The sequence below is a fragment of the Gigantopelta aegis genome, chromosome 15, assembly GCF_016097555.1.
Source record: "Gigantopelta aegis isolate Gae_Host chromosome 15, Gae_host_genome, whole genome shotgun sequence".
NCBI lineage: Eukaryota > Metazoa > Mollusca > Gastropoda > Neomphalida > Peltospiridae > Gigantopelta > Gigantopelta aegis.
Window position 1 is genome coordinate 32,604,240 of NC_054713.1, and position 61,298 is coordinate 32,665,537.

At 39.3% G+C, this 61,298-nt stretch overlaps 2 protein-coding genes across 2 annotated transcripts in view; one reads left to right on the plus strand and one right to left on the minus strand.

Moving 5' to 3' along the window:
• The window catches only part of LOC121390199, a 25,341-nt gene extending 18,306 nt beyond the window's left edge, over window positions 1–7,035 (plus strand). Inside the window, exons 4-6 of the mRNA XM_041521963.1 lie at window positions 2,036–2,158; window positions 3,491–3,612; window positions 5,673–7,035. Coding sequence (XP_041377897.1) covers window positions 2,036–2,158; window positions 3,491–3,612; window positions 5,673–6,492 — 1,065 coding nt within the window. The 3' untranslated portion in view covers window positions 6,493–7,035. The remainder of the gene's footprint in view (window positions 1–2,035; window positions 2,159–3,490; window positions 3,613–5,672) is intronic.
• A 21,620-nt stretch (window positions 7,036–28,655) lies between these two features.
• LOC121389774 lies at window positions 28,656–60,609 on the minus strand. The gene is made up of 7 exons (XM_041521422.1): window positions 60,492–60,609; window positions 55,818–56,083; window positions 54,434–54,514; window positions 54,141–54,260; window positions 52,315–52,371; window positions 32,088–32,209; window positions 28,656–29,794 (listed from the first exon to the last, which is right to left on the minus strand). The coding sequence occupies exons 2-7, from the start codon at window positions 56,061–56,063 to the stop codon at window positions 28,957–28,959; spliced, it is 1,464 nt and encodes a 487-aa protein (XP_041377356.1). The 5' UTR covers window positions 56,064–56,083; window positions 60,492–60,609; the 3' UTR covers window positions 28,656–28,956.
• Between the last annotated feature and the right edge of the window lie 689 nt (window positions 60,610–61,298).

The window sequence follows — 61,298 nt, forward strand, 5'->3', positions numbered from 1 at the left end:
ATTTTGTTGAAGAGCAAAGTTTTGTCATCATTATATTGGGCATAGTATCGAATGTTTCCTGTCACCAGAGGAACGTCTTTTAATTTTCTTCGTTTATTTCTTATTCGCATCTCATCACCCTCATCTGACTTTTTTTTCTTTCTTCCGAATTCTTGTCTGTTTTCGTCTTTTATACGCTGCATTTTCGATTTTTAAATAAGCAAGCTTCTAATTCAGAATATGTTCACAGTGAAGAAACGTGTTGATTATTTTTAAAAAGGCGCCACAAATACAGGTTGGTGTTAATATAGTTTAGTCCATTTTTCTAAAGGGCGAATTTTCTTATCTACTGACAAGATACATAAAAGAAAATGACAATATTATTTCATTTAATAATGCACAGTGAAATTAAATGTAGTATATATATACATGCATACATTTTTTTTTATTGCGACACTGAATTCACATTATTCGAGTCAGAATATAAGATAACGGGAGACAGTTTTAGTGGAATGTCGCACATTCCTGGTAATTAAATTATCGGGGCTATTGTTTTAGTTTCCATCAAAAGTGCGCCAACGTTTACTGAAAAATCATGAGTGAAAAAAGGGAATTATGTTTTAAAATAACCAAGGATCAAGCGGAACTCTGTCGGCATTCTGTCGTTTTAGCGATTTTGATTTAGACAATGATGTTATAAAAAATGAATGGTCAGTTTGTGAGGATGAAGGTAGTGCTCACATTGAAGAAGCGTCGGACGCGCACCGGATGACAGCACCGGACCGGATTACTAAAAATACCTGTTCTGGCTCTCGGGAAGGGTTGCAGAGAATTCTCGAACAAAGTGATGGACACAGTAGAACCTCGGCCAGACAACACAGCACACCTACTGATGATGAATGTTCATCTTGATTTTGTGTGCCATGTGTCACGTCCGATAGACAGGATTGGTTAGGAAATGCCGCCGCACTCCATATTCGTAATGCTGGTTTACAGAAAGAACGTTATACAAAAATCTGGAAAATGTTGTCTCGCCGAGGTGCACGTCTTGATGCCCGATACCAACAGAGCAAAATGCGATCTTTAGATAGAGGTACCACCCAGGAAAATGCCTGGACACTGAAAGAAATGATGCCGCACTGTGTTCTGTCGTTGGTCAGCTCATTATACCCAAATCCCGATGGTATATCGTATATGGGGCATAAGTGGCAATAAACGGTGAGTAGACACCCGTAAAGGCATTATTATTATTAAATGTATTTTGCAAATAACACGTTTGCTACCTTGCAAGTGAGGGGCAAAAATACCATTATTCCACGTGGCCCGTTTCACGTGCGCCTTGTTACTCATGGTTGTCATGTGACATAAACAAGAATTCTTTATTTCTCTTACATTTATCTACAAGCGTATCAAATTTGGAGTTATAATATGTTCTAATTGTTCCATAAATATTAAAAATGTACCCCCAATAAAGCTGTGTCTTCAAACTGTCAAACTTAAAAACATTTTGGACTTAATAACGACAAGGTATCCGCCGGAATGTACCCTACTCCGCAGAGTTGATCAATACCTAATTAAGTAGATACCATTCTCGCCTAACCTTTACTCTTAGACTAGATGCAAATTCTCATCCATTCTTTGTCCGCCAGAGGGATGACTACCAGGCCAATAAGTTGAGTAATGTTTCTTTTTGAGCTGGCCGTCTAAAATGGCGTGTAAGTCAATAGTATTCATATTCGTACTATGCAAGTAATTTAAATCGGAACTCGTGCCCAGGATGGACGTGCCTGGACCTTCAGGTTCCTTCATTCTTACATATCATCAGAATATAGCCAGAGGACATGCGATCTAAGCAAAGTACAGCCCAGATCGCTACATCGATGTGGACGGCTCTTTGTTCAAGCTTATCGCTTTGTGTGTAATAATTTATACTTTGATCTCTTTGTGCATGCCCCTGTACCACCAGGGTTTCAGGCATGTCCATCCCGGGTCCGGTCTCCGATGCATGGACAGGGTCTGTCACGGGGCAAAAATACAATTATACTTACTGTTTTAGATGGCAGATCGGCTGATAGAAGAAAGCCAAGGGAGACAACTCCCATCTAAAGTAAAGTTACCTGATGTTTGTGAAAAATATGGCGTCGATATAGCTTTGATAAAGGACAAAGATGACATTGCGGTAAGCAGCTAACCTCAAAATTATAATATATATGTATGTATGTATGTATGTATTTGTATGTATGTATGTATGTATGTATGTATACTGAGTCAAATAAAAAATTCACAATCTAAAATTTGAATAAAGTCAATGAGTGTTGAAAGCAGGTATTTTTTCAGGAATAAATATTGTAATGGCAATGTCTACAATCCCATTTGAAGCCCATCACAGCCCACGTGACCCGATCCATAGCACGTGCACAGCACCATTGAGACAAACGTGGTTTTGCACGTGCCACTGGTCACGCGACTACAATAGCACACGTGTTTTTATGGTTACTTGCTCACAGTAGTCTGACACAACGAAAAAAATACATTAAAACGATATTTGTTATGACCGGTTTCGATGCCACGTCTCACAAATGTGCAGCGTGAATGTTGCCGTCGGCATGTTGCACGCGGGAACGTCAGTAGCTGACGTTGTAAGTGCGTTGGGTTGCAGTCGACGGGTAATTTATGATTCGGAGGCGGAAGTGTAATGGTTTGGGGTGCTTTCTGTGGAAACAGACATTCTCGACTTCTTGTCATTCGTGGCAACCTCAACGCTGCTGCATACCGCGACCAGGTGCTGGCCCAGGAACTTGTGCCCTTTCATGGTCCAGGCCTGGTCTTTCAGCGTGACAACGCCAGACCCCACACGGCCATCTTGACAAGGGATTACCTGAGGAACGCGGGCATCAATGTTATGGATTGGTATTCAAGGTCGCCCGACCTGAATCCCATCGAGCACGTCTGGGATGTGCTGGAAAGACGCCTGCGCACTCCCAGGAACTATCCACAGACATTGCAGGAACTTGGTGCCTCATTAGTGGAACAATGGCGCCGTATCCCTAATGCAGTCTTTACACGCATCAGGCAGTCAATGAGGAGGCGTTGCCTTGCAGTTGTGGGTACACATGGAGGGCATATGCGCTACTGAACCTGTGATTTCATCAGACGACCCTTGTGAATGACCATTTTGACTGTTTGTGGTTTGACGAATGCTGTGGGCGCATCGAACAGATGTTTGACTCAACATTTATTCCTATTCTTTCTTTGGACGTCATACAATACCCCCCCCCCCCCCCCCCACACACACACACCTTATTTAACATGTTCTTCTGTCATATTTGCTAATTAGCCAAAATGAAACGGTTGTGAAGTTTTTAATTTGACTTAGTATACGTACGTATGTATGTATATACGATTATATATATATATATATACACTATTTTGTTTTCTTCAGCAAGATAAATTATCGAAGATCGATGGGGCATACTAGACTGATTATAATTCAAATGTTTACCTTTTTCAGGATAAATGGACGAAAACCGATGGGGAGTACTGGGCACACCGTCCGTTTACAGAAGAGATGACAGACTACGCAACAGGAGACGTAAGGGTCCTCATTCCGGAGTTGTACGAAAAAATGACAAGGTAGTTTGTTTGGGGTTTTTTGTTTAACGATTTATTAAGTATCGGCTATTGGATGTCAAACATTTGTTAATTTTGACATATAGTCTTAGAGAGAAAACCCATTACATTTTTTCATTAGTAGCAAGATATCTTTTAAATGTACCATCCCACAGACAGGATAGCACATACCACGGCCTTTGGTATACCAGTCGTGGTGCACTGGCTGGTACGAGAAATAGCCCAATGTGACCACCGACAGAGATCGATCCTAGGCTGACCGTGCATCAGGCGAGGGCTTTACTAAAAACAAAACAAACTACCTTTCTGAAGGATCATCCACCTCAGTACTGGGGCGGATCTAGCCTTTCTGGTAATTGGTGTTGTTGTCAGTGGTGGTGGTGGTGGTGGTGTGTGTGTGTGTGTGTATGTGTATGGGGGGGGGGGGGGGTCCAGAAAGACAGGAACAAGGATTTAAAAGGGCACCATTGTCTTTCCAAGGGTCTTGGGTTACATTAGACGTTTTTGTTAGCAATGTCATTAAGAAATAAATCTTAAAGTGAGACGACTTGATGGGGGTCCGGACACCGTCTAGATCCGCGTCAGCAGTGTAAGCACTGTCAGTGTACGCTGAGAACACGTCACATTTTGGCGGAGTGCAATCATCTTACGCAGACGAGAAAAGATATATTTGGTAGGAGTTATGCCCAATTTCCATCCCAAACTCGTTTTCAAATTTCTGCCACATACTGAATGTTATTGTAAATAGCCCAATGGACAAACCCGTTCTCAAATTTCTCCCAGATACTGAATGTTATTCTAAATAGCCCAGTGGACAAATCCGTTCTCAAATTTCTCCCAGATACTGAACGTTATTCTAAATAGCCCAGTGGACAAACTCGTTCTCAAATTTCTCCCAGATACTGAATGTTATTCTAAATAGCGCAGTGGACAAACCCGTTCTCAAATGTCTTCCAGATACTTAATGTTATTCTAAATAGCCCAGTGGACAAACCCGTTCTAAAATTTCTCCCAGATACTGAATGTTATTCTAAATAGCCCAGTGGACAAACTCGTTCTCAAATTTCTTCCAGATACTGAATGTTATTCTAAATAGCGCAGTGGACAAACCCGTTCTCAAATGTCTTCCAGATACTAAATGTTATTCTAAATAGCCCAGTGGACAAACCCGTTCTCAAATGTCTTCCAGATACTAAATGTTATTCTAAATAGCCCAATGGACATACCCGTTCTTAAATGTCTCCCAGATACTGAATGTTATTTTAAATAGCCCAATGGACAAACTCGTTTTTAAATTTCTCCCAGATACTGAATGTTATTCTAAATAACCCAATGGACCTCCGACGGGGAGTGATCCCAGACCGACAATCCATCAAGAGAGCACTTTACCTAGGCTACGTCCCGTCCCCTAAAATTATAACAACGGATTAGTAGCAATGGATCTTTTATATGCACTTTCCCAACACAGGAAATCACATACCACGGCATTTGATCCATTGTGGTCCACTGGTTGGTTGCAAGCACCTGAGGTGAGCTAACACTCAACGGATGTTTTTTTTGTTTAACACCACTAGAGCACATTCATTAATAAATCATTGACTACTGTATGTCAAACATTTGGTAATTCTGACTCGTAGTCAACAGAGGAAACCCACTACATTTTCCTTTCCCATAAACAGGCAAACACATATCACGGCCTTTGACCCGTTGTGGCGCACTGGTTGGAACGAAAAAAAACACCCCCAAAAACACCCATCCGAATCAGTTGAATGGATTCACCATCGATCCTGCGATGCAAGCACCTTAGGCGACCTTTCACTCAACAGAGACAAAAACATGATAAATAATACACCAGGCACGAGTGTTTGGGTAGGGTTCAGGGATCGAAACCCCTCCCTGCTGAAGCAAATTTTCGTTCTTTGTTTTTCAATATATTTTTCAGAGCAACATGACTAGACCCCCTTATAAATCCGCTTGCTACAATCTATAAGACCCCCTCCAGGCAGATCAACACAGCGGTGCTCAACTGCATTAATTAATAACGATATATATTTTCATTGCAGTATTATCGAGTCGAAAGGCATGACTTCACTCCTGAAAGAACGCACTGAGGAGGATCTGAGATGTCGATGGGACGATACGGTTCGAGACATTCAGGATGCCAGACAGAATAAAATCAGGACCGCGATTCTACACCAGATGGAAGCACAATACAAAGAACCTTTGGTTCTCAGTGAAATGGAGAACGAGGATCACAGAGCGATTATTAAACGAATGCGGATGTCAGAAGCAAAAGACTACAATAAAATTATCCAGGAAATGAAAAGTAACCAGATAAAACAAGATCTAGAAGTTCTGAAAGCGGCAGTGGACGAAAAGGGCGACGCGTATGTTCCTATAGGAGCGGATTTCGCCCTCTTGAGAGAGGGAAAAGAACATGTTGACAGTCGGGTCCACAAACTCTGCGACACAGTACTTGAAAAACTTGACGCCATACTGCGAAAAGATATGGCAATAAAGTACAACATCGAAACGCCACCAAAGCATATATCTGATCTGGAAAAACGATTCCTGCGTAGACTGAGACCAAAGGGAGAACACGACATAACCTTTTCACCCGTCATTCTCAGGCTGTATTGGCTTTGTGCAGAAGAAAGTGTGGATGAGCGAATAAAGGAGTTCCACAAAAATCCGTCAGGCATGGAGATAAACAGCGGAGAGCAAGCGAAGTACAAGTTTTACTTCAGCAATGCTAATGTCCCCAGGCGTCTAAAACAGAAAGCAACTAGCTTCCTTCATGAACTGGAACAAGCAGGTAAAGTTCAGAGGCCGCAACCCAGAAGACGCCAACGATATCATAATTCTGGTTATGGCTATTATTAACCCTTCACAGACGGGAACCCAGAGACGCCAATGGTATGATTATGGTTATTATTAACCCTTCACAGACCGCAACCCAGAGACGCCAATGATATGATTATGGTTATTATTAACCCTTCACAGACCGCAACCCAGAGACAACAATGATATGATTATTATTAACCCTTCACAGACCGGAACCCAGAGACGCCAATGATATGATTATGGTTATTATTAACCCTTCACAGACCGGAACCCAGAGACGCCAATGATATGATTATGGTTATTATTAACCCTTCACAGACCGCAACCCAGAGACGCCGACGAAATCGTGACTATGGCTATGGTTATTATTAATCCTTCAGAGAGTGCAACCCAGAGACGCGAACTATATCATAATCATTATTATCTATAATCATGTTTATTATTAATCCTTTTTTTATGGTTCGCTGAGATGCTAATAGACTTTAGACATAGCATATTTTTACATTTATTTTTAGAGGACAACCCCCCCCCCCAAAAAAAAAACCCAAAAAAACCCACAAAAAAAACAAAAAAAACAAACAAAAAAACCCAACAACAAACAAACAACAACCCAACAACAACAACAACAACAGCAACCCCAACACACCCCCCCCAAAAAACCCCAACAACAACAAAACCAAAAAACCCAGAACAACGCATTAACGTTTATAATGACTTCTTGCACGTTGTACAAACCATTAAAAGTGATTTACATTGTATATTATATTCAACTTTGTTTTAATGCAATTAAATATACTCAACAAAATTAAGGGGCAGTAGATTTGTATAGCATGTTTTGTTAAACATGGTGAAAAGACCCCCCCCCCCCCCCCCCCCGAAAACCCCCCAAACAAACAACAATAAGGAATCGACATTGCAGTATGTTTTTAAACTTAATGATTTAAACAATTTGGAGGAACAAAATGACAAGTATCCATATGCTAAACTTAGACTGTCAGCCGTCACGACGAAGTTAGCCAATCGACGGTTTCGTTGTAATTTCCCCAACTCCCGACTTAGAAGGGTGCGCTCAGATTAACAACTAATCGGTCGTACGAGTTGTATACGACGAGAATCGAGTTGTGAGAGCGCTCAGACAAGCAAGTGGACAGTCGTAGAAGTCGTATACGACGAGAATCGAGTTGTGAGAGCGCTCAGACAAGCAACTGGACAGACGTAGAAGTCGTATACGACGAGAATCGAGTTGTGAGAGCGCTCAGACTAGCAACTGGACAGTCGTAGAAGTCGTATACGACGAGAATCGAGTTGTGAGAGCGCTCAGACTAGCAACTGGACAGTCGTAGAAGTCGTGAGATCAGAAAGTTGGCCAACTTTGTCGTTGCAGTTGGTAGTCTGAATCTAGCTGGATGGACATTTCGGAAGTTTGAAAACGCGTGAAAACGCCACCGAGTGCAAGGTTTCTGCGTGTATGACTAGTCAGATTTTACTAAAACGATGTTTAGCAGTCATCTATGATCAAAATGTTCCGAAATATTATAGCAAAGAATTACCAGAAATCTAGTGGCCCTTAATTAATTTTGCTGAGTACAAGTATATTATGTGAACTGTTTTTTGTTTTGTTTATTATGCACTAATATTTCCTGTCCTGGACGGAGGAGCCGGCAAGAGCCGACAACTGTGCCCATGACAGGCGTGTGCTACAACAGCTTGTTCTGAATGTGCACGTTAAATCCTATGACCTGATCTGACAATCATGCACTAGACCGATTCCATTTCCGGTTGTAACCAATGACCGGCCTCGGTGGTGTCGTGGTCAAGTCATCGAAATATGCGTGAAATATGTGTGGCCGATGCGGGCACCGCACAAAATGAATAAATGCTTAACGACACTCCATTCAACTTATTTTCGTGCTTATATCCAATTAAGGTTCAAGCACGCTGTTCTGGGCACACACCTCAGCTATCTGGGTTGTCTGTCCAGGACAGTGGGTTAGTTGTTAGTTGGTCAGTGAGAGAGAAGAGTGTGTAGTGGCCTTACACCTACCAACTGAGCTCTTAAGAACTCGCTCTGGGTTGGAGCCGGTACCGGGCTGCGAACTCTGTAACCTACCAGACTGTAGTCCGATGCCTTAACTACTGCGCCACCGAGGCCGGTACGACACTCCAGCACAAAGTGCACTCTACTGGTCTCGTTAAACAAAACAAACGTTTAACTTTTCAACGTTAGTTTATCACATTATAAACTACGGCTAATTGTGTGTGACATGATTATTTCAACACTTTTAAAGAAAACAGTTTGTGTTATTTAACGACGCCACTAGAGCACAATGATTTTTTATCTTATTATCGGCTATTGGACGTCAAACATATGGTCATTCTGACACTGTTTTTAGAGGAAACCCGCTGTCGCCATATAGGCTACTCTTTTACGACAGGCAGCAAGGGATCTTTTATTTGCGCTTCCCACAGGCAGGATAGCACAAACCATTGCCTTTGTTGAACCAGTTATGGATAACTGGTCGGTGCAAGTGGTTTACACCTACCCATTGAGCCTTGCGGAACACTCACTCAGGGTTTGGAGTCGATATCTGGATAAAAAATCCCATGCCTCGACTGGGATCCGAACCCAGTACCTACCAGTCTGTGGACCGATGGCCTAACCACGACGCCACCGGGGCCGGTCACTTTTAAAGAATGACAGAGGAAACCTGCTGCCGTCTCATAAGTTATTCCTACAGGATAGCAGCAAATCAACTTTAATTATACGCCCCGCGTTAAAGGAACATTCCTGAGGTTTTTAAAAATTTTAATAGGTTATCGACCAACAGAGACTTTTTAACGACTGTAATTACATATGAGATATATTTTTCTGCATAAAATATTAGCGGCTGTATATTAAAGGGACATTCCTGAGTTTGCTGCATTGTAAGATGTTTCCGACTAATAAAATACTTCTACGACTAAAGTTACATATTAAATATATTTTCTTGTTTAGAATATAAGTGTCTGTACATTCAATGTGTTTCTGGTCGTCTTAATATTTGTAAGAAGCCCAAACTGGAGTTTGTCTACAAATAATTTCATACGTACGAAGAAAAACATTTTAGAAAACAAAATGAAATTTAACCTAGTACAAATATTAGAATTATCAGAAACACGTTTAATATACAGCCACTAATATTTTATACAGAAAAATATATTTGATATGTAATTACAATCGTTAAAAAGTCTCCGTTAGTCGATAATATCTTAAACATTACAGTAAACTCAGGAATGTCCCTTTAAATGTGTTTCTTAAAATATTTGTTTTTCGTACGTACGAAATAATTTGAAGACAAAATCTAGTTTGGGCAAAGTACAAATATTAACATGACCAGAAACACATTGAATATACACACACTGATATTCTAAACAAGAAAATATATTTAATATGTAAGTTTAATCGTAGAAATATCTTATTAGTCGGAAACATGTTACAATGCAGCACACTCGGGAATGTCCCTTTAAGAAACACCTTTCTCAATGTGAGCCACATTTTGGTGGAATGTAATTTAGTTTTACATAATTATATGGTGTAAATAATCATGTATTTACCTTTGTTTGACGCCAAATAACCGATGTGCATTTCTGTGCTGATGAATCATTAAGCATTCATTAATTCCTGGCTCACAGCTTCGGGACGCAGTTTCATTTGGAGAAGGTGGGAGGGGGGTTACATAGTCCAGTGATAACTCGCTCGCCGTGTGCGCAGTCAGTGTAGGATCGACCCCGCTCAGTGACCCATTTCTCTTTCCAGCCGATGCACCACGAGTGGTATATCAAAGGCCGTGGTATGTACTATCATGTCTGTAGGATGGTGCATATAAAATAATCCTTGCTACTAATGGAAGAAAGTTACGGGTTTCCTCTCTAAAACTATGTCAAAATTACCAAAATGCTTGACATCCAATTAATAAACCAATGTGCTCTAGTGGTGTCGTTAGACAAAAGAAACTAACTTTAGTTTCATTTGGAGGGGCGGAGTGTGAGGTAGTGTCAGTATAGACCCTATAGAGTGATCATAATGACAGTCGCTAGTGGGTGTTTAGCTCAGTTGTTAAGGGCGCTCGACTTTCATACTGAGGGTCTTTGGTTCGAATCCTCTTAGTGGATACTAATGTATCTGTTACATGTCATAGCATACAACAAAAGGTTAATTCAAAGATAGATGACAGAAGTGACTTATTTATTCGTGTGGATTTACTGGGTTGATAATTAACCATGGTCGCCAGCAGAGCCAGTCGAAAACAAAATCTTTCTGGCCCTCCAATTATCACATTGAAATTTAACTGCACAGCCAAAATCAAAACTAGAATGTTCATTATTGAATAATAACCATGTGCTCACCGGATATAGCTTCAAAAGGAAACCGATGCATTGGCATGTACGTCATAGTGAATAAAGTTAAAATTCATATAAAAAGTTTAAAACCCATACCAACTCAAATAACATTTATTGAAAAAAAAAAAAAATTCAAGTATACATAAAAATGTTTCTTTACAAATTACCATTAAATTATACAGAATAAATATAATTTTTAATACAGGGACGAAGACAAAATGCTAGAACAGCCAAGGTATGCAACTTATCTTACATTGTCTCTGAAGTAAAAAAGAGGCGGGACGTAGCCCAGGGGTAAAGTGCTCGCTTGATGCGCGGTCGGTTTAGGATCGATCCCCGTCGGTGGCCCCATTGGGCTATTTCTCGTTCCAGCCAGTGCTCCACAATTGGTGTAACAAAGGTCGTGATATGTACTATCCTGTCTGTAGGATGGTGCATATAAAAGATCCCTTGCTGCTAATCGAAAAGAGTAGCCCATGAAGTGACGACAGCGGGTTTCCTCTCTCTATATCTGTGTGGTCCTTAACCATATATATGACGCCATATAACCGTACATAAAATGTGTTGAGTGCGTCGTTAAATAAAACATTTCCTTCCTTCTTCCTGAAGTAAAAAAAACAACAACCCGTAATGCAATACAAAGAAAATAAAAGTAGAACTGTTCGTGATTTAGTATATAAACTAGTCTGGGATGGCAGACCTCTTTGTGGCGATGCAATAGAGATGAACTACACTTTGTGACGATGCAACACGGTACAATATCCAGTAAAGGATTTCCTAAAAATGTGGCTGTCTTCCTATAGACGAAGCACGAACACGTGTGCGTTTAATGTCGACATTGTAAATGCTACAGTAGTAGGCTACTAATAAAATAGTATCGAAAGAAAAAGAAATATGTGGAAAAAAAAACAAATTTTACCAAAATATACGATGTACATAGTTATCATATTACAAAGCATAAAAACGTACTTATTGTTTATTACAGTAATATTTGGACGGTTATTTCATCATGTAAGTCTTGGGGTCACTCAGATCTGATCTGTTCTTATTCCATGCAAATCTCGTAAACTTAAAACAATACCGACAACGGCAATCAATTAAAGAGACATTCCTGAGTTTGCTGCAATTGTTAAGATGTTATCGACTAACAGAGACTCTTTAACGATTGTAAATACATATCAAATATATTTTTCTGCATAAAATATTAGTGGCTGTATATTAAACGTGTTTCTGGTCGCTCTAATATTTGTATAAGGTTAAATTTCATTTTATTTCCTAAAATATAATTTTTTCGTACGTACAAAAGTATTTGAATGAATGAATGAATGAATGAATGTTTAACGACACCCCAGCACGAAAAATATATCAGCTATTGGGTGTCAAACTGTGGTGATGCAAACAAATAAAGTGAGGATCAACATCAATATAAAAATTCAAGATTTAAACAAAAACACAGTGTAAAGAACTGTACAAAAATACAAATATCACAGATAGATACTGACTTTTACTCAAAATTTCAACTTTATCTCGAAGACAACAAGGGGATTTGTGCTGTATTGGCCATTCTCAAAGAGAATGTTACACCCCTGCACCACGGTGAGGTTACAGCACGCGTAGGGGGAAATTATTTGAAGACAAACTCCAGTTTGGGCTTCTTACAAATATTAAGACGACCAGAAACACATTGAATATACAGACACTGATATTCTAAACAAGAAAATATATTTAGTATGTAAGTTTAATCGTAGAAATATTTTATTAATCGGAAACATCTTACAATGGAGCAAACTCCTTTTAACTGACATTTGAAATAAGCCCTGTAGTAATGGAAAATTCCATCGTTATTTTTATAATCGCGAATACGCTCACATTAGTGTGAGTTAAAACTATAAGATAGATTTTGATTTTGTCCCAGAATAATGTAAGTTAATTTAATATGATTCTTCTTCTTCTTTTCGTTCGCTTGTCGACTACACGTCGAGGCCAGCAGTGACTATGAACGATACGGTTCTCTGTAGATCACTTCTTGTGCCATACAGCTTCTTCTGGAGAGTTGTTGTAGTTGTCCAGGTAGTCTCCTTCAGCTGCTGACGGTTTATGCAGTCTTGGATGACATGTCCGGTTGTCTGTGCTGCTTCTCCACAGGAGCACATGGAAGAAGGTACCAGCCGGAATCTCTTATGCATATGCTGGTTCAGCCTGTTGTGTCCAATCCTTAGTCCGAAAATGATGACCTGTTCCTGACGGGATAGCAGGTAATAATCATTGGTTTGTTTGGGAGGTCTATAGAGAGATTTAATATGGCATTTCATCTCTTCGTATGCTACCCAGTTATCCTCCTGTTCTTTAGCTGCACCCAGTTGTGCCAGTCTGTCTGCATTTTCATTTCCTGGTGTGCCACAGTGAGCAGGGATCCATTGTAACACGACTTGGTTAACACTGCTGATAGGATGTAGGGCTTCTGAAAGTCTGTCAAGCTTGTTGTTTTCAAGAGCCTGGAGGGCAGAGAGAGCATCAGTCAGGAAGACGACGTGTGAGCAGTTCTCCTCTGGTGCTGATGATGTGGGCAGCATGAATGAAAGCCTTAACCTCTGCAGCATAAATTGTGCAGTATTTCCCTGTAGGAAAATGTGCCTCATCTTGGTAGCCACAAGGGTCCATGATGTATATTCCAGCCCCTCCGTTTACCACTACATTTGTTGGAGATCCATCAGTATATACCTGTGTCCATGATGTCTCTGGATACTGTTCATCAATCATGGCCAGTGTCAGGGCTCGTTTGTATAGTTCACTGTGTTCCTCTCCAGGGGTGAGGTGTTGGACCACTGTGCAGATCTTTACATTGTCCAGTTGTGGTTCCCATGGTGGGATGCAACTGACAGTACTAACTTGATAGATTTTATCAGGGAGTTGTCCCTTATGTTGCCCCAGAAGTGATTTGCTCTGTTTAAGAAAGCTAGTTCTTTTGAGTCTGTTGCAGGGGTAGTCATTCATTCTCTTGTTCATTGGGTGTTGTGGCAAAGACTTGAACTTAGTGGCTTCTATCATGAGCTTTGAGTCTCGGCATTTGCTGAGGGGTACGATACCAGTGAGCTGTTCCATTTTTTCAATGGGGGTTGACATCATCGCTCCAGTTATTATCCTGAGGCTGTTGATGCATGGCATTGTGGTTTATTAGAGTGCGCCGTGCGGCCCAATACCTCTGACTTCAGCACGCTAGGTTTCTGTTAGGGTTACCTCACCCTTAGTCCATATCAGTCTAGCCTCTACCCATCGACCAGTCCAGCTTGGGTGTCCCTAACAGAAGCCAAAGCTCCTGCTGGCATAGCTCTCTGGGTCTATGAGACATACAAGCCCCATCACCACGTCAAGGAATGGACTATGAAGGGCATACGATTCTTTTTACTATAATATTAACAGTTGTGAAACAGTAGCTCTTCTAGATAATTATGGCGTATACAGTCCATTCCAATAAGCCGACGACTTCCAGATTTTAAAAATACATGCAGTCTTCAATACCTTTTCAGCTCTATTTTTAGAAAGACCCGGCCCAAAGCCACAGAAGCCGAGTCTGGCGCTGTCTAAATGTAGAGCACGTTCTATGTCGTCTGCTGCCAGATCTGTAGTTCGCGCCAACACAAACACGGTGTGTTTTGTTACATTAAAGGGACATTCCTGAGTTTGTTGCATTGTAAGATGTTTCTGAAAAATAAAATATTTCTACGATTAAACTTGCATATTAAATATATTTTCTTGTTTAGAATATCAGTGTCTGTATATTCAATGTGTTTCTGGTCATCATAATATTTGTTTAATATACAGCCACTAATATTTTATGCAGAAAAATATATTTGATTTGTAATTACAGTCGTTAAAAAGTCTCTCTTACTCGATAACATTAAAATTGCAGCAAACTCAGGAATGTCCCTTTAAATTCAGTTTCAGTGCCTTTCTTTTTCAAGTGGTACCATACTCGCCAGACCCTAAACTCGATGTTCGCATAACGGACTATCTTTGTAAAATTCTTCGTCGCCCTTAGCCAATAAAGGTCGCCGTGGCGATGGTGTGATTGCTAATTTTCAACCCTGGATTTAGGTTAACTGCTATCATGAATCCACGATGGCCACTAAGCTAGTGAAGCTGAAAATATCCACATCAGATGTATATGACAGGAATATAGATGGTTTAAAAATTCACATTTATTTAATGTGTAATAAAAAGTACATGCATAAGTTTGAACGACAAAACCGTTATTCGCGATCAAGACCGTATCCTTGCACAATGCAAAGTCCAAAAGGAATGTGGCAAAATAGTTAATGAATCTAGCTAGTGTCTCGTCCACAGGAGGACAGCCACTCATAAGGAGATCCTTTACTGGTCCACTCCCAAACAAATTTACTAAATCAAAAGAACAGAACTCATTGGAATAAATATAGCTATGCCAATCCAACTATAATAGTAACACTGTGTAGTTTTTCTTTGAATGTAAATGAAGGAACAGAAGTCACGAGTTGGTGATATAGTTTCTTGTTTTCTTTTCCAACATGAAACATGAATAACAAGCTAACAACATGGTGATACAGATAATATATAAGTTTAAGCTCTTAGGTGAACGACAAGAGTTGACACTGCGACTGAGAACCCCAAGTGAAAGAACAGCAGAGCTGTCCGCCTTGGGTCCCCGCTTCGTTTCCCTCTGGGTCTGTCTCTTTTTATTTTTCTCATGGTCTATTTTATAGGATCCGGATCAAATGGTTACGCCTTAATGTGCTTTTGTAATTTATTTCCCGTCAACAGAGTTGCCCTAGGTAACATACTCAGGCTAAGACCTCTTTTGTGAAGTGTGTCGTTAGTCGGCACATAACCATTAGTTTGTCACATGATACATTGTAATCGTAAATGCTGCAGATTCTGGCATAATAATAATGGTTGTTGGCAGAGTGGGTAACAGCTGGGGGCAACAATACTACCGACTGTATCTATTTACTTTATGGTTTAATTTCAAATAGTTTTAATAGTAAGAAGAAACATTTCTGTGCTTTTGTGGATTTTAAAAAAGGCATTCGACTCAGTATCTAGAACTTTGTGTGGTGGAAACGTGCAAATAATGGTGTTAGCAATAAAATGTTAAATATTGTAAAAGCAATGTATGATCACATAAGAAACTGTGTTAGGTTATTCTCTAATACTTCAGAATTTTTGTTATGTTTCTCTCGGGGTGAAACAAGGGGAACCGTTATCTTCCATTATTTATTATGTTTGTCAATGATATGTACGAAGAAATGTAAAAAAAATGGCACTCCAATGAAAATATTCAATGAAATTTCTGTATTTTTGTTAATGTATGCAGACAACACTATTCTTTTCTGAAATTCAGAAAAAGAGTTGCAGCAACTACTTGATAACTTGAGTTGCTATTGTGATAAATGGGAAATTCAAGTTAACATAGATAAAACTAAAATATGTGTGTGTGAAAAACGTAGATCTGTATGTGAATTTAGTTTATACAAAGACTCTAGTCTAGACATTGTGGATACGTTTAATTATCTAGGTATTACATTTAGTTATACTGGCAATTTTAAAACGACTTATAGAGTGCTGCCAGAACAAGCTATGAAAAGTGTATTTTCATTGCATCATTTATTTTTACATGTTCCAATGAATATTAGCACCAGTGAATATTAGCACAGAGGAAGGAAGGAAATGTTTTATTTAACGACGCACTCAACACATTTATTAGCATCTCTCTTGACAGAATGGTTGTGCCTATTGTGTTGTATGGCTCCGAGGTAGCTAGCATTAATAATATTGCTGACTTAGAAAAAATTTAAGTCAAATACTGTAAAAAAAATTTAAAAGCGAAAACGAGAAAACCCAATGTAGCTGTGTTTGCTGAATTAGGAAGAATACCTATTTCTGTCTTATGTAAACAAAGACTTTTTATTATATTGGCGGAAAATGATCTGTAATCAAACTTCTATGTTATACAAAATGTATAGATCTTCACGACATGATATGAACTCTAGCAGAAATTGTAAAAACTGGGTATCATACGTAAAATCTATTTTATATGAACTTGGTTTTATTGATGCATGGGATAATGAAGACGTTTTTCATTTACCTACTCGAGTTCTTAAACAACGTCTTAGAGATCAGTACGTACAAAATACTATAGCAACGTTGTACTGAAGTATCGTACTGCCTTGCTTAATCTTAGATGTGGTGTACTGAATATTAATATTGAGAAAGATAGATTCGAAAATATTCCCAGACAACTGTATATGTATGAGAGCACATTATTATCATTTAAAGTCTGAAGCATTGTTTGCCGTTCACTGTGAATCGTTTGAGCCAGTTAAATTAGAAACTTGTACCATGGTTTTCATGAAATTACTCAAGTTTGTTTCTGTCTACCGGCTGACGTTTGAACCTTAATTCACCCTCTTTTGGAAAATATCTAGTGTTGCTGGCTAAATAAAAGGGGTTTTGTGGACCTGAGCAATTTGATGGCCATAAACGTTTATTCCTCAATGTGGAGTTTAATCATTTAAAGCCGACGAGAAATGCTATATTTGTGAACAGAAATGTTTTAAATTCCACCCTGAACTCATTTTAAAGTTTTTAAAACACTGATTTGTAATACAAAATTTTAAAATATACTTTTGTGAAGTATTGTATTTTCCACACAGCTCTTTACACCGTGTTTTTACATAATTATATACATAATATTTCCATATACTTACCTTTTTATGACACCCAATAGCCGATGCTATCGGACAGCGGTCTGGCTCAGATGAAATCGCCCAAATACAAAGGGGGTATTATTCTGACATTTCAGGGGTTTGCGCCTTTTCGTGTTTTGGTCTAACGTTCGTTGTTATCAGTGTCAGTTTTTAGAGACGCGTCACCCCATGTCATCTGTTTGTGCTGGAGTACTGATCGTAGTCTAATCTAAAATACAGTGTATTGTTTCACCATAGTGTTTTCAGTATTGTATTTCGGGTATTCCCACCGAGTTGACCGGATTCCCACAGTTTATCAACTTCTCTTGGCAATACTTATTCATCCTCACATGGTATGTTGTCTTTGCCTTCACGTTTTAAATACGTTTGTTTACAAGTGAGTACTTCGCATTACTTCGAGAAATAGATATGGACCATTACTGATGGGGTGTAGTTGCAATGATTAAAATGGCTATCAATGCTGGACCGAACACACCGCAAACTGCTTGGCTCATATCATCGCCATTGGGTTTTCGGACCTCCATAAAACATTTGCGTAAAATCAAGTTCAGTTCTTCTGGTGGGATTGTTTCTATTTTTCGTGTTTCCTGTAGAGATTTTGTCAAATAATTGTTAAGAATTTTCATGTCATATTTTGGTTTTCGGGATGTATTTTTGTTTTCATTAACAGACATGAACTGTTCAATATCGTCAATCCAATTTTTACTTGCATTGTCATTCTCGTTGTCCGGAAGGTTATCAACTAAGCATGTCATCTGCAAGTACACCGCAAACTGCTTGGCTCATATCATCGCCATTGAATGGTATGCGGGGTGGGAACACTTGTCACAGTTTCTGGTATTACCAATTTCCGTGTTAACCACATATAGCTGAATGTGTATGCGGAGTGGGAACACTTGTCACAGTTTCTGGTATTACTCTGAGCCTAAACCTCGGTAGTTGTAATTTACCAATTTCCGTGTTAACCACATATATCTTGTACGTATTTAGTGGTCTGATTATGTTGATGACACGTCCAGTAAGATCCCCATCTATCTTCACCAAATCATTTATTTTGTTTACCGGAGTTTGTAGTACAAAAGCGGCCATTGTTTCGGTTTTCCTGTCAAACGAAATCTACCAGACGATAGTTTTATATTTAATTTGATTTGTATATATATTATAAGCTAATACCTCTAGAACAATTTATAATGGTTGCATGATATAACTTGGATGTTTATTATTAAAAAAATATATATCGGGTACTGTGCTCTCGAATAAACGCGATATCGTTTTGTACATAATGTATTTGTGACCCAGTTGTATAAAACTGTCAATGAAAAGAGCTAATGAATGAAATGTGAAGCAAAAATAGTTCCAGCAAGGTAATTGCAGAAGCCAATCGTGTGACTTCGAGGTGTTACGTCCCACTTAACGTTCTAGTAGGACGTATCATCACGTTAATATGTACCAAAATATTTTTTTAAACCATATGGGTATAGAGGCGCGGATTCAGGCGAGGATCAAGGGGCCCGGGCCGCCTATTTTTGGTCAATATATATTACTGAATACACCAAAAAATACACTTATCCCGACCATCTGTCAAGGACCTTTAAATTCTATTTTGAAAAACAAGAACGGCTTTTGGGCCTGTCACGGGGATCCTATAATACCCGTAACTGAATAAAACACGATTATCCAAATACCTCTCCTAACTGTATATCTATTAGATCTCTCTGTATCGGGCAGTGTATACCCGAGTAGCTCGGCTCTAGGTATGATCAGAGATACGATCTTATATAAAGTATATATAATATAGCACGTTAGTTCACTAGAAAACACAACAAAACACAATACACCTTGGAATCTGTATTAACCTTAAGCTGACAAATATATTAGTTAATCACTAGGTGTCTAGTTTGCACAATATTCTAATCACTTCACCGTGATACAACACACACACGTGTGATAATTGAGAAACGCTTCCAGAGGAACTTAATTAATAAAGGAATTACAACTCTATTCCTAACTGGTTAATTTTTAATTAACCCTTAACTACTCATTCAGTAACCTTGTAATACAGAATTAATACTGGTACCTATCACAATAAAGACACTAACCTACAGTTTACCTAGGTCCTCTATGATGACTGGCTAAGCTTTAATAATTTTAGACAGTGAAGCCTACAATTTACTTCGTCAGTTTACCGGAAACACTGTCTAAATAATATTGGTATAATACAGTATTAAAATATTTAAAGTCACATCAATCACATCAAGGTTATACAACAGAGCAGAAAAATATATATTTACCAAGTCCAAACGGACTAACGTTCCCTGAGAGCCTTCCTTGTGTTTCTCCTCGATATATCTAAAATCGTACTATTTTTTATAAAAAATCCGAATATCGCCTAGGGGTACAAGGCGGCACCGAATACCTACAAGTGATATTTCCACAGAGACCAAGACGGCATATTTTTCTTAGATGGCCAGACTAGCTGACGCCACCCGCTCGGAAAACAAGGTCGTAAAACAGAACTCGCGGAGGTATTACGTAACTACTGGCCACATGGCCTCCACATCTGGTCTGGGTGTGTATTAGAGGGTACGGTCGCGCGGAGGTATTACGTAACAAAGTGCCCACCTAGTCTAAGTGCATATTGGGACTGCACACAGCCCTCTAAAACAATTAATATCGCCACAGGCGAAAAGAAATTAAGAGCATGTTCCGTCAAACACCCCCACCTCAAAAAGGATATTTCCTCTACTCTAGGAATAGGGAAATATACTACATTAAAACAAAATGTGCGTTAACCGACGCATCCGGGCATTTATAACACATAGTAATAAGGTGACTACCAGTAATCACACGGAGTCTCTGAGTCCCTGGTATATAATAAAATATATAAAACAAAACAGAAATCAAGAACGTCAACACATTATCACAACGTTCAACTTCGGAACAGGGCATCAGCGATTACATTGGAAGTGCCCTTGATGTGTTCAATGGTAATTGGGAATTCCTGCAGAAGAAGACTCCATCTCAAAACTCTCTGGTTGGTGGCTTTCATTCTGTGAATGAAAGTAAGCGGATTATGATCCGTAAAGACCACCATTTGATGCAATGCCGATTTCATGTAGATCTGAAAATGCTTCAGAGCTTGTACCATGGCCAAAGCTTCCTTCTCTATAGTGGAATAGTTCACCTGGTGTTTGTCAAACTTTTTGGAGAAGAAACTTACAGGATGGTCCAGTCCATTTTCGTCTTCTTGGAACAGCACAGCTCCAGCTCCCACGTCACTGGCATCCACAGCTAGCTTGAAAGGCATTCGGTAGTCTGGTGCTGCCATCACGGGAGACGAGGAGAGCATCTGCTTAAGACGGTTGAATGACTTCTCGCATTCATCTGACCACTGGAACTTCGTTTCCTTCTTTTTCAGTGTCGCACGTTTTCCAGGTTTTCTCCGATAGGCATGCTGTCGAATCGATGTAGCGTTGGGTTCCAAGCGCATATCCTGGCTTAAGGTATTGGTAACCGTTGGAAGGTGCTGACAATTGGAAACATTGTCTTGTATCAATGTAGTCAACTTTGCTCGCTGGGGGCTCAAGTCTGCTAGAATTTGGCTGTTGGTTAATTTGATCTCTGCAGTCTTGACGTCATCACAGGAAATTGAGTGACTCTCAATCTGGAATGGTAACACTGGAACTATCGGCAGTCTGTCAAAATAACCTTTTAGCAAATTGATGTGACAATACCTACTTTTCCTAACCCTATCAGGAGTGTTTATCACATACCCTGTCTCATTAACCCGTTTGTGTACAACATAGGGTCCGAAATATCTGTTCTGCAATGTGCCCCGTTTAATGGGAATGTACAGCAGCACCTTATCCCCTGTTTTAAAATTCCGACTCCTAGCCTTCTTATCACACACTGATTTTATTTTGCTCTGAGCATGGCTCAGTTGCTTCCTAGCTAGTTCGGTTGCCTGCCACCTCCTATCTCTAACTCTCTTATTCATTAATACTCCCTTGTCCTCAGTTAACAATGTAGTGCGAGCTGCCAACAAATTTGGATCAGCCCCCTGCTCTAGAATTAACTCTTGTCTATTACAAGGTAAGGCCCCTCTATCAAACACAACTGGTTCATTTACCCTCTGCGGGAGGTCAACAGGTTCCACCACATTTAGTTCCTCAGTTGACTTATCTACCATTTTACTGATAACCTCATCCACTCCAATTTCATGGCTCACACACGTATCAGACAAATCACAAATATCCTCGGGGTCTCGTGTTACCCTTCTGGCCATAGCCCTAGTCATTACACACGCAGGATATCTAATCTCATCAACCTCACTCTCTTCTATTGGTAAAGGGCTGTCTTTAATTAACAATTGGTCACATTTCGGCTGACAACACTGACTAGTCAAATCATTACCCAACAAAACTCCTATGTTTTCAACAGGCAAGTCCTTTACAACACCCATAATGACTGGTCCCGTCACAAACTTCGAACACAAGAACACGTTATGTAACCGGACAACCATTTTTTCTCCAGTAACCGAGGTTAAGGCCAAACTACGTCCTGTATCTGAATTCTCAATACCAGCTAAACACTCCGACGTGATCAGTGACTGACTACACCCGGTATCTCGATAGACTGATATTGCCTTAGGACTCAATTCTTGTTTGACATCACAAACCATACCAGTGGACACATACGGGTTTACTTTCTCTGCCATAGGACTAACCATTAACTCTCTCGCTAACGGAGCTGACCTCACTAAACCGACCACTTGCGCATTATCGCGTTTCCTTTTAAAACAGTCCCCGACAAGGTGGTTATCCTTTTTACAGTAACTGCAATGTGGACGAAAAGTTCGTGCATTGGCTGATAATGCAGGCTTATCCTTATTTTGCCCACCAGGTGCATTCCTTGCCTGACTAGCTGACCAACTAGATGACTCTCCCCGATAGTTACTTTCCCGGGAAAAACCTGGCTGAAATTTCTTCTTATCACCCTGTTGTAAAGAGCTACCCTGTACTGCCTGAGCTTTGTGTATTAACACGTAATCATCTGCCACTATGCCTGCCTCCTCTATCTTTTTGACATCAACATCCTCTAAATGAATACGTAAGCTAACTGGTAATCCATTTTTAATGTCCTGTAGGATCAACAACTCCCGTAACTCGGTATATGACTCTACCCGATGAGACACCACCCATTTATCAAACATCCCTGCCTTCTTAGCCACAAACTCACTATAAGACTGACCCTGCGTTTTTCTCAACTCGCTATACCGTAACCGATAATCCTCAGGTCGTAATTCATAAGCCCTCAACACTGCCGCCTTAACTAGGTCGTACTGACTTGCTCGCTCATCACTCATTGAATTATAAGCTACGCTAGCCTTCCCCTTAAACTTAAACACGGCTAACAATGTCCACTTAGACTGCGGCCAATTTAGCTGCTTAGCGGCCCGTTCAAAAAGTTGGAAGAACATATGTACCTCCTGGTCGTCAAATACAGGCACTGATCTATAAGCCTCCGACATGTTAAACCCATTTCCTGCTTCCCGTCTAACTTCTTCAGTATTCAACTTTAACTCATGTTCCACTTTTAATTTTGCTAACTGGAATTCTCTATCCCTCTCTCTCTCTCTCTCTCTCTTCTCTCTCTCTCTCTCTCTCTCTCTCTCTCTCTCTCTCTCTCTCTCTCTCTCTCTCTCTCTCTCTCTCTCTCTCTCTCTCTCTCTCTCTCTCATGCACGTTCTTCTCTTTCGTACTCAAGCTTTTTAAAAGCTAACTGTTGTTCCACACTTAATTCATTTATCTCTATCTCTGGAACAATCTCACTGTCTTCTATAACAGGCCTATCACCAAAAACGTCCTGGATAACAATTGTCTTTATATCACCTAAGGTTTTAGCTGATGTTAAATCAATTTCCCGCTCACTTGCGATTTCAACTAACTCGGCCTTACGTGCTCGCTTAATTTCCACTACACTCAGCGTAGGCCTATCCAGCAAATTCTTATCCATGTTTAGGTATGACGCACTTATTATTAATTAATTTTCTAGTGAACAACGTTGCTACTTCTGGTTAATTTGTAAAAATAATTTATAAAGCCCCCATTTACAAACAATACTTTTTAAATATGCATGTCCCGTTTCAGATCCGGGACGAGCGCCCCAATTTTCACTCCTGTCACGGGGATCCTATAATACCCGTAACTGAATAAAACACGATTATCCAAATATCTCTCCTAACTGTATATCTATTAGATCTCTCTGTATCGGGCAGTGTATACCCGAGTAGCTCGGCTCTAGGTATGATCAGAGATACGATCTTATATAAAGTATATATAATATAGCACGTTAGTTCACTAGAAAACACAACAAAACACAATACACCTTGGAATCTGTATTAACCGTAAGCTGACAAATATATTAGTTAATCACAAGGTGTCTAGTTTACACAATATTCTAATCACTTCACCGTGATACAACACACACATGTGTGATAATTGAGAAACGCTTCCAGGGGAACTTAATTAATAAAGGAATTACAACTCTATTCCTAACTGGTTAATTTTTAATTAACCCTTAACTACTCATTCAGTAACCTTGTAATACAGAATTAATACTGGTACCTATCACAATAAAGACACTAACCTACAGTTTACCTAGGTCCTCTAGGATGACTGGCTAAGCTTTAATAATTTTAGACAGTGAAGCCTACAATTTACTTCGTCAGTTTACCGGAAACACTGTCTAAATAATATTGGTATAATACAGTATTAAAATATTTAAAGTCACATCAGTCACATCAAGGTTATACAACAGAGCAGAAAAATATATATTTACCAAGTCCAAACGGACTAACGTTCCCTGGGAGCCTTCCTTTTGTTTCTCCTGGTTATATCTAAAATCCTACTATTTTTTATAAAAAACCCGAATATCGCCTGGGGGTACAAGGCGGCACCGAATACCTACAAGTGATATTTCCACAGAGACCAAGACGGCATATTTTTTTTAGATGGCCAGACTAGCTGACGCCACCCGCTCGGAAAACAGGGTCGTAAAACAAAACTCGCGGAGGTATTACGTAACTACTGGCCACATGGCCTCCACAACTGGTCTGGGTGTGTATTAGAGGGTACGGTCGCGCGGAGGTATTACGTAACAAAGTGCCCACCTAGTCTAAGTGCATATTGGGACTGCACACGGCCCTCTAAAACAATTAATATCGCCACAGGCGAAAAGAAATTAAGAGCATGTTCCGTCACAGGGCCCACCTCTATTAAAAAATCCTGGATCCGCGCCTTCTGGTAATAAATGAAAATATTATTTGTATAATGTAAAACCACAGTGTGAAGAGCTGGGATGGGGGAGTATAATACAACACATAAATCAGGTAAAGTATATTTTAAAATTTTGTATAGAAATCAGTGTTATAAAAACTTTTATTCTGGGTGGAATTTAAAAGATTCCAAAACATTTCTGTTGCCAAATAGCCTATATAATTTCTCGTCGGCTTGAGATGATCACACTCCACCAAAATGTGACGCATAGTCGGTGTACACTGACGATGTTCACATTGAGGAGGGTCCTCCTTTAAAATAAACGAATGCGTCAAATATGTATGGCCGATACTGGCACAACACAAGACTACTTCTGTAAGGTGACCGCCACTGTCGCAGGACTGGCTTGACAGAAATAAGACTGTTTGCGACCGCACCGTCCCAATCATCTTGCCGAGTCGACAAAATATATTGGTTCATATGATATTTAAAATCACTGTAAGGGACTGTTTAACGACACCCTGGGGTGCTGGGCAGCACAAAAGTACACATCTTTTATTGGGTTTCAGAAAAAGTAAGCATACTGAAATATTAATCCTGAATTGGGCAATTTTATGGAAATGATTGTATCTGATGGAAAATCTCTAGTAGAAGCCACACAATTCCCATCCCGTGATCCGTCTGTGTAAACAGGAATGTAATCAAGGTACCTCTTGGAATTCCATGAAATGTTGTTTATAAATAACTGCATCTGCGCGGCCTTTCTTTAGATGAACAGATACCAGTTTGGGTTGTTTGATATACCAAGGTGGCAAAACAAAGTATAAGGCTTTCCAAAATGTTGGCTAAATCAATATTGCAAAAATAATGACATTCGGCTCCGTAGCTTCGCATCAAATCACTTCATATACTTGTTATCAAACCAATTTGCCCAATGTCGGTGTCCCCTTCAGTGAGTTTAAATATCATATTAACCAATATATCTTTCCGACAGGCGGTGCAGGAAGGATGAAGTAGTCTTTGTGCCGTGCCCGCATCGGCCATACATATTAGACACGTTCATTTGTTTTAAAGGGACATTCCTGAGTTTGCTGCAATTTTTAAGATGTCACCAACCAACTTTTTTTTGTAATTACAAATCAAATATACTTTTTTCTGCATAAAATATTAGTGGCTGTATATTAAACGTTTGTTTGATCGTTCTAATATTTGTAATGGGTTAAATTTCATTTTATATCTTAAAATATATTTTTTTTCCTACGTACGAAATTAGTTGAAGACAAAATCCAGTTTGGGCTTCTAGCAAATATTAAGCCGACCAGAAACACATTGAATATACAGACACTGATATTCCAAACAAGAAAATATATTTAATACAGTATGTAATTTTAACCGTAGACGTATTTTATTAGTCGAACACATCTTACAATGCAACAAACTCAGGAATACCCCTTTAAAGGACCCTCATCCTCGGTGGGAACACTGTCATTGTACACTGACTGTGCGCTAAATTTTGTAATCGTACGAAGCCGACGAGAAATGTATTATCTGCAACAGAAATGTTTTGGAATCTTTTAAATTCCACCTAGAATTAATTTTAAAGTTTTTAAAACACTAATTTCTGTACATACTTTTAAAATATCCTTACCTTTATATTTGTATTGTATTATACTATTACCCACAGCTCTTTACACCGGTTTTACATAATTATATGAATATTTCCATATACTTACCTTTTCTGACACCCAATAGCCGATGTGTATTTTTGTGCTGCGGTGTCGTTAAACATTCATTCATCAAACCATGCATTATGTGCAGAATGTTTTGACATTGATTTAATCTTAGTAGGTTACTGCAGAAAACATTTTGCACGTCTACCACCCTTCAACATACAAACTCTCCACGGGAGATGTTCTGAAAGCACGAAGACAAAGCTCAAGTGTGGTAGCATATGCAAGACATGCGCGCTGACCCACATCACAAAGCACCCATAATCAAGTTTAAATCTGCTCTCCATTCAGTTTTGCCAATACATTTTAAAATGTAAAGGCCTTCTATTTAACATATTTTAAATGAAGAACATATCTTAAATGAACAACAAAAGATAGCCTTCTGTTACAAATATCCCACAGAAATGTGGTCTCCCCCCCCCCCCCCCCCCGAACTGGAATGTTTTGTTTAACGACACCACTGGAGCACAGTAATTAATTAATCATCGGCTACTGGATGCCAAACATTTGAAATTCTGACAAGTAGTCAACAGGAAACCCGCTACATTTCTTTCTAATGCAGCCAGGAATCTTTTATATGCAACTTCCCACAGACAGGTTAGCAAATACCACGGCCTTTAATATACCATTCGGGGTGCACTGGCTGGAACGAGAAATAGCCCAATGTGCTTGCCGACGGAGAACGATCCCAAACCGACCGCGCAACGAGCGAGCGCTTTACCACTGGGCTACGTCCTACCCCTGTAATGAGATGTTTTTTTTCAAGAAACAGCTGAGGACCTAAATGATGACCTCCTTTCCGGCAGACGTTCTTCGATTTTGAGAATCGAAATCCATTGTCAGTTGCCCATTGTTGAAACTGCAACTGACACTGAATAATACTCCTATTGGATGACCTTTAAGAAATCTTAAAATCATCGACATATAGCGAGCTATTAACACCAGGTAGAAGATTATGATGTTACCTCTCATCTTGAGGGAGTGAGGAAGAAGGAAATGGTTTATTTAACGACGCACTCAACACATTTTATTTACGGTTATATGGACCACACAGATATTGAGTGAAGAAACCCGCTGTCGCCACTTCATGGGCTACTCTTTTTCAATTGGCAGCAAGATATCTTTTATATGCACCATCCCACATACAGGGTAGCACATACCACAGCCTTTTATATACCAGTCGTTGTGCACTGGCTGGAACGAGAAATAGCTCAATGGGCCCATCGACGGGAATCGATCCCAGACCGACTGTGCATCGAGCGAGCGCTTTACCACTCGGATGCGTTCCGCCCCCGTGGGAGCGATTCAGATAAAGTAGATCACAGTCGTAACTTGAAAGACCTATCTTTCAAGAAATTATAGACTTGCATGCATTTCGCTTCACCACAATGTCATGTTAGGTCTGTGTTGACTGCAACTCTTTTAGTGGCGAACTTGTTACGTTGGTTTTGCCGTCTCTACGAACATTCTGGCATCCATGAAGGATAGCTTGTTATGTAATTTGGCCTCTTGAACACTCTTTTGCAGCTTCCACCGCGGACACTCTCGCGAGTAAACACAGTTGTTGCCCCTTTCAGATGAGACGAAGAACATTGTTTTAACATGTCTTGCTGTCATTGTCACAAAGAGCACATGTAGGTGGCCAAACCTCTGGCATTTGAAACAACGCAAGGGGTTTGGAGTTAAAGTTGGGTTTAGAGCACATCGATTTATTAATCATCGGCTATTGGATGTCAATCGCATGGTCATTTGGACTCACTCATAGACAGGAAACCCGCTACATTTTTTATAATGCAGCAAGGGATCTTTTATAAGCACTTTCCCACAGACAGGATAGTACATACCACGGCCTTTGATATACCAGTCGTGGTGCAGTGGCTGGAACGAGAAACAGCCCAATGGTCCCACCGACGGGGATCGATCCCAAACCGACCGCGCATCAAGCGAGCGATTTACCACTGGGCTACATCTCGCCCAATTTGGAGTAAAATGTTCAATGGGAATACAAAGGACATAAATGAAACCTCTAATCACTTCCGGTTGGACTGGTACAGAGGACTAAACACAACAACCATGTTTCTCAATTCCTTTATTGATAAACATTCACATCTACAATCATCGATTATTATTGTCAAGCTGATGCAATTACAAGTAATCTACTCTATAATATAATGTTTCCTGAACAAGAATGCAAAGTGATGATTTCGTATCATTTACCACAAGCGTGCGACAAAGTTGTTTCGGTTTTATAATGTATTTTGGGCCAGTGACCTTAATACTAAATAAAAGTTTGTGCTGTCTTATTTTGTCTTGATATCCGTATTGCTGTTGCCGAGGCTAAAGTCCTCTAGCATATCAGAAAACCAGGGAAAATTAGTAATCATAATCATCATACAAAACATCATAATCATAATCATAATAATCATGCCGTTGGCGTCTTCTGGGTTGTGGTCTCTGAACTTTACCAGCTCGTTCCAGTTCAAAAAGAAAACTCTTTGCTTTCTGTTTTAGACCCCACGGAACGCCAGGACCGCTCAAGAAAAACTTGTACTTCTTGTGTTCACCGGTGTTTATCTCCACACCGGACGGGTTTTCTTGGAACTCCTTTATTCGCTGATCCATACTTTCTTCTGCGCAAAGCCATTTTAGTCTGAGGATGACGGCTGGAATGGTTTCGCCCGTCTTTGATCTCAGTCTACGCAGGAATCGTTTTTCCAGATCAGATACATGCTTTGGTGGCGTTTGGAGGTTGTACTTTATTGCCATATCTTTTTGCAGAATGGCGTCAATTTTCCCAAGTACTGTTTCGCAGAGTTTATGGACCCGACTGTCAACATGCTCTTTTCCGTGTAACAAGATGCGCAAATCTGCTTCTATAGGGACATACGCGTCGCCCTTTTCGTCCACTTCCGCTTTTACAGCTTCTATGTCTTGCTTTATCTGATTACTTTTCATGTCCTGGATAATCCGGTTGTACTGTTTCGCTTCTGACATCCCCATTCGTTTAATAACCGCTTTGTGGTCTTCGTTTTCCATGTCACTTAGGTCCAAAGGTTGATTGTATTCGGTTTCCATCTGGTGTAGAATCGCGGTACTGACTTCAATCCGTCTGGCTTCCTGGATGCCTCGCACCGTATCGTCCCATCGGTATCTCAGATCCTCTTCAGTGCGTTCTTTGAGGAGTGATGTTAAACCCTTCAGCTCAATACGTCTGCAATGAAAACATTACTATTACTATTTGAATGTCTACATGCTTTAAACTATATATCTGTGGCGACAGTGTCGCTTCGTCGTCACAGATACTTAACATTTAATTATTTGTCGCTTCGTCGTCACAGATACTTAACACTTAATTATTTGTCGCTTCGTCGTCACAGATACTAAACACTTAATTATTTGTCGCTTCGTCGTCACAGATACTTAACACTTAATTATTATCTATGAATATATATTAATAAAGTTTTTCTCCATTCATCCGTGACTGTGTACAAAGCACGTGATCACTGTTTACAAAGCGACATTGGCAGGAAGTCAAGCTGGTCAACGCAAAGTTTGATATTTGATATATAGGGAATAACTGGTTACTCATGTTACCTCTAAATGTCACACACATCATCAAATATCGGTTTATACATCATTTGTGTAACCCAGTAAATACATTTTAAATGCATATTGTCACAGACCACTGAACTATTAAATAGCCTAAAAAAGTATTACCTAAAAATATATAAATTTGATTTGTCCCTAAATGTACTTTATTCAACCATCTACGTAGCCACCATATTGCACTTATTAATGATATTTCGTAAAAATAATTGAATTATGGCAATGGTCTATAATTCAAAAACTAATATTGTCAACAGGGTTGACATGGATTTCATTCCATTGTGGTTCAGTTAATGTGATGCGATAGCTAGATTAGGTTTCCAAATATTAATGTAATTTTCATTTCTTATCCATTTTTAGAGAAATAGGTTCTTAAATCTATGACAGTATGCCTTTAATGACATTTGTTACTTTTAAATGGTCCAAAATACTTTTGAGGGCTAACTTACACAGGTAATGATATTGGTTTATTGCCGAAGCAGCCATCTTGGAAAATGGCCACCACGGTCGCCACAGGCCATATTGAGAATGCCTTCAATCTTTTAAAATGCTCTCTATGATGTCTAGTATGTGTGTACCAAGTTTCATGCTTTTATCACGATTCGGTCTTTTTTATTATTATTTTTTTTACACATATCCTTTGGACTACAACAGATATTTTTGCTTAATAATTATAAACTGTTGAAACTAATATAATTGAAAGATAACCGTGTTCAGTGGGGACTGCACTTATTTAACTTCACACAATTTCGCGTACTAATAAGATTTAAAAGTATCTTGATAGAGCGATTATCTACATCTGATTACGGTGAAAGTCTGACATTTGACAGACCGCCGCAGTTCGAGAGCCTGAACACCGTTCAGTTATGTCTAAGATATCAAACAAAATGTGAAGATTAGTTTTACAAAGTAATATAAATATACTGGGATTGACATTATTAGATTAAATAATATGGGAAACAAAATAAATTGAAGTTCAAGAAAGGCTACATGTCGTGACGTAGATGACACTGAGATGTGACACCATGCAGATTTTAATAAATTTTACATCGAAATCGGCCAGATAGATCACTGGTTATGGTTATTTTCTTATGATACTAATCTACCTAGATGATGAAGAAAAAGAGAGACAGAAGGTAGTCAAAATTTTATTTTAATTGGACCTTAAATCTGCCAGTTACTGCAGAATGACTCATACATCTGTGTAGCCCAAGTGCTCTGACTATAAGAGAGCTAGACGGACATTTGGACATAAATACGCTCTCATTACAGTCGGAGACCAAGCTATGTAATTTTTTGGCAATCGCCGACCACCAAAAAGTAGTCAAAGATTTCCGCTGTAATATCAAACATATGTAATGTCAAATACATTTACATGGACCATTTTCGAGTTCCTTTATTGAAAAAAATTCAGATATTAATCACTAATACACACACTACAGAAAGAAACCCGACAGCACCCACATTCAGCTAAGCTTCGGCAAACTCCGGGCAGCAGAATTTCGCCGACCTACATCGTGACGTTGCGTCACATGATCGCATACTCAGCCATTCCGTCTTCCAGGGGCCGTCTCATGCAATAATACGTGCCCGACAATCACCCCAAAAAAAGAAGAAAAAAAAGAGTTTGTTTTGTGTAACGACACCACTAGAGCACATTGAGTCATTAATCATCGGCTATTGAATGTAAAATATTTCGTAATTTTATCAATATTAGAGAAGAAACCCGCTACATTTTATCATTAGTAGCAAGTAATCTTTTATAGGCCTATGCACCATCCCACAGACAGGATAGCACATACCACGGTCTCTGACTGTAATGAGAGCGTATTTATGTCCAAATGTCCGTCTAGCTCTCTTACAGTCGGAGTACTCGGGCTAATATCTGTGGTCTATACCTTTTCATTTCTTCGTACAACTCCGGAATGAGGACTCTGACGTCTGCTGTTGCGTAGTCCGTCATCTCTTCTGTAAACGGACGGTGTGCCCAGTACTCCCCATCAGCTTTCGTCCATTTATCCTGAAAAAGGTAAACATTTGAATTATAATCAGTCTAGTATGCCCCCAATCTGATTAAAATTAGCTCTACTGGTCTACCAGTAGATCTAACAGCATTGCGTGGACTCCCATGTCCAGGTGACATTTCGTCTGTAAATTATAATTTAAATATCGACCAATCACACTATTTTGGAGCATACAACTTCTATAAATATCGGGCGAGACTATTTATGCGGCCGTCGTACTGCGAACCATACCAATACGTACGAGCCGGGTTAGGCGACTGCTAAACTGCAATATATATATATATATATATGTATGTATGTATGTATGTGTGTGTGTGTGTGTGTGTGTGTGTGTGTGTGTGTGTGTGTGTGTGTGTGTGTGTGTGTGTGTGTGTGTGTGTGTGTGTGTGTGTATATATATATATATATATATATATATATGAAGATAACAAATCGAGCGCTCGATATAATAAGTAAAGAGTTTAACATAATAGGTTGGGCAGTCAGGATAATCAGTCAAATGCTTGAGATAGTATAAGTTGAGCACTCGAGATAATAAGTTGAGCGCTTGAGATAATCAGTCAAGCACTCAAGTTAATAAGTTGAGCATTTGAGATAATAAGTCGAGCACTCGAGATAACAAGTTGAGCGCTTGAGATAATAAGTCAAACACTCAAGTTAATAAGTTGAGCAGTTGAGATAATTCGAGAGCTCGAGATAATAAGTCGAGTGTGCCTTCAGCATGCGCAGAAAAAACAAAGTGCATCGATGTTCACTTGTGGTTTAAAAGTAATTTGATGACGTCAAATTATGAAAATGTAGAAATGAAAATGCACGTTTCCGCGTGTAGATCATGTTAATGGAATGTGGGCCTTATGCTGAGATCTCAACTTATTATATTGATGTTCAGGGATGAACCAATTATCTTGAGCTTTCAAATTATATTGTCGAATGTTATACTTATGTCTTGTCAATGCGTACGTATCTTCAGTGGCTTATAGTCATGACAACAGGGCCCGCATTTTTCGAAGCCATATTAAGAGCAAAATACGAATGTCGTAAATATAAGATACGCTAGATTTTCGAAGTATCGTAAAGTTCTATTAATGTATCATGATTTATGATATTTGTCGTAAACAAAAATGGAACTCTCATTAAGAGGAGATAGAAAACATGGGGTATTTCTCGGTGACGTCGTCAAGAAAATTCCCTTTAAACGTCATCTCAGTACAGCCGACTTTCCAAAATGGATACCATGCAAGCGTCCGAAACCCCGACAAAGAGGCCCCGTAAGCGAAACTAATGTCCATAAAAGTCGAAATTTTAATATCGGATGTGGGTAATAAATCTTAACATTCTTTTCTCTTCTTTTAGCTGAATAACAGTGATCAGGCTACATTAGTCCCAGAATACAAAGTACTATATATGTATATGTGTATATGTATTTGTATGTGTATGTGTATGTGTATGTGTATGTATATATATATATATATCTATGTGTATGTGTATATGTATGTGTATGTATATGTGTATGTGTATGTATATGTATATGTATATGTATATGTATATGTATATGTATATGTATATGTATATGTATATGTATATGTATATGTATATGTATATGTATATATATATATATATAAATCAATTTTTAAAATCATTTGATTATGAATATTTTAGACCAGTGGTAATGCGCTCGCTTGATGCGCGGTCAGTCTGGGATCGATCGATCGGCGGTGGGCCCATTGATCTATTTCTCGTCCCAGCCAGTGCATCACGACTTGTATATCAAAGAAAGAAACAAAGAAATGATTTATTTAACGACGCACTCAACACATTTTATTTACGTTATATGGCGTCAGACATATGGTTAAGGACCACACAGATTTTGAGAGGAAACCCGCTGTCGCCACTTCATGGGCTACTCTTTCCGATTAGCAGCAAGGGATCTTGTATATCAAAGGACGTGGTATGTATTATCCTGCCTATGGGTGGTGCATATAAAATATCCCTGCTACTAATGGGAACATGTAGCGGGTTTTCTAATTAAGACTATATTTCGAAATTACCAAATGTTTGACATCCAATATCCGATGTTTAATTAATTAATGTGCTCTAGTGGTGTCGTTAAACAAAACAAACTTTAACTTTATACTTTAAAAAATGTTTCTTTTTTTAAAATCACAAATCCAAGAAGGAAAATGGATACAGCCCCCTAATCAAACCTTTTTCTAAACTATTAAATTTTATAAAATCATACATACATACATGCATACATACGTACATACGTACATACATAGTGTGAGTAATATGGTTTAAACCCCACCCCCTCAATATAAAATCCTAGCTACGCCAATGGCGCAGATATGTATGTATTTCAACTCGATTGATAATCATCGTGTTTACATTTATAGTTTGTCTCATCCTCCAACAATTTTTTTTTGGTAAATAATTTTAGTTTGTTTTGACGTAAGAAAAAAAGTAAAAGTGTTTTGGAATATTTTTTAAAAACTATTTTTGTGTGCAGGTTAGGAAACAATCGATTAGAAAAAAAAAAAAAATTGTAGTAAATTTCTTCCGTCGAAGATAGGAAAGGTGTGTGTGTGTGTGGGGGGGGGGGGGGGGGGTAAAGGCGAGATTCTCGCTTACGACTTAGGCACAGAATGAGCGCAGAAGACCGGTTGTTGGTACCGAGGTAAGGCGGAAGATGCGGCGGTAAATTTTGAACTTTCTCATAAAGAGAATTGGGCCGAAAAGTTGAAGTAATTTGTTTGCGTTACGTCCGAAAGTATTATGGTGAATGAACGCTAATTTTGAACGGTTCAGCCGAAAGTTAAAGGGTGTCGGATTTTTTAATTTAGCCTAAACGTACCGACCTATACGAACCTAGATAGCCTTAAGGCTTAGGGTGGTGTTCAGGCGTCAAAGCTGGCGAAGTGACGCAGCTCCCTCTAGTACTAGCTGACGACGTCCCCGTAGTGCTGCGCGAACACCCTGCGTAGCATGTCGTGGGTCTGACGGTGTGTGGAGTCTTCCCCAACGTATGCCTGCTGGTAGACACCGTCGTGCTGCATCGTCAGCATGGTACTCAGGGTACCGGTACGGGATTCCACGGTGTTGATGTGGAAGCTTCCACGTTGTCGGTCGTATCACAAGGGAGATAACTGCGTATCGCACATTTTTATTGCGCATTAGAAAGTTGTCACGCTTTGGTCAGATTTTAGCAGGTTTCATTTACGGCTTTTAAAAGGCGTTTTCTGATTGCCTGGATATTTTAAACTATCCAATGAATAAAGTTGATACATTGGAGGCTTGGTGCGCGAAAGAAAGTTCCAGAAAGATCATTTGCGTCCAGGAGAAAATTGAAGGTTAAAAGTTATTAATTTTTTTTAGCACCCATACAGGTAGAGCACCATTTGAAATTTGTAATTATATTAATTAGCAATCATTTTTCTACCTATTGCAATACGTTTCATTGGAAAAACAAAACGTTTTCCATCATTATTGGCTTTCTTAGTTTCTAACCAAATGATCGTCAGACCGGAAATTGGCAATCCAAGATGGCTGCGCCCATGAATGAGATGTTGACAAAATAATCTGTGATTACATTGAATCAAAATATAACTGGCAAAGGCTAAATGTAATGATATAGAATGCTTTTGTGAATGTTTTAGCAATACATTGATGCTAAAAGACTAGAAGCAGTTACATTAGCCTAAAATTAGGTGTTTATTACAATTTGATTGATTTTTTTGGATTGATAATAATATTGTCATATTGATTTACAATTTAGCTTCATTTACTGATTACGTTTTTCACCGAGATTGAGTCGGTGAGTCATTGGGATGGTTATGTTACATACTGTGTCCTCTACCACAGTATTTGTTCCTTGCAGACATCACCACCACTATCCCCAACCTATGCTCATTCCACCCCCTCCCCCCCCAAAAAAAAATGTCTGATTAATTCCATTTAGTTATGAAAACATAACACTTATATTTTCTGAATCCCACCCGCACATCTTGTTTTCATACACACTACTCAACACTCTCTCCAACCACCAATCGCCCCATCACCCACCCCACCCCACCATCCTGCACATACCACTTAATTGAAACATCCTGAAAAAGAGCATTGCTATTGGAGTTGCAACGAGCCGTCTCATCAAGATCTCCAACATTTGTGGTTATTCTTTCATGTTTATAAAATAACCCTCTTTTCTGCATAATGGAACTTAAACTTAACATGAAATAGTCCATGTCAATTACATTGGGGTGAAAGGGTTAATATGTGTCCTTCGGTTCTCTGCTATATTCACAATGTATTATTGATTCTTGTTTAAAAGTTTACAGATAAATGTATAGTCAGGATTTGTTTGATCCCTCTGACTCGGATGAAACGCAGCCTGCATCACCAGGTGTAGGAACAGTCTCCATCACCAGGTGTAGAAACACTTCCCATCACCAGGTGTAGAAACACAGCCTCCATCACCAGATGTAAAAACAGTCTCCATCACCAGGTGTAGAAACAGCCTCCATCACCAGGTGTAGAAAGAGCCTCCATCACCAGGTGTAGAAACAGCCTCCATCATCAGGTATAGAAACAGTCTCCATCACCAGGTGTAGAAAGAGCCTCCATCACCAGGTGTAGAAACAGAGCTTCTATCACCAGGTGTAGAAACAGTCTCCATCACCAGGTGTAGAAACAGCCTCCATCACCAGGTGTAGAAACACAGCCTCCATCACCAGGTGTAGAAACAGTCTCCATCACCAGGTGTAGAAACACAGCCTCCATCACCAGGTGTAGAAACAGTCACCATCACCAGGTGTAGAAAGAGCCTCCATCACCAGGTGTAGAAACAGCCGCCATCACCAGGTGTAGAAACAGTCTCCATCACCAGGTGTAGAAACAGCCTCCATCACCAGGTGTAGAAACACAGCCTTCATCACCAGGTGTAGAAACAGCTTTCACCAAGAGTAATAGATTCACTCTGGCTGACATTAAAGCCAAATATGATGAGTTAAAGAAGGTATATCAACTTCAGTTCAATAGTCAGGTGGCGGCCAAACCCTTTCTCTACCACATGGCTGAATAATAGACCTATAAATTATTTGCGATCAGTGTCGCCCCACCTCAGATCAGCCCGCACATTTGCCAAAGACCTACTGTATTCTTTTTGTATCCTTAATGACCTTAGTCAACATGTTAAAGTATGAACATACATTGAGAATATGCAAGTTCACCAGAATATATATATATATATATATATATATATATATATATATATATATATATATATATATATATATATAATAAAAAGGTTATTTCATTTGTATGTGGATATATGCCACTTGATCAGCCGCGCAACGACATTGCGCGCCTTAATTCGCATAATATAACACGCTACGGAACTTGTGCTTATATCAACATATAAACCAAATAACCTATAAACATTGTATAATAATAAGTTAATATTTTCATTTCAGATTGCCATTTAATCTTAATTTTATATTCACTCGTGTTATTTAATCCGTTTATGCCCGACCTTAAATGACCTTATCTGTTGATAGGCCGTTAAACACCAATGCATCAAATTAATCCATTTATGCATGCACTATTTTTGCAGAAGCAGACTGAAGAACATGGTGAATCAGTGGTATTGTCGCAATCCAGGAAAAGACCACATGCATGCACTACATGTAATGTTACCAACACTGGCAACAGTTCTACCTCCAGCAAGGTAATTACAACATGCTGTGGATGTTTATATGAGGCTGTGACTAGAGTAATGGGGCTTTTAGGTTTTGCGACCAGTGTAGATCCAGATCAGCCCATGTAGAGCCAGATCAGGAACTACACTGGTCAAAAATGACATAAGGCCCATTTTCAGTCACAGCCACATATGTCATCATCTCATTTAAAGCAAATCATTGGTCCAAAACATATAGCTTGCAGCCAGTGTAACCCCAGCGAATCGGCAACCAGTGTAACCCCAGATCAACTTGTACATTGTCACAGTCTGGTCAGGAACCACCTTGTAATACAAAATCACAAATAACAACGACTGTCAATATATTATCCACAGCAATTGTACAAACTTATAACAAGAGCGAATCATAACAATGTAATAATCAAACCTAATAGCATGAGTTTAACTAATTATAATTTATTTTGGTAAATGTTAACTTTATGAGAATGTCATTGACATGCGTGTATTTATTCATATACACAGGAAATAATGATGGAGGTAAGTCTGCATGAGTAGTAAGGAGGCCTGTATAGCCTCATGACCTACTTTCCGTGACCTTGACCTTGATGACGTCACGTGACCTCGTCCTACTGGCCCATTTAGACTGTCCTTGACCTTGATGACGTCACGGACTACTGTGCCGTGTGCAACGTCCTACTGGCCCTGACCTACTTAGACTGACCGTGACCTACTTAGACTGGCCTACTGTGCAGTGTACAACGTCCTACTGACCCGACCCTGACCTACTTAGACCGGCCCCTGACCTACTTAGACTAACACGAAAGAGTATAAAAAGGCTAGATACGGTTTCATTGTCATTCGCTCGCCGAAAACGATCAGATCTACGTTCAATCCAGAGATGGCCTGTTCCACAAGTGATGAAGCGAGATGTCGTCTAGAACTTGGAACTAACGTCTACGTGGTGGCCAAGTTATGGAAAGGGGACACTGCTATTCACATAAGGAAATTTGACAGTGACAAGGGGAAAACTTTCCCCACCAAGCGAGGTATTGTCCTTAGTCTTAAACAGTGGATCGAACTGTGTGGATGTAAAAGCCAAACTGACGAAACGATTTCAGCATTAAACCAGGGGAAAGACGAAACATTGTTCAGACACCTTGGTGTCAACGTCCATGTCAGTGTCGACAAGAACTTTGCTGGGGTGGACCTGCGTCAGTGGTGGTGGTGTGAAGAAACTAAATCCGTGAAACCTTCGAAGAAGGGAATATTCCTTTCTCTACAACAATGGGAGAAATTGAAAGGCTGTTTCACAGTCATGTGTGACTTTGTACCAGAGCTGAACTCGATTGTGCCCTGCGCCATGCAAGACGACCATCAAAACCAGATGGGATTTCTTCAGTGTAACTTCTGCAACCCTAACGAGTGTCACCAGTGGTGAACGAGTTTTGTTTTGGATGAAGGTATAAAAGAATGGATTTATGGTTTACACTTCATTTGCTTTGCGACTGTGCTAGAGAACAGACGTGTTTTATGATTCTGACATTCTTGTGTCTTGTTGCACTCTATCTGGAACGAAGAAGATGGCATCGGGATATTCGATCAGTCTTAGTAGCAGCAGCAGCAGCGACGAGGACGACGTCTTGGTCTGCAAATGTTCAGAAAGACATACAATCAAATGTGTGACTAGCAAACCTGAAGAACAGTTCATGGATCAAGCGGATGCTACACGTGACAATATGGATGAAGATGGTGAAATCAAAGAAGCCACAGATCAAACAGATGCCGCCCGTGACACAGACGCTGCCTGGGATGAAGAAGACTGCTGTTCGAGACGTTACCTGTTCTGTCATCATCCCGAAATGAGACATTTCTATGCCCGGATGCTGACGTATGCTCGGTGGCCCATACAATTACGTCAAAAACCAAAAGAACTTGCCAAGGCCGGTTTCTTCTACACGGGAGATCACGATGCCGTCGTCTGTTACTGTTGCGGACTACGTGCCTACCGATGGCAGAGAATGGACGACCCAGTGATGGAACATTACAGACTGTCCCCGAGATGCCCCCATGTGAACAATGTGTTCAGACATTATCAGTTTTAAACACGCGTGAGACAAATGTTTTTGTCACTATGTTTTGTCATATATTTTATGTACTACATTTTTGTTGTTTAGTAATAAAATTGTGTGTTGTATCCTTTTGTTATTTATAAATAGCATGACTTTGTGACATGTATGTTAGTTGAGAACTATGTCTCGGTGGGAAAGGTACCTAGAGTCTATTTACTACGATGCAAAGCACCCTGGGAGTTATGCAGGTCCTAGTAAACTGTATCAAGCTGTTAAAGCAGAGGGTAAATTTAACATTCCTCTGACACGTATTAAATCATGGTTGAAAGGTCAAGAGACCTATACCATGACACATCAAGTGAGGCGAAAGTTTCCACGTAATACCTATGTTGTGGAAGGGTTAGACAGTCACTGGCAATCCGATCTAATGACAGATGTTGTTAACATGCTTTTAGTAGTCAAGTGCGAACGACTTCGCGTCCAGCGCTGAGGGTACGTCGTTGGTATCTCATGTGGGGAAATTATATTTTTCTATTATTTTTTAAACCAAAATAATAATTTATAGTTTGTTTTTATTTTACTTATTTACTTACTTATTTATTTGTTTATTTATTTATTATGTTACGATTTTTTTTCAAGCATCCTCTAATAACCCTGTGGGGACGGGACGTAGCTCAGTGTTCCCTTGATGTGGGTCGGTCTGGTATATATCCAGCCAATGCTCCACAACTGGACAACGGTATGTACTATCCTGTTTGTGGGATGGTGTAGGATCCCTTGCTGCTAATAAAAAAAAAAGTAGCCCATGCAGTGGCGACAGCGGGTTTTCTCAATCAATATCTGCGTGGTCCTTAACCATATGTCCGTATAACCGTAAATAAAATGTGTTGAGTGCGTCGTTAAATAAAACATTTCTTTCTTTCTTGTATAACCATAAATAAAATATGTTGAGTAAATAAAACATTTCCTTCCTCGTAAAATAAAGATTAATTGAACACAAATATTTTATTTTGTTTTAGCCATAGGAAAAGAAAGACATATTTGTCTCGAAGAAAGGAATGTTTGTTAAGAAGAAAGGCATATGTATTAAGGAGAAGAAAGGAATAATTGTTAAGGAGAAGAAAGGGATGTGTGTGTGGATGTGTGTGTGTGTGTGTGTGTGTGTGTGTGTGTGTGTGTGTGTGTGTGTGTGTGAAAGAGAGTGAAACATCCCCAGCCCATTGCTTTGAAGAAAGAACGCGTGACTGCAACTGAACGCTCCGACCTAAACTATGATCTTTTAGCTGGATTTTACCATCTCTCAACAATTTGTATACCAAAAATGTCTTTCCACACGACGTGGGTCCCGACACGATCATGGTGAAGGGATGTAGCAATCTTAGGGGATGCTGCTGCTGCTGTGGTGGTGGTGGTGGTGGTGGTGGCTGCTGTGGTGGTGGTGGTGGTGGTGGTGGTGGTGGCTGCTGCTGTGGTGGTGGTGGTGGTGGTGGTGGTGGTGGCTGCTGCTGTGGTGGTGGTGGTGGTGGTGGTGGTGGTGGTGGTGGTAGACCTTTAGCATGTTTTTGTTGAAAATGTCTTAACATGGCGTCTCTCCTCGAGAATGTGAAACCACATTCTGAACATGTGCTCTGCATGACGACTCTAAATGAAATGACGATATCTGACCCACAGTGTTCCTTTTATAGCTTATTTAGAAATGCTTCTGCCGTTTCGGGGCTTTCCAACCCGTACCACTTTGTTGTTGTTGTTGTTGTTTCCGTTTCAGATCGGTAAAATGCAGTTAAAAGATGATAGTTTAGGTCGGAGCGTTCAGTTGCAGTCACGCGTTCTTTCTTCAAAGCAATGGGCTGGGGATGTTTCACTCTCTTTCACACACACACACACACACACACACACACACACACACACACACACACACATCCACACACACACATCCCTTTCTTCTCCTTAACAATTATTCCTTTCTTCTCCTTAATACATATGCCTTTCTTCTTAACAAACATTCCTTTCTTCGAGACAAATATGTCTTTCTTTTCCTATGGCTAAAACAAAATAAAATATTTGTGTTCAATTAATCTTTATTTTACGAGGAAGGAAATGTTTTATTTACTCAACATATTTTATTTATGGTTATACAAGAAAGAAAGAAATGTTTTATTTAACGACGCACTCAACACATTTTATTTACGGTTATACGGACATATGGTTAAGGACCACGCAGATATTGATTGAGAAAACCCGCTGTCGCCACTGCATGGGCTACTTTTTTTTTATTAGCAGCAAGGGATCCTACACCATCCCACAAACAGGATAGTACATACCGTTGTCCAGTTGTGGAGCATTGGCTGGATATATACCAGACCGACCCACATCAAGGGAACACTGAGCTACGTCCCGTCCCCACAGGGTTATTAGAGGATGCTTGAAAAAAAATCGTAACATAATAAATAAATAAACAAATAAATAAGTAAGTAAATAAGTAAAATAAAAACAAACTATAAATTATTATTTTGGTTTAAAAAATAATAGAAAAATATAATTTCCCCACATGAGATACGAACGACGTACCCTCAGCGCTGGACGCGAAGTCGTTCGCACTTGACTACTAAAAGCATGTTAACAACATCTGTCATTAGATCGGATTGCCAGTGACTGTCTAACCCTTCCACAACATAGGTATTACGTGGAAACTTTCGCCTCACTTGATGTGTCATGGTATAGGTCTCTTGACCTTTCAACCATGATTTAATACGTGTCAGAGGAATGTTAAATTTACCCTCTGCTTTAACAGCTTGATACAGTTTACTAGGACCTGCATAACTCCCAGGGTGCTTTGCATCGTAGTAAATAGACTCTAGGTACCTTTCCCACCGAGACATAGTTCTCAACTAACATACATGTCACAAAGTCATGCTATTTATAAATAACAAAAGGATACAACACACAATTTTATTACTAAACAACAAAAATGTAGTACATAAAATATATGACAAAACATAGTGACAAAAACATTTGTCTCACGCGTGTTTAAAACTGATAATGTCTGAACACATTGTTCACATGGGGGCATCTCGGGGACAGTCTGTAATGTTCCATCACTGGGTCGTCCATTCTCTGCCATCGGTAGGCACGTAGTCCGCAACAGTAACAGACGACGGCATCGTGATCTCCCGTGTAGAAGAAACCGGCCTTGGCAAGTTCTTTTGGTTTTTGACGTAATTGTATGGGCCACCGAGCATACGTCAGCATCCGGGCATAGAAATGTCTCATTTCGGGATGATGACAGAACAGGTAACGTCTGTGTCACGGGCGGCATCTGTTTGATCTGTGGCTTCTTTGATTTCACCATCTTCATCCATATTGTCACGTGTAGCATCCGCTTGATCCATGAACTGTTCTTCAGGTTTGCTAGTCACACATTTGATTGTATGTCTTTCTGAACATTTGCAGACCAAGACGTCGTCCTCGTCGCTGCTGCTGCTGCTACTAAGACTGATCGAATATCCCGATGCCATCTTCTTCGTTCCAGATAGAGTGCAACAAGACACAAGAATGTCAGAATCATAAAACACGTCTGTTCTCTAGCACAGTCGCAAAGCAAATGAAGTGTAAACCATAAATCCATTCTTTTATACCTTCATCCAAAACAAAACTCGTTCACCACTGGTGACACTCGTTAGGGTTGCAGAAGTTACACTGAAGAAATCCCATCTGGTTTTGATGGTCGTCTTGCATGGCGCAGGGCACAATCGAGTTCAGCTCTGGTACAAAGTCACACATGACTGTGAAACAGCCTTTCAATTTCTCCCATTGTTGTAGAGAAAGGAATATTCCCTTCTTCGAAGGTTTCACGGATTTAGTTTCTTCACACCACCACCACTGACGCAGGTCCACCCCAGCAAAGTTCTTGTCGACACTGACATGGACGTTGACACCAAGGTGTCTGAACAATGTTTCGTCTTTCCCCTGGTTTAATGCTGAAATCGTTTCGTCAATTTGGCTTTTACATCCACACAGTTCGATCCACTGTTTAAGACTAAGGACAATACCTCGCTTGGTGGGGAAAGTTTTCCCCTTGTCACTGTCAAATTTCCTTATGTGAATAGCAGTGTCCCCTTTCCATAACATGGCCACCACGTAGACGTTAGTTCCAAGTTCTAGACGACATCTCGCTTCATCACTTGTGGAACAGGCCATCTCTGGATTGAACGTAGATCTGATCGTTTTCGGCGAGCGAATGACAATGAAACCGTATCTAGCCTTTTTATACTCTTTCGTGTTAGTCTAAGTAGGTCAGGGGCCGGTCTAAGTAGGTCAGGGTCGGGTCAGTAGGACGTTGTACACTGCACAGTAGGCCAGTCTAAGTAGGTCACGGTCAGTCTAAGTAGGTCAGGGCCAGTAGGACGTTGCACACGGCACAGTAGTCCGTGACGTCATCAAGGTCAAGGACAGTCTAAATGGGCCAGTAGGACGAGGTCACGTGACGTCATCAAGGTCAAGGTCACGGAAAGTAGGTCATGAGGCTATACAGGCCTCCTTACTACTTGCATGTAAAAGTTGATTTTGCTACACAAACCATTAGTACAGGCAACATTGTTTCAACCAAATTGTATCACAAATAAATACCTGTAAACAAATATGGCAGAAGAACTTATCCTCGAAAAAATAAACAATTTGTGTAACCTTACATTTGGACTTGAACGTGGAACATTTGAAAAATTAACAAATGGCAACGTTTTAGAGATATACAATACAATTTCGAAAACTGAAATTACATTCATTGAACTTGCAGACCTTTTTAAATGTAATGTATCATCATTAAGAAGGGATATCTCGATATTGAAAAAAATAAATTGAAATCGATACGTAGAGTGAAAAAAGATGCATTATTAAGTGAACCATTTTTTAAGAAAAAATATCATGTTATTACTAAAAAGACAGAGACAGAAACATTTACAGAGTTTTCACATAAAGCAGAAGTTGAATCCTTAAATTCCACAAGTGAAAGTTTGAGATCCGGACTTGACTTTAAAGATAACAAAACAGAAACTATTGAATCCAAAAATAGTCAATTAAAAAAGGAAAAAAGCATATTGAAACAACAGTGTACATCAAAACAATGTGTTATTGAAAAGAAAAGTGCAAGGTGTGGTCAGTTAATGTCCGAGTTGAAAATCATTAATTAACGTAAAATTATGGAAGTGATCTCAGGAAAAATTCAAAATGCTTGCAACAGAAAATAGATACAATGCAAAAATGTCTTAAAGTGCTGTTCCAGATGTATGATGTATTGAGCTATATCAATCATGATATTATTTAATATGATTAGAAAATTAAAAAAAAAAATGTAAAAAAATTATATACTGGTATATTTTCCATTTAAAAATATTCTCCTGAAAAACAGAACCAGCTGAATTCGTTTCGAGAATTTCCGTAAGATTTGATCCGTGACGTCACGAAGGGAACTCCTTTCGATAGTCAGCGCCATTGTTCATTGCTTATTTTGTGTTTATTATGGTTAAACGGTGTGTTGTTGGTGGCTGTAGCAATACAAAAGCCGATAAATTTAGTTTTCACGCATATTCTAGTAATGTTGCTGTGAGAAAGCTGTGTGTGAACTTGATTAAAACAACGTGGGAATACTGGACAGGAAGAAAATGCCGGAGACCGTTGCGACAGCAGACACTTTAGTTTCGATTCGTCCGAACTGGCTTGTCGGCTTAAGCGAGATATGGGAATGCCATGTGTTATGGCTTTTAAAAAAAGATGCTGTACCAACAGTTTTTCTGCGACACAAAACAAATGACAACAAGCCGACGCCATCCACACCGAAACGGCCTTGGGGTGCATATCTTCAATGTCCCAAATTGCGTTATGCTTTCAACTCCGGTCAGTTTGTTTTCTCATGCACAGTTCGTGCAATCATCGAGATCCGATTTGTTGTCGTTTGCATCACGTTCATTTGTGAGATTTTTCTTTACAGTTCGAGAACATTAAAACAATAAAGTACAGACAAGTAAGTATCTATAGCCTAGTCAGTCCCATCCTACAAAAATGTAGGGTTTTTTTGTAAAAAAAAAAGAAGAAAAAAAGAGCTAATTTTGTATGCATCTTAGAAAACAATCGGGTCAGAAATAAATGACTTGTAAATTTCATAGTATGAAAAAAGGCATTCCCTGTAAAACAGACTATAAATACATTAAATTAATTTTACTATACCTTCCCACAGAGAAAACCTTTTTTCATACTATGGAATGTGCTATAAGTTATTTATTTCTGAGCAGACTGTTTTCACAACTGCACACAAAAAATAGTATTGTTTTGTTATTTCCAAAACACTTACTTTTTCTTTTTTTTACGTCAAACTAAAACTGAAATTATTCACACAAAAAAACATCTTCATAGAGGGATGGGACGGACTAAAAGTCGTTTTTGTTTATTTCTTAAAATTGCCGATATCGGGTCCACTTGACTCGTAGAATTCAAGAGTTATTTATCGTCTTTTCTACTACATCATAGTATTAGAACATACAGTGTAGCAAAATAATTCGCACGAAAAGCTAAAGAACAAAACAAGAATACAAGTTGTAAATTAGTGGTAAGCTGTCTCCACGACCATTTTCATCATCATCTGTCAGGCCGGTGGTTCGTCGGAAGATGTTCCAGGTTCAAACTGATAAGGCATTATTTGTTGTGTTGCACAAATATTAGTCCAGTCGTCATTACTACACTATTCATCATCGAAAGAAGAATCGCATGATCAATGAGCTTGGCAGTCCCTGTCGGTCCCACTTTCGCTTGCGCTGGAAGTCATCTCGTGGTAGGTTTCTGTGAAGCGCGTTCCCTTCGTGACGTCACGGCTATTTACAGGCAAATGTTTTTACCGAGAATTTTACTCGGTCGTTTCCGGCAGTGTTCTACGGGAGTGATGTTTTAATACTTTTATGGGCATTTTCGTAATTATTGATTTACATATCAGTGTAAAATATTATTGCAATGAATTAAGAAAGCATTTAATTGTGGAATTTGAAATTTTAGTGTATGGTCTGGCACAGCACTTTAAGAAGTTAGAAAGTGAGAACAATAAACTAAAAAGTGATATTGAATTTCAAAGGACCAAGTTCAATATTTTTAATGAGAAACGTAATAATGAATGCAGCACTCTAAGAGATGAAAACAAGCTGCTTAATGAAAATATTACATACACAAAATCATTACTTAATGATAACACCATTAATATTATATCAACGTATGATGAAGATAAGGAATGTTACACTACTGAAATGCAACTTTGTGTAATGAATTTATTGAGTCAAAGGGTAGGAGTCCATCATGTTGATAATGTTATAAAAGATGTATCTCAGCTCTGTGGGAAAAGTATATCACCTTTACCACCATTGACCACAATTAACAGAATTGGCGACCAGAGAGCTAGTATATCATATATGCAAATGTCTGAAAAACTGGAAAATGTAAAAGAAACAATATTGCAATCAGATGAAACTCGAAAACATGGAGACTGTTATGAGGTATTTTCAATTAGGGATTCAACAGACAAGACTTGGGTTTTAGGTTTGAAAGACACGAGGAATAAGAGTTCTGAAAACTGTTTAGAAACATTGAAAAACATAGTTGAAGATATCAGTGAATATGCCAGTACAAATGTCGGCAATGACATTTTGTCAAATATAAAGAACACAATGTCCAACCGTGCAGCAACAGAAAAGAAATTCCACGAGCTACTAAAGTCTTATCGTAAAGAAATTTTGCCACCATGTTACTCAAACAGGAGTCAGTTTCCAATATGAACAACTTCTATTGTGGCTTGCATATTCTTGTAAATTTTGCTGAACTAGCCGACAAAGTTACTAAAATTTTTGAAGAGAACATGAAAGAAAATGACTTAGGTGCTGATGCCAATTCAGAGACAAAGATGTTTACACATAAAGGTAAAAGCAGCAGTATCTGGTTAGTAAGGACTGCTTGCAAGACACTAGCTCGCGGCGGTGATAAGAGTGGATGTTATTCGGACTTCAGAACATTTATGAATGACAAGGATACAGAAAGTAATAGAAAGAAAAGTAGTGCTTCCCTTCTGGAGCGTTTCAGAGGTAATAGATTCAACATTTTGTTTTATAATGCAGAGATAGTCTTGTACCTGGCAGATGATATTATTAAATTCTTTGAGGTCATCACTCCCTTAAATAGGCAAAAGAAAGCTGTGTATTATGATATGAAAGAAACATTCCATTTGGCTGTGCTAAAAGCGTTGGGTATTTGTTCCAAGTTAGTCACTGCTCCATTCTGGCGTGCAATGGAAGATAAGGACTGGTCACTTGAAAGAGCAAACTCTATTTATCAGAGTTTACTGTCATTCCTTGAACATGATATGGAAAATTCGACAGACATTTTATGTGGTAGCAATGTTCCATTGCCAGAAGGATGATGTATTTGACAGACGTTGTCTCTTCTTCAGCAGGTACTTGCAGCCTGGCATACACTCATTATAAAAGCTGTTGGTGACCATTTAATAGGTGGAAAATTTTCGGATGTTGATGACACCATGTTTTCAGAAACACGGTCTGCACCTCGTGACAACAAATTCCCTGAGAGAGTGTTTTCACTGCTAGCTGCACTTACTAGATTCAGGCCGATAGCATCAACCCTATGTAATGAATGTTACATCATGTTCAGCTTGAACCAAACAGAAGAATGGATTAACTCGTTGCCAAAAGAGGACAAAATAAAGCTGTTAGATGAATCCAGAAAAGAGGGAATAGAAATAAGGAAGAAATTTATTGACAGAACAAAAAGTATTCAACAATGTAGACAAGAGACACTGAAGAAGAAGCGACAAGCAATTGAGAAAAAAGAACACAACAACTACAAAAAACAAGAAACATTGACAAACACCATCTTGTATTACGGACTGGCAAAACCCAGAAACTGTTGACTCCCAATTAAAGACAGTGAAATCTGACATTGAAAAAACCCCTGAAATCTCAGTTAACATTCCGGAAAACAGTGTTGGGACAGCAAGCGGATAAAAAGAGTTTCCAGTTCAGTGAGAAAGGTATGTAGTACAATGTTGCGAAACTTTCGGAAAATGTAAAAATATTAATAAAACTTTGAAAATTACTTCAGCCTCAGGTCAACACGAGAACATATTCTGTGGTAGAGACATCATTCATTATCACATGGTTGATAATAAAAGGACTCGATTTTGCGGAAGGGTCATTTCGACAGTAGCCTACCTGGGCACATAGCATGGTACAACGTTATCTACGATGAAAGAAAGAAATGTTTTATTTAACGACGCACTCAACACATTTTATTTACGGTTATATGGCGTCAGACATATGGTTAAGGACCACACAGATTTTGAGAGGAAACCCGCTGTCGCCACTACATGGGCTACTCTTCCGATTAGCAGCAAGGGATCTTTTATTTGCGCTTCCCACAGGCAGGATAGCACAAACCATGGCCTTTGTTGAACCAGTTATGGATCACTGGTCAGTGCAAGTGGTTTACACCTACCCATTGAGCCTTGCGGAGCACTCACTCAGGGTTTGGAGTCGGTATCTGGATTAAAAATCCCATGCCTCGACTGGGATCCGAACCCAGTACCTACCAGCCTGTAGACCGATGGCCTGCCACGACGCCACCGAGGCCGGTTATCTACGATGACGACATAGCAGTATATGTATACAAATTATCCGATGATTATGAAGCTGGAGATCTGGAATTAGTGGTCGAAGGTAGCAATCAAGATTTTTCAGTTGTCATTTCTCGGTTGGCGCTACCGAGCTGGAAATTAGTAGTAAAAATGAACTGCTAATATGAAAACAGACATTATTTGTAAAACATTAGTTATGGCTATTCAGTACTACGACTACCAGTAGCGCCAACCTAGCCAAATGTTACAGTTAACAGTCACTTGTTGGTTTGCTTGTTACTTGTTGATTTGCTCTTCAGGGGCTTGTTTCACTAAACTTCGTACGACTAAGAAATTCGTGAGTGCCAAACTAATATTTACTGCGCAGTTGCCATTAGCGCCCGCTTCTGAAAAATATTTGGTGGATTTGTTCATATACAATGACCCATATATGTCGGTGAAAATGTGTAGCATTAATGTATCACATTGATGTGTGAAGTAAATTTATAGAAATCTTCGTAAGAATATTTTTATTGTACGAAGTTGGTGAAACGGGCCCCAGCTTGTTCTGTCTATTTCCATCTGTACGTCTATCCATGACCATGTACACTTTCAATAGGAGGCCACTATTTGACCCATCCGTTGGTGGCTGCTAATGGCAGGTTTGACTGTATACTGTATATGCTCAAGTGGCATATTCCAGTATTTTATAAACACAATAATTTGACTTGCACACTATGATCAGTGTCTGCACTGTTTTCCATTCAGTCAGTGTATGATCTACCATGCTTTTAAGAGACTGTAGATCCCGACTAGGCTACAGGAGTGTGCTAGTAGATCAGTCAGACTAGCCACAGGCGTCATAAGCCCAATTGTTCCATTATTTATATTTTGTACATCATTTGATGCACATATAAATTATGAGTGATGTACATAAATAATAAAAAGGTTATTTGGTTTGTATGTGGATATATGCCACTCGTTCAGCCACACCACGATATTGCGCTCCCAAAGTCGCGCAATATCTCACGCTACGAACTCATGCATATATTAAGATACAAATCAAATAGCATATAATTATCTCATTTTAATGGATTTTATGCTTTAAAAGGGAGTATTATAATTAATAGTCATATATATTAATTATTTACAGACAGTGGAACTGAAGAAGAACAGAATAAAACACAAGAAATATAAAGTCTCATCTTGGTAACTTGAATTTTACTGACTAATGGATAACTTTGGTAATTTCTGCCCATGAATTTAACTCATTTGTGGGACCTTATACCCCTAAAATTAGTAATGCATAGATCAGTAAGACTTAATGTCATTAACAGTATATGTCAGTGTGCCAAATGTCATTAAGATATTTTCAAAAAGAAAAAAATTATGGTTGTCGCTAATATAGAGTATTTAGTTATTTCATTTTAATATCACGGCATGTGTGGTTTAAGAATAAAATTAATTAAAGGGACATTCCTGAGTTTGCTGCAATTTTTAAGATGTTGTCGATTAACAGAGACTCTTTGACGTCTGTAATTACATATCAAATATATTTTTTTCGGTATAAAATATTAGTGGCTGTATATTAAACGTGTTTTTGATCGTTGTAATATTTGTACTAGGTTAAACTTCATTTTATTTCCTAAAAAATATTTTTTCGTACGTAGGAAATTATTAGAAGACAAAATCCAGTTGCTTTTTACAAATATTAAGACGACCAGAAAGACATTGAATATACAGACACTAATATTCTAAACAAGAAAATATATTTAATATGTAGGTTTAATCGAAGAAATATTTTATTAGTCGGAAACATCTTACAATGCAGCAAACTCGGGAATGTCCCTTTAACAATTAAAAAAAACAAAAATCATCCATGAGTTACGTTTAAGGGTGTGCACTTTGGATTTTTCTTTGACTTGCCGTTTGGGCGAGTCATGTCAGTACATTAGGACGCAATGGGTACGCTACTTGGACCATTCTAAAAATCAAAATTGGCGTAATCGAAATTCCAAAACTGCGATGCATTCAGCTGGGACTGGATTCCAACACTTCCTCAAAGGAAGGCGGCATTGGCAGAATCAAAGAGTAGCATATACACGTGCATACGCAATTTATTCAATGCTCTAAAAACAACGATGTAGCTATTTCCAGCAATCACATAGGGCATTTGTTTCAATTTTGCTCAATTGGTTTGTAGCTGGGTAAACAAAATCGGTCTAAATGTTTCGAGTACTTTTTAATTTAATAGATTAGTTGGTCCCCAAATTTCTCCAGAAAACACGTAATGGTATGGCTGCATATTATACACACCGGAGAACCAGTCAATTGAATTATTATCAAAAATACCTTTTTGGTTTGTTTCACAAGTACATTATATTTTTAACATTCCGAAATAATTCGTAGCCCAGTGGTAAAACGCTCGCTCGATGCGCGGTCGGTCTGGGATAGATCCCCGCCGGTTGGTCCATTGGGCTATTTCTCGTTCCAGCCATTGTCTACTACCCTGTTTGTGGGATGGTGTATATAAAAAATCCCTTGCTGCTTATTGTAAAGAGTAGCCCATGAAGTGACGACAACGGGTTTCCTCGCTCAATATCTGTGTGGTCTTTAACCATATGTCTGACGCCATATAACCGTACGACGCACACACACACACACATTCTTACTCCACTCAGTGCTTACCCCAAGGTCATCTTTCTTCTTCATTGAAGATACATCGACGCCATATTTCTCACAAACGTTAAGGTCTCACTACACAGATGTCATCTGCCATTGAAACCCATGTTAAACTGCCCAACTTCAAGCGAAGATTGCCCATAGAACGGGTTCTCGTTGGCACTAACAACATACACCATTGCAAACATACATTATATAAGCATTTATTTTCACTCCAAAATTGAGAACATTTCCGTCTCAGTTTTTTGCTATACGACCGCATCTGGCTGTAGTACCGGTCCGAATAGGTGGTTCATTAACCGATTCACTCCGGCTGTCACTTGCGCTATATACCCATGTCCCAAAAGGTCGATGCACAATATTACAAAATAACATGGCAAAATACAGCCAGAAGGCTTACCATTAAGCATACATATTGTTTTAATTCTTCACCATTTGCTAGAAGTGAATATGTGACCCATAACATGTGGTCCCAATTAGGAACTATAGTGGACCGTGATGAATGAACTGTCACCCGGAAGTGATCTGTGTAGTGAGACCTTAAAGTCTAGTGACCGATTTTGTCAAACTTGGTATGAAGTCAGTTTGATAATTTGGGTCATTTACACCATGAAAAGCTATACTAGAGCCATGTAACTTATGAACTCTAACCAATACACCAAAGATAGATGCACCATACCATCCAATAAAACTTCATATCACATTGTTACTCCTCGGTCATCCACACAATAGATGGTCATCAAACAAACAGCCACTATATGGTAATGTATGACCTTGTTGGTAGTTCTGATATGGGGAACATACAAGAAGAAGCTAATTATCTAGTGAGTTCATTAAAAATATTAGTTTCCATCAATTGTTGCTATGGGCAACAATTGTTTCATAATGAAGTGTTGAAATCCTGTTTTTTTCTGTATATTTCAGCATGAAGATCCACATATTATTAATGGCAGATACAAATTCCACTTTCATAGTAGAATACTATGTTATATATTCACAATACCATCAAAACTGTGTGTCATTATGACTGTACATTCGAAAAAAAATCATTATGCACAAAATCACAGAAATTAGGGTGAATTTGGATATTGACCTTGTGACCTTGAATTTTGACCTTTTACAATGAGAAACTCAGTGTTAGACACTCAGATCAATTTATTTATTACATGTAAGTATACTAGAATATACATTTTGACACACACACACCCCTAAAAAATAAAAAGAAAAGAAAAATAAGAAAAATAAATAAAATTGACATGTTTTGCAATATTTACCCAAATAGGGCCCCCATACACTTGGCTGAAATCCACATCGATGTAATTACCTTTTATAAGGATGCTACACTAGTACATTTTCATTTTGGCTTGCTAAACTTATATATTTTGGGATAAACAGTAATTTCATGTTTTACATTATGGTCTCACTACACAGATGTCATCTGCCATTGAAACCCATGTTAAACTGCCCAACTTCAAGCGAAGATTGCCCATAGAACGGGTTCTCGTTGGCACTAACAACATACACCATTGCAAACATACATTATATAAGCATTTATTTTCACTCCAAAATTGAGAACATTTCCGTCTCAGTTTTTTGCTATACGACCGCATCTGGCTGTAGTACCGGTCCGAATAGGTGGTTCATTAACCGATTCACTCCGGCTGTCACTTGCGCTATATACCCATGTCCCAAAAGGTCGATGCACAATATTACAAAATAACATGGGCAAAATACAGCCAGAAGGCTTACCATTAAGCATACATATTGTTTTAATTCTTCACCATTTGCTAGAAGTGAATATGTGACCCATAACATGTGTCCCAATTAGGAACTATAGTGGACCGTGATGAATGAACTGTCACCCGGAAGTGATCTGTGTAGTGAGACCTAAGTAACTTTGCTTTGGGTGGGAGTTGTCTCCCTTGGTTCTCTTCTATCAGCCGATCTGCAACCTAAGACATTAAATAGAGGATAATAAACGAGTTACCAGTTATTATCAAATTATCTCCCGAGTGAAATAATTGTCACATGTCACCAGCTTTAGCTTTAATCGTGTTTTGTTTTGTTGTATTGTATGTGGTCTGATCTGGGACAGAATAAAAATCAATCAGAAGACAAAATGTACCTGCGTATCAAAGACGTTCTGTAGCAAGATGTCAAACTGACATTTCAGTGAAGTGCTGTCGTTGGAAGATGAGTGCATCACCTAGTGGAACAAATGAACTAATAAAATAATGACTAATATATATATATATTAAACGATATTCCCTGATCGAAAGGACTATAGATCAACATACTGATACCATATCAGTATAATATTTAGCAGACATGCATCCATAAATAATACTGTTCAATTTCAAGTTGCTCAACGAAAACATACTCTTTTATCGTATTTGCAATCTTTGACTATAGTCATTCCAAAATTTAGTAACCTGAAGATCAGAAACGGTGTTTACTATTCTGTGACTACTATCTTTTGTTGTTTACACTTATCTAGTAGTTGTCATTTATTAATATTAGTTGTCCATTCTTCTTTTTATAAGAAACAAATAAAAATAAATAACTTTGTTTGAATTTGACTGATTATACAAGCAGTGGAAGTGATCAGAGGCCTAATTCACTAAACTCTCGCAACTTTGCGATCTCGCAGTGCAATGCAAAAAGACTGGCAAAGAGGATGCTTTGTTGTCTAGCAGAGCCTAAGAGAGCTTTGTGAATTAGGCCCCAGGTTCTTCGTAACGATTACATCTTGGGTGATAAACTGATAAACTGAATGTACACTGACTTCATGTAAACGAAACTTGATTATCGTAGCACACCAAAATGTTTCTGAAAATTGTGTAAAAGCCCACAGAAAAAATCTTTAATTAATAAGATGTCAGGACTACGTTCAGTGAGAGTGAACAACGCAAACGTGTGGCTGAAGTCAAACGTAACTCATTGTAAACATGACGGTGTGCGTGAAAAATAAAATCGGAAAATGGCGATTTGACAAAAGGTCACGTCGATCGGATAGAAACACTGACTTAAGTACCTTTATCCTGAAATATCAGATTTCATTTTTCGCCAGTTTGGGGATACGGGAAATATTTTGTTCGCCAGCTGCTGATATTTCCATTAGCCCATGGCGAAATGGCGGTCGGCTGGCGTGAGGAAGGATACAGTATCCTCCCTGATATGGCAGCAACATAGTATTTCAGAGCCTCTGGATTAAAAGATTTCCGGGGGGATGTCCCCCGGACACACCAGCGTCCTGCGCCTTCCATGCTCGTTCGTTCCAAGAATTCTGCCCCACCCCACCCGCTCCAAAACATCCTAGCAACGGCCCCGAGGTTGTGACTTAAAACTGGTGCTTTCTTTAAAGGTGCACTATCACTCTCCATGTCGATACATCTTTTCTGGCATGTCTGCAGGAAGACTGCCACTCTCAAGACAAGTTCCACAAATGAAATGTTTTTAACCCTGCTTAATACAGAACTGCGTGTATATGGTATCCGCGAAAGACTCACCTTCAGAACTTGTATGCCTTCTAACAAGTCCTGTAATCCACCATCTTTAAATATTTGAGGACATGTCAACACATCAAAGAGAAAGACGTGACCGTCCTTTTTGCCCACTTGTAGCAGAGTTAGAGGTCCTGTCTTCGACATGTTAACCCCTTCAGCGTCAATTGACACGTAGTCTTCTTTCATCAGTTCCTCGACGGCAGTTCTTGCCCTGTCCACACTGTCTATTATAGTGTAGGATGACGTCATCTCGCGTAATTGTTAATTGTCTAGAAAAAAAAAGAAACAAAATGGATGGACGGATAAATAAACGAATGGATGGATGGATGGATGGATGGATGGATGTAGAATCGTAGACAATGATGTATATTCTTTTAGGGCTTGAACGTTTTGAATGTCAATTTTTTATTTAAAATTTTAAAATGTAATACAATAGCACATACCAACGGCCTTTGATATAATAGTTTCTGTGCACTGGCTGGAACGATAAATACATGTAGCTCAACGGGCCCACCGGCGAGGATCGATCTCAGACCGACCGCTTTACAACTGGGGTACGTCTCGCCTCTTAATCAATCGGGACCGGCGTCGTGGTTAGGCCATCGGTCAAGAGGCTGGTAGGTACTGGGTTCGGATCCCAGTCGAGGCATGGGATTTTTAATCCAGATACCGACTCCAAACCCTGAGTGAGTGCTCCGCAAGGCTCAATGGGTAGGTGTAAACCACTTGCACCGACCAGTGATCCACAACTGGTTCAGCAAAGGCCATGGTTTGTGCTATCCTGCCTATGGGAAGCGCAAATAAAAGATCCCTTGCTGCTAATCGGAAAGAGTAGCCCATGAAGTGGCGACAGCGGGTTTCCTCTCAAAATCTGTGTGGTCCTTAACCATATGTCTGCCGCCATATAACCGTAAATAAATGTGTTGAGTGCGTCGTTAAATAAAAACATTTCTTTCTTTCTTAATCAATCGGAGACGGGAGCTAGCTCAAGCGATAAGCGCTTGCCTGAGGTAGTTGCGTCGTAGGATTAATTCGCTGATTGTTTTTCCCGTTCCAACCAGTTGCCTACGGCTGGTACACGTATTTCAAAGGCCTTGAATGTGCATATAAAAAGCACCTTGCTGATAATGGAACAGGAGCTGGGCAAAAGAATACCGACTCCGAGTACACAATTGCACTGCACCCAGGGGAAGCTGGACAAAAGAATACCAGCCTACCCTATCGCACCCCCAATCTACACAATTGCACGGGTCTCACCTGGGTTGTCGTGCCACGACCAGAAGCGGCCAGGCCCATTTAAGGGCCCTATGGTCAACCTAGGGAGACACCACAGCACCACAGAGGTCTAATTAACGAGCTACTCTCGATTCACTAATGTCAAAACCTATACTAGCTCTGGAATTTTCTTTTTGACCGACCGTTCAAAATTGCGCCCAATTTCCTCAACCAAATTTGCGCACTTTTTCTCTTTGACATAATACTTTGCGCCATTCAAAATTCCATAGCACCATCACCCCCACCCCCGCCTGCTACCGACCTTGGTCGGGCTGCTGGTGCTCCCTTCCACCTGCCAGTGCAGGTGGTCCCTCCCCCCCCCCCCCCCACCTTTCCTGTCCTGGACGGAGGAGCCAGCCGAGGCCGGCTCTTGCGCCCAGGACAGGCGTGCGCTACAACAGCTTGTTCTGAATGTGCACGTAAAGCCCTATGACCTGACCTGACCTAATGGAACAATATGGCGGGTTTCCTCTGAAGACTAAGAATAAAAATGACCAAAATGTTTTAACATCCAATAGCCGATGATTAATAAATCAGTGTGCTATAGTTGTGTCGTTAAACAAAACAAACTTTAACAGAAAAATATTGAATATCCCACTGACATTCATTCATTTCAACTTATGTTCGTGCTTACATCCATTTAAGGTTCAAGCGCGGTGCCCTAGGCACACACCTCAGCTATCTGGGCTGTCTGTCTAGGACAGTGGGTTCGTTGTTAGAGGTTAGTGAGAGAGAAGGTGTAGTGGCGTTACACCTACCCACTGAGTCGTTAAAACTCGCTCTGGGTGGGAACCCTGTACCTACCAGCCTGTAGTCCGATGGCTTAACCACTACGCCACCGAGGCCTCTCACAGACAAGAGAATGTTAATATGAAAATGACCAAAATGTGATTTCACCGGTTTACGCAGTGGACCCTTCATAATAATTATATCTGCGATCAATACAATGTGATTAAAATTAGCTCCACTGGTCAATAATTATTAGACCAGTAGATCTAATTTTAATCAGCTTGTGAGCAATCTACCTTCATCTCGATCGCTCCGCATTCAACCTCTTTACCGCCCCCCCCCCCCCCCCCCCCCCGTTCATTTTCTCCTGTTTACAGACTTGCGGTGTTCTATTCAGCAATTCAATTGATGGAAACAATCATTATATCGGTGTGTAGAAGAAGTGTGTGTGCTATTATTGCCTATTCACTGGTGCGTTCAAAGAAATGACACCAGAGTAATAGATATTTACGTCTCAGATGGCGTAAACCATACACACACAAACTCCGTATCCTAGGTTGACCTATATACGTGTACAAGAATGAACGAATGAATGAATGAATGAATGAATGTTTAACGACACCCCAGCACGAAAAATACATCGGCTGTTGGGTGTCAAACTATGGTAATGCAAAATAAGTTGATGATCAACATCAATATAAAAATTCAAGATTTAAATAAAAACAGTGTAAAGAACTGTGCAAAAATACAAATATCACAAACAGATACTGACTTTTACTCAAAATTTCAATTTGTGCTGTATTGGCCGTTCTCAAAGAGAATGTTACACCCCTGCACCACGGTGAGGTTACAGCACGCGCAGGGGATGTGTACAAGAATATTTGTGTCAGTGTATGTTGTTTTGTTTTTCAAATATATTATCATTTGTAATAGTCGAAGCACTAAATCGAAGATTAATTGAGAAAATATCTAAATACTAGTACATTCAAAAACTCTAACCATATATACAACTTTGATTTCTCATATATTTCCCAGCTCTTATGTCATTCTATCGGGGGGTGCATTTCAACTGGCGAAGACCTGTTTGTTTAATACCACAGAAATTTTGACTGCACCACGACTGATATATCAATGGCTTTGGTATGTGCTATCCTGTCTGTGAGGTGGTGCATATAAACGATCCCTTGCTACTAATCGGAAAGAGTAACCCATTGCATAGGGGCAGCGGGTTTCTTCTCTAAGACTATATGTCGGAATTACTAAATATTTTTCACCCAGTAGCCGATGATTAATAAATCACCTTTTTTAACTGTCGGCGTCAAGGAACTGTCCTGAGGTTACTGCCAGTTTAAAATATTTCCGACTGATAGAACCTTTTCTGATCAAAAGTAAAGTTTGTTTTATTTAACGACGCCACTAGAGCACATTGATTTTTAATCTTATCATCGGCTATTGGACGTCAAACATATGGTCATTCTGACATTGTTTTTTTTAGAGGAAACCCGCTGTCGCCACATAGGCTACTCTTTTTTTACGACAGGCAGCAAGGGATCTTTTATTTGCGCTTCCCACAGGCAGGATAGCACAAACCATGGCCTTTGTTGAACCAGTTATGGATCACTGGTCGGTGCAAGTGGTTTACACCTACCCATTGAGCCTTGCGGAGCACTCACTCAGGGTTTGGAGTCGGTATCTGGATTAAAAATCCCATGCCTCGACTGGGATCCGAACCCAGTACCTACCAGCCTGTAGACCGATGGCCTGCCACGACGCCACCGAGGCCGGTCCTTTTCTGATCACTACAATTACAAATTATATTAATAGACATATATAATATCTGTGTGTCTTCTAGTATGTATGCATATATATGTAATACTAAACGAGCTTTCCTGTTATACCATTTTTAAGAAATGAGTAAAGAGTTTTGGTATATAACGAGCGAAAGCGAGTCAGTTACCAACACTTTTCACGAGCTTCATAAAAATGGTATAACAGGCAAGCTAGTTTAATATTTTATTTATTACAATCCAACTGCAAACAAGCCGAAACGCAGAAGTAAGCAGATGTCGAGACCTACTACATTTTATCTTTTTACGAATTAGGTCAGCAAGTGATCTACGTCACGCCATTATTACACTAGTTAGATATTGAGTGATTGTTATGACATGAGCAATATCTTACACTGGTGTCCAATAAATAAACACATATATTATTATTATTTTGTTTTTAAACTTCATTTTATTTCCTAAAATATATTTTGCTCATACGTTGGACAATTTTGGGAAATAAAATTATTTGCACACTACATTTTATAAAAATCATTACATACATACATAGTGTGGGTTGAATCCCCCTGCCCCAAATTGGATTGCACCCCCATAATATCCTGACTCCGTCAGTGTTTCCGCTGTAAATATATTACCAAATGTGTGACATCTAATAGCCAATGATTAATAAATCAATGTGCTCTAGTGCTGTCGTTAAACAAAGAGGATTTGTTTAGTTACGGCAAAAATAGATATCGTTTGCAATACAGCCAAAATAGTAACATTATTCTCGCTTTTGTCTTTGTAACAGTATTAGTATAACACGCTACGCAACCGTACGGTAAACAATAAACAAACAAGACGAACGACAATGAATGAAATATAAATAAATAAATACTCAACTCACCTAATACCGATTGTTGTTTGTTTTACGTTTTAGGATAGTAATATCCGTTGTTTCCCAATACTGCGTTTAATTTATAAACCCGACAACACGTCTATTTATAATGATTATAGCATTAAATTTCCACGAAATTCGTGTATGGTCCAATGACATACCTGGATATGGGTGTTTTTATATATATACACCCCAGCAAAAGTTAAGGACAACACGACTTTGCTGTGGTGTATAGATTAAAACCCAATCGACCATCTGTGGGGCATATTGGATCGACGCTTGGACTTTCACAAATATGGAATATGAAAAAAAAAGTGAGACAAAAACACTTACAGGAATGGTAGTCATTCCCCTTGATGCAAATTAACCGATTTACCACAACTGCATTGTTGTCAGTTGTTCACTGTTGGGTGAGTGATTTAGCTCAGTCGGTTGAGGTGCCTGCGTCGCAGGATCTAACCACCTCGGTGGATCCATTCAACTGATTAAGTTTTTTTTTTATCGTTCCAACCAGTGCACCACAACTGGACAAAGGCCGTGGTATGTGCTTTCCTGTCTGTGCATATAAAATACCCCTTATCCCTTACCTTGGAAGAATGTAGCAGGTTTTCTCTCTAAGACTATGTCAAAATTACCAGATGTTTGACATCCAATAGCCGATGATTAATAAATGAATATGCTCTAGCGGTGTCGTTAAACAAAACACACTTTATTTTTGTTTATTCAAAAAGTATTGCATGTATTCTGACTGATATACCGAACAACAAGATAAGCGATATAAAGTTGGTTTTGTTTATTTTTTACATATAGTTTTTG

What these genes read in the sequence shown, in the direction of transcription:
- LOC121389774 (XM_041521422.1), bottom strand. Translation starts at nt 56,063, where the DNA reads ATGACGTCATCCTACACTATAATAGACAGTGTGGACAGGGCAAGAACT. An exon ending in AGAACGTCTTTGATACGCAG is followed by an intron (nt 54,261 to 54,433) that starts GTACATTTTGTC and finishes TTAATGTCTTAG; the next exon opens with GTTGCAGATCGGCTGATAGA. An exon ending in TTGTACGAAGAAATGAAAAG is followed by an intron (nt 29,795 to 32,087) that starts GTATAGACCACA and finishes TTTTCATTGCAG; the next exon opens with ACGTATTGAGCTGAAGGGTT.